Here is a 72089-nt window from a genome sequence, read left to right as displayed (position 1 = left end):
ACAGAAGAGGGAAAATAATGAAAGAATAATGGAGGGATATAGTGGAAATCCTCTCCTCTTTTTTTTCTATTAATAATACACTGAGGTGAATAAATTGAAGCTTTATCCTAACAAGACAGAAGTGCTACTTGTGAGCAGAAGGTCTGACCCAAAATTTAAAGTGTCATCCATTTTGGAAAGTATTCCACTTTCCTTGAAGAAACATGTCTGTGGTGGCAGCTGTGACTAGGAGTGTCTTTCACCAACATTCAGGCCCAGCACATGGGAGTAGGCCATGTCAGCAGCTGTCTCAGGTGGCACATCGCCACATGGCACCCCCTCCCCCCATGCTAGCCGGTGCAGTTCTGCCTCTTCCCCCCCCCCCCATGCAGGAAAGACAGTCCATGAGCGAAGAGGACGCCCCACACCAGCTCCTTCCCCCACCCAAGACTTGGGCAGAGGAAAGAGGTGGCTCAGCTTTGCTCTTGGACTGGCTCCCCTGCAGGAAAGGCAGCCCGAGAGCGGAGAGGAGCCTGAGAGCGAAGAGCCTGCACTGGCTCTTTCTCCCGCTGGAAACTCAGGTGAAGGAAAGAGGTGTGGGAAGGTTGAGTGGGGGGAGCATTTGCATAGAGGGCTCCTTGAGAAGAGTCCACCCTGCAAACGCACTGGGGGCCCTCCCCCACTGGAGGGAGGGCGAACCCTGCTGCCGTTTCAGACTTTGCTGGGGTTTCCCAAGGCTTGGGAGTCCTCAGCAAAGGGTGTGTGTGACAGTGATGTCATTGTTGTGTCACTGGCGTGCGCGCTAAGATAAAAGTGGGGGGGAGAGGATCACAGTCCGGCCTATGGGTGCAGGCACCCCTAGCACCAGGCCTGGTTACATTAGATTACTGCAATGTTCTCTATGTGGGCCTACCCTCCAGAAGTGTTTGGAAACCTCAGCTGCTGCAGAATACTGCACTGAGGATCTCAGTGGGCCATAGATATCATATAACTCCAGTCTTGGGCAAGTTACGCTGGGTCTCTAGTTCTCAGAACAATTTAAGGTACAGTTGCTAACATTTAAAGCTGTGTATGGTTTGGGACCAATATACATGAAGGACTTTTACGAACCTCATATGAACATATGAAGCTGCCTTATACTGAATCAGACCCTTGGTCCATCAAAGTCAGTATTGTCTTCTCAGACTGGCAACGGCTCTCCAGGGTCTCAAGCTGAGGTTTTTCACACCTATTTGCCTGGACCCTTTTTTAGAGATGCCAGGGATTGAACCTGGGACCTTCTGCTTCCCAAGCAGATGCTCTACCACTGAGCCACCGTCCCTCCCCTATATGAGGGGACGAACCTTCTTAACCAATATGGTCATCTTCAGACACCTGACTTTAGATGTTCCCCCACCTTCTGTGATTAGGTGGGTGGCAACCTGGGAGAGGGCCTTCACGGTTGTTGCACCAAATCTGGAACTCTGTCCCCTTCTGCTTCATTTACTGCCAGTGAAGAGACTTTTTTGTTTGCTTGCTTCATTTAGCATTCTCTCAGTTATTCCTCCTTTTTGCCCAATGCTTTATTTTTTATTTTAAAAGTTTTTGTAAATATTTTAATTTAGGCTTTAATATTTTGATACTTTTGTGCCAGTTTGAATGATGTGATATGATTTTATTATGTGTTATGTGCTTTAATGTGTTAGCTACCTTTGTGGTTCTTAGGAGGGCAGAAAACTGAGGTATAAATTTTGTAAACTAAATAAAGATTACACTGAGAATATTAGCTCTAGCAAGCAGCCTAAAAATAAATATAGTTCTGAGTCGATTGAAGAAAACATGAGGGTTTTATATTATTCTGTCTATTTTTAACTAGGGAACTGATGTAAGTCCAGTGCATAGAAGTATGAATTGCAATTAAGGAAGTCCCACCTTCAAATCTTGACTGTGTCATAAAATCTCTCTCTCTCTCTCTCTCTCTCTCTCTCTCTCTCTCTCTCTCTCTCTCTCAATTTCTCACTTTTAATATGAAAGTCATTCTGCTGCCAATAGTGGCAGTATTGCATGCAAACTCTGTAGACAGGTTTGCTACCCATTATGTAGATCAGTGGTCCCCAACCTTTTTGGCACCAGGGACCAGTTTTGCCACAACTGCAGCTGCCACGGCCCGCCCTAGGGTTGCCAAGTCCAATTCAAGAAATATCTGGGGACTTTTGGGGTGGAGTCAGGAGCAAGGGTGTGACAAGCATAATTGAACTCCAAAGGGAGTTCTGGCCATCACATTTAAAGGGACCGCACACCTTTTTAAATGCCTTGCTTCCATAGGAAATAATTAAGGATAGGGGAACCTTCTTTTGTGGCTCATAGATTTGGACCCCCTGGTCCAATCATTTTGAAACTTGGAGGATATTTTGGGGAGAGGTACTGGTCAACAATACGTTCTGTATATTTATATAATACAATGAACCTCATATCATCAATACTATGATTCATTTCTAAGTAGTGATTAGTTAAAGGGGCTTTGAGATTTTTAAAGAAACTCTTTGCAAAATATTGCACAGGCACTTTGTTCTACAAGCACTTGGTTGCACTAAGCACTTTAGTGAATTAAGTTACAAAATGAGATTTGCTGCTTAGATGCATTTTGTTGTAAAGGACTAAATGTGTTCACCCTTGTGGAATAATTGTTAAATTGTATTTGTGATTATCGCTATTCTGAAGGTTTAGATCTAAATAAGTTTTTGAATAATTTATATGTTGTTTTTGTTAATTTTATCATAGTTCTTTGTTTTGGTTCCCACCTGGGGATTGGCAACCCTAGCCCACCTCCTCCCTTCCCCAACACCACGCTGTGTTTCGCACCCCTCCCTCGCAAGTAGAGGAGCGAGAAGGCTCAGAGGAGTCAGCCCTACCCACTTCAGCAAGAATCGGGCTGATTGTAAGTCATTTGAAGAGGAGGCTGGAGGAGGAGTTTCACCCCCTTCCTCACTTCTGGAAGTGAGGGGGGGAGAAGCCTCCTTTAGCAAGCTATTGAAATAACTTACAATCAGTCTGGTTCCTGCCGAAGTGAGTAGGGCTGACTCCAAGCCTCCTTTCTTCTCTGCTCGAGGAGCAGAATACAATGCTGGAGAAGGGAGGGGAGGGGACGGGCCATGGTGCCTCACTGTGCGCAGGGGAGGGAGTAAAGCAGCACCACAATGGGCAAGTGGGGGGATGTGGAAGGAGGGGCAGAGGACAGGGAGTGGCTGCCTGGTTGCTAACAGGCCATGGCCCGGTAGTGGGCCACAGCCCGTGGGTTGGGGACGCTTGATGTAGATAACTAGGTAAAGGACAGGTCTTCACATTGAAAAGAATGGCTCTTTAAAGAGACAATGGCCTACAGAACAATTGGTAGCTTGTGTCACTATTCTCTTTTTCCCTCCCTTCTTGGGTGAATGGGGGAGATACACAACTAATAATGCATTAATTTCATGATTTTTAAAAAGAGCATTAATTATCAAATACCAAAATTCTTAGACCTGAAAACTATTCTTGAAACAGTTTCCTAAAACAGAAACAATTCCCTGACATTTTGGCACAGCACAAATCATGCCCTTCAAGAACATCTGACATGAAATTAAAATTATTTTTAAAGCTCATACCTCTAAAAGCATATGAGAAGGCAGTTTGATCATTTCTTCCACTTTCTGAGTAGGAGAACACAGGCATTCCCAAGTGCCAGATATGTTGAATGTACAAAACAAACTACATTCACAAATGTTTTTGGAGTAGGGAGGTCAAGCTCTAGGACTTGTCCAGTTGCATTGCTAATTTTGTTTCATATCAGTACAACAATCAAATCTTTGAACAAAAGTGACAAAACCACCTGGTTGGTATGTAAGTGCTTCCTTTGGAATACCTGACAGCTATTTCAGCTAATTAAAAAACACAGATGTGAGCTGGTCTGTCTTAATATGGCACCAGATGTGTTTAGGAAAACCAGAGGGCTCATTTGTCCTCCTGCTGGATTGACAGGCATGCTGTAAGAGTTTTTTGGATGATCACTTACAGTGGTGCAAATGACCATTATGATGGAGAGCCTGACACGTGTAGAGTAGTGACCTGGGACTCTAACCCAGAAAGAACTGTCCCCCTGACAGTAAACACTCACACGGTTGGGTCCAGCAAGGATCGTTTATTTGAAAAGCATGAATTGCAATGCATGGAGAGCCGAAGGCAGAGAAAAATCCACCCACCGACTCTGAGTCTGTGACGCAGCACAGCTGGTTATATAGTTTTTTGCCAAAAGCCTAAAGCCTGTGAGACCATCCAATTGGCTGATCCCCGCACAATCTTTTCTAACAGTACCGCGCATGCCCCAAGCCACGAGTACATCCCCCCCTCCCAATTTTCCCTTTATCTTATCTTTCTACATACCAACCTTTTCCCTACCTTCCAGCCCCTGGTACAAGGCCTTTAGCAAGAACATCCTCCTGCTCAAATACATTCCTTTCTTCAGACTAGAATAAACAAGAGGCCCCTACTCTCAATCCCTCCTCTTTTTATTTTGACATTGTTTCTCTAGTTTGAACCAACTGTAACATTAATGAACTCCATCCGGGGGTTTTTGCTCAAAAACATAATGTGTGCTGGTCCTTTCCCTTCCCATCCCCGAACGCTCCTTATACACATTAGTATACATTGCATAATACAGCATACAAAGATCCCCATAAAAAATAAGAATATGATTAAAAAAAACAACCCCTTTACCCAGTTAAGATTTGGTAACCAGCCAGTTAGCCACTCCCACCAATCCTTCTCTCCCTGGGAGTATATTTTCCTCACTTGCTTCCCAATATCTTGCAACACTTTAACATCAGTTTCTACTTTCCCTCTTTCATTCACCCAGTGGCAGCATGTCACATTCAACCACACACACAACCCCCCTTGGGCGTTGAGCAAATAGTCTAAGGCTAGACGATGTTTATACAGCTCTGCCCCCAAGGATTCAATTTCATTCTGTAATGTGGATACAGTATCTGCAGTAGTGTTTGCTAATTTCTCAGCCATGTAACTCAATTTTCAGATGGCCACCACATCCCATGCCACAACCACATCAGGGAGGAGAATAGCTACAAACCTCTCCCATTCAGTCAAGTAGGTATTCTCTATATCATAGCCCAATTTCTCATCATACTCCTCCTTCACTCTATGCCATCTCATATGGGAGTCCCAAGTGTCTCGACTTTGACTGTCTTTGTGGAAGACTATACCCCCTGGTGCTACAGTTCCAATTGTACATGTTCCATTCCATGCTCTGGGCAAGATTTTCCCAGCTCATGCCCCACAAACCCATAATAACCCTGGGGGTAATCCATATATATAAAATCCCACATTTGTAGCAATAAGTGTTTGCAAACCATGAAATGCTTGAACTCCTGGACCAGACTTCTGAATTATATCCATTCCAAATACCAAGCCAAAGTAGACCCCTAATGCTCCCTTTTTAGGGCCGGTGTTTGCTATATTTGGCCCCACCTGAATTACTTCATCACAGATTGGATAGTCTCCTACCGATGCTCTCCTTACCCTTGCTTGGGGGTCATCGTTAAGGAGATGATACTTGGACCCATTATACCATTGGAAACACACCGGAGCCCTTGGCCACGAGGGTTGTCCGGCTAAGATGATCTGACTTTTATCTTTGGGGGCTTGTCCCCTGTTCCCTGGTATAGTGGATCCATCCAAGGCCCCATAGATCATGGTGTTATTCCACCCCTCCAAGGAAAGTACAGCTGAAACCATCATTTCCCATCCACCCTTTCCTGATGCTGGGGGGTGTGCACACAACCAACAGGCTGTGAGGTTCGCATTTTTTATGACAACATCCATTGTTTTATGCCACATGTTCATATCCCAGCCCCCTAAAATGGCGGGGAGAAGGAAAGCTGCCCAAAAGGGTCCCAGCATTCTTCCAGATCTCTTCCACCCTCCCATACACCAGAAGGCCCACAAGTGTTGCACAATTCTTCACCCCAAATTACAGGATCTTGAGAGGCCCCTACTCTCAAGCCTATTTTATCAAATCTGTTGGTAAAGCACTATTAATAATGGGCAGATTTACAGATTACATAACACAGAGTATCAATGTTTATTTTGCCATGAATGTACAGCTAGAATATAAATAGAAAAATAATGAGAAAGTTAACCAGAGACTCCAAAGAAAGACTTGCAAGAGTAGCTGAGGCACAGTCCTTTCTTACAGGACTGTGGCTGCAGCATCCCCAGCATTTGTGATATTAGGTTATAGCTGATACTGCCTGAACAGATGATAGACAAGTTTGAAAATACTCAGCAGTTTGAGAATATTTGCTGAAGTTATAATATGACACTAATGACCCCAACATGTTTTGCCTGTATAGGCTGATGTTAGAAAATGGCTTGTACGTGCACCTGTTTGTCCCATTTTGCTTCATTACAGTTCCCCAAAGAAATTCTCGATCCTTGACACAGTCATATAGAATTAATTATGGCTCTTGTTAAGATCTACCTACTCTAGTATTTTCCCTGTAATATTTCTTATTGTCCTACATTTTTTTATCACTTTATAAATTCTCCATTGACTTGAAAGCAGCCGGAGGCTCATGAACCTGGCAATCTTGGAAGCAATTTGTTTGAAAGCAAGCTTCCCTAAGCCTGCCTACTTCTAATATTGATGAGATCTCTCCTGATATTACAGGATAGATGTTTATTATGATTCACTGGGAGTTTTATATTAAACTCACTCTTGTCATGTAAATGGGTGTCAAGCACCTAAATCCACTTTTTGCTAGTTCACTCCTCTGCCACAGCATATTATCTCATAGCAGAAACACAATAACAGCTTAAAGGGGGAAAGAAAGAGAGAAACTTTAGTATTTGTCCATTGGACATGCTGCCATTATAATTATTCATATCATTTTAACAATTAGTTCCAACGTAAAAGTCTGTATGTCTGAGCAAGGGCTTGATTTAACATTGTTTGTTTCAATGTAGAATGTGACTTTTCATAAGGGAGCACATTTGAAAAAAAGACTTCATGTCTGACATGGTAAAGATGCAATATGAGGACTGTACCATGTCATCTATGCACTGTCATGTGGGCCCAAAGAATTGGTACAGATTAAGACAGCAGATTTATGTGGCTGCAGAGAAGAATGAAAACTGTATATTTGAATGCTCACTCATATCCTCCCCTTACTATATGAACAGTTTCTTGCTAAGCAGGGTAACACCCTCCTAAGCACAAAGACTTCTAAATCATTGTTCCCTAGTTTATATACATCCACAGGATTATCCATGTTCAGCCAAGAAGTAGTTGATCATTGGGCCCTTTAACTGCACTGGGAGGTGGGGGGCTGCTTCTGCACAGGCTATTTTAATGGCGGAGAATGGAGGGCAGCAGCAAGAGCAGCAGGGAAGGAAGAGAAGACCCTTCTTTTCCCTCCCTGTCACTCTGGTCACCACCCTCCTTTCCTTCCCTGCTGCTAAAACAGTGGGTGGAGCCTGCAACAAAAGCAGCCCCCAGCTCCCCCCAGAAGTTAAAGTGTTGGCTGGCCTGGTGCTGCCAGATGCAGAAGAGGGGCTGAGGAGCTGCTGAAGGGCAGGCGAGCCTGACAGAGCCGGCTTGCCTGGCTGGCTTTCTCACTTTTTCTTCTGCAGGCAATTCGGATTTCTGCTTTTGGGTGGGGGGAGTGTCCTGTGCCCGCTGCCCACCACTCAACCAGAGCCCAGATGGAGTTTTGCAATGGCTTCCTTTTCCTCCCCACCTACTAAGTCATTCTGTGTACATCAGCTTTATAACTGGACCTGAACCAGTCTATAGAATTTTTCATATAGGATTTTTACTTTAATTTCCCCTCAGGTACTACAAAACCCTATAGATGGCCTTTGTCTTCTGATACTGCTTGATCTGGCATGGTAATAGTTTAAGAAAACTTTTGTACTACTTCATTCAGTATATTTAACCACTGTACTGCCAAATTGATTCTATTGCGATCTGTTTGAGAACTCTTCTCTTGAAATAATGTTTGTGACAATAAAGAATACTTGTTTAAATATAGCATTTTGATAATGTAAAATGCTTTGGAGCATATTTGGGTATTCAGAAAATTGCTTTAGAAAACTACCAGCTGATGTGTCTTTCTTCTCTACCACATCAGCTAGATATGCTGTTTGCTAATAATGGGAGGCGTTTCCAAACCTATCTTACAGGTGTGCAACATTAATAATTTTGGACTACCTCATACAAGGGGTATGTGGCAAGTCAAAACTGCTTTTTCCATATGCCATTCAATAAATCTCATATTTTAGCATACCAGTTTTTGTCACATGCCCTTGATATAGAGAGAAACATGAAGGCAACAAAATTTTAGAGACTCTTTATAATGGAGATGGTTTATAACGCAAGGCATGTTCCAGAGAATCACCATAGCTTAGGGAATTGTACAATGCTATTAGCTGGGGATGTTTAGATATTCAGATGGCATAATTCAGCTAGAATGGCTCTGAATGTTTATTTCATACTGAAAATTTAACTCACCTCTCACCATCTCATGCACACACCATACACACAGGGTGCTAACAGCCGCACCAGAGGTATCACTGTGTGGGCTTTGACTGGTGAACTGATATAAATGAAAGAGCACAGGAGCAGCTGAATATAGAAGATGCATACCTCCCTTTTTCTAAATTGAATCTTATTCCATAGCCTGGCATTTATCACTGGACTTCTGATTACAGAAACACCACATTGTTCCTCTGTGGCATTTATTTTGGATTAATCGTTGCCTTCTAATCAGACATATCTGATGTGATTACATTGGGAGACTCACAGCATAAATGGCTAGAATGTGAATTGTTGCAGACTCCCCTATGTTTATTTCATGAAGGCTGCCAGAGCTCTAAATTAAGTCTCAGGGACACTAAAGAATGCTTAGTAAAGGGGCTAAACTGGCAGGATTTTAATTAGAAATTCTTTATAAAGCCTACTGGATATAAAACTTGAAAGCAACACAACCATGCTAAGTAAAGGATAAGAAAGTATATTTTTGATTGGACTGCTGACTACATAAGGAATGTATTTCTTTACTCATTGAAGGGAGCTGTACTTTGCCTTTACCTTGTTTAAGGAAATTAAGAATTTCTCCAGTCATGCTGTCTATGGGTTTAGAATGGAGTAATTCTATATGGGACTGTCATATAAGAAACAAAGAAACTGACACTAGTGTTGATATATCCAGTAGAACTAAGTAGTATAAGATATCTGTGTTGTTTTGGGAGAAATATGGTAGTGGAAGAGCTGTCAGGAAGACAGAGGCATTTTCTATGTTATGTTCTCTGTAAAAACACATATTGTTCCAAAATGTGCATTTTAAAACACGTTTGCGATATAAATACAATACAGATATATGCTATAGGGAATCCCTGCCTGGCTGCAACTCCCTGCAGCTCCCTTCGGTGTGTAACTTGTTTCCCTGACATAATGGCTAAAAGGATGCAGAAAAAGGCATTCATAATGGCCTCTACTACAGCTAGGAAAGATGTCTCCAGGCATGAGTTTGTCATAATAGGAAATATTAAGGCTGCAATTCCATGCATACTAACTTGACAGCATGCTCAATTGAATGCAATGCTTAATTGTAGCTGTTGATTTTGTGGTGCAAACTGCTCCGGGGCTTTTTGTAGGAAAGGCCACAAATAAATAACTTAAATAAATAATGGGACTTACCTCTGAACAAGCAGGGCTAGGATTGAACTACACAGCACTGGATGGTGATTGCTGTGACTAAACTTTATAAAATATTTGAAGAGCCATGAAAACAAAAGCAGAGGTGTTCCATGGCTCCCTCTTATTATTTATTAGATTAAATTCCAGAACACACATAGATATGCATACAGGGGCATCTATTAAATTCTCAGGAGGATAAATATAATATAAATCTGACTCCTTTATTCAGATGCTGCAAGATCCACTTTCATATCTTACTCTCGTAAATGATTGCTCAGCTGTAATCTTTTCCCCCAGCTATGAAAATCCTCTTTCAATGTAGCTGGTCAGATCCAGATTCAGCTGTGGGAAAATTCAAATGGCATGTATCATAAGCTTTAGCTCAGCAGCTCAAGCTTAGGCTAGAGGCAAAGCTGCAGGCAACAGTAAGATTCAAGTGGTCTAAAATGATATCATTGTGGAGTTTCATATTTATTGTGGCAGTCATCTTATGTTCTTTTCCTCCTGTGGCCCTAAAGAACAGGCATTCCTTAATGTTTTCACACTGGAAATACATATGCTACTGATTGCTTTCAAATGGCACATGGCAACAAGGTCAAAGGTGGTCAGGTAGGGTAATGGAGATGAGGCTAGGCAAGGGGAGGAGAGAGAATCTTGTCCCATAGCATAGTTTGGCCAATAACTTCTTGTCCAGCTTGCCTGTGTAGATAAGGTCGAGGGTAGTAAAGGTTCCTTTCTTTCCATCCAAAGCAGCCATTTTCTCCAGAGGAACTGATCTCTGTAGTTTGAATATTAGCTGTAATTCCAATGGATCTCCAGGCCCTGCCTGGAGACTGGCAAGTCTATTTCTCTCAGCATATCAAAGAATTGGAAGATGGCAGTTCTGAAACATAGTAGAGCAAAAGTTCCAGCCCCTGTGAGCCAGTAGAGCTTGGAGAACAAGCCTTAACAAAAACAAAGCTAGTCAATGACAGATTGTTTCCAGTTTAATTTTCTTTATAATAATAAAACCAAGGAAATCCAAGAAGGCTTTCATTTTCATAAGTTCAAATAGAAGAGAACATAACAGATGAAATGAATTGAGATTATTGGCTACTGCCTGTAAGCTTTCATAGCAATTAGAAAAGTGATAGGTTCCTTATATTAAACCATTATTTTCAGAAGAAAAAAATACTGCAAACTATTAAATGTTCTGGTTTCAGAAATAGCATTTTACCTCATGTGCTTTTCTTCCTTAAATCTGTTCTGTCCTTCCTTGCTAACTTGGGGCTGCCATATTTCTGGAAATAGTTTCAAAGTAATTAATGGGAAATCTATATTTATATGAGTGATTTCCTCATAATGAACAGGAATAGCTATAAGCTCACTTGTATCTGTGTCTGCATTGTGCAGTTTTGTGATGCTGCTAGGGTAGCTGGAATAGGAATGTGTGCTTGGATGTATCCAGTCACATGAAGCTGCCGTATACTGGATCAGACCTTCTGTCCATCAAAATCATTATTGTCTACTCAGACAGGCAATGTCTCCCCAGGGTCTAAGGCATTACCCGATCCTTTTTCTGAAGTGGAGGTGGCACAGATTGAATTTGGGATTTTCTGTATACAAAGCAGAGGCTCTTCCACTTAGCTATGGCCCCTCCACTTCAAAAACATAACCAAACACTGACTTTACTTTTTTTTGGGGGGGGGGGTTTGTTTGTTTGTTGCAGGTTTCCTGGGCAACAGGAAGAAGAAGGGATGCAGGCAGATCTCAAAGGCAAATGGAATCATATGTTAGGGGAGCTTGCCAGGTTGGTTCTGTTGGGAATCTCTTGTTTGATTTTGGTCAGTTGTTGTTTACTCTTGTGTGTTTTGCTATTTTTTGCCCTGAAAAAAGCATGGGGTTTTTTTTCCACATAGGAAAACAATGGAGGATGTCTGGGGCATTTTATTCAGATGCCCATAGAATTAGACCCCTTAGTCCTACTAACTTGAAATTTGGACAGGGAAGGCAGCACCAACTCAATTCCAAGTTTGGTGCCATTTGCTAAAAACAAAAAAACAAAAAAAAAACCCCTTTCAGACTCCAGAAAAATTCCTCATAGAAAATAATGGATCTGAATAATTTTGAAATCCTCTTCCATACCAGAATACCAATAATTATGTCACATCTGGATCATAAAAATACCACTTATTCCTTTTGCATATCCCTAGTCTGGAATATAGGAGGCAAAAAATGCAACTTCCACACCAGTTGATTGAGATAAATGCCTTTATTTTTGCCTTAACTTGATAGTAGATGGAGCTTCTTAAGTGCATTTGAAGTATAACAGTTTTGCTTTCTGTGAAAACCTGAGACTTAGTAGCTGCAAGCTGTTAAGTACTTAGTAGCTGCAAGCTGTTAAGACTCTCCTTTGAATTGAGAATAAGTGACAGCTGGATGCAAAGGCCCCCTCCGCCCTTCTTCCTTTCTCATGCCAAGCAGGCATTTAAGCAGAAGGCTTTGCTCCTGCTTAAATGCTCCTGTTAAAATGATGGCTCCTCCTTTGATCAGGGAATGTGACAGCTGGATGGGAAGCTCCACCATATACACTGGTTCCTTCTTACCTTCTCATTCCAGATAGGCATTTAAGCAGAAAGCCTGCATTGGAGGCTCTTGGCCTGTTGCTGTTTGTCTGGTGTGCAGAACCAGGGTCTAGTCATTATATGTTATGAATGGAAGAAGGTCCCCCATCACTGAGAGAGATTCACCAGTTACTTATATGTAAACCAAGAGCTGTACTGATGCAGAACATGTCGAACAACCCCAGCTCATCATGACTGTGTCCTGAACTGTTACACGGCTTCTCTGTGGACACTAGGATGCTGATTGGTTGGAGGGGCTTTTGCTAAATGTTAGAGCAACTTCTTTGTTTAAACACAATTTTATTGATAACATATGGTAACCATATCCATTAATACCTTCTTTTTATCTATCCCATATGCTATTTTCTATTCCCCCTCCCCCCATTACTTGACTCCCGCCGAAGTTATATACTTAAAATACTAACATTTAAAGGTACCCTTAAACCATAAGAACCTATATTCATATTCTACTTTTTTCTAGTATTATCATTATCAAAAAATTGTCTAATATCCTTTTATATTCCATTCTTCTACGTAACATCTAAACTTTTTCCACTCCTTTTCATACACTTCCAAATCATAGTCTCTTAAGATTCTTGTTAGTTTGTCCATCTCACTCCATGTTATAACTTTTACAATCCAATCCCATTTTTCTGGTATTTTTTCTTGCTTCCATAACTGCGCATACAATGTCCTAGCCGCTGAAAGCAAGTACCAGATCAAAGTTCTATCTTCTTTTGGAAATTTTTCCATTTGTAATCCCAATAAAAAAGTCTCTGCTACTTTCTTGAATTCATATCCCAAGAGCTTTGAAATTTCTTGTTGAATCATCTGCCAATACTTTTTCGCTCTTTCACAAGTCCACCACATATGGTAAAAAGAGCCTTCATGTCTTCTACATTTCCAACATCTGTCTGGCATCTTTTTATTGAGCTTTTTATTGAGCTTTGCCAATTTTTTAGGAATCATATACCACCTATACATCATCTTAAAACAATTTTCTTTTATGCTCTGATATGTTGATAATTTCATAGAGTTCTTCCAAAAATACTCCCATGTATCCATCTGTATTTCTTTATTTACATTGATTGCCCACTTAATCATTTGAGATTTTTCTACCTCATCTTCCGTAGACCATTTTAACAGTAACATATATTTTTGAAATTAATTTTTCATTATCTCCAAGCAGAACTTTTTCCATTTCTGTTTGCTCACATCTTATTCCTTCAGTTTTGATATCATTCTCCACCTGGCTTTTTATTTGTTGCATTTGAAACCAATCATATTTTTTATTCAACTCCTCAGCAGTTTTCAATTCTATTTTGCCACTTTGTATTTTTAGTAATTGATTGTATGACAACCCTCTCTCTTCACTGGTTTTAGCTGTTATTTTTATTACTTCTGCTGGCACTATCCATAATGGCTTTCTCTCATCACCATATTTCTTGTACTTCATCCATGTATTTGACAAATTATTTCTGATATAATGGTGAGAAAAACAACCATCCATCTTTTTCTTCCCATAGTACATATAAGCATGCCAGCCAAATTTATTTCCATGAGCTTCCAACATTAAAAGTTTTTTATTCAACAGCGTCATCCAGTCTTTTATCCATACTAAGCAAACTGCATCATGATATAGTCTTAAATCTGGTAGCTGGAATCCTCCTCTCTCTTTAGCATCTGTTAAAATTTTCATTTTAATCCTTGGTTTCTTCCCAGCCCATACAAATTCTGAAATCTTCCTTTGCCATTTATTAAATTGTTTGCTATCTTTCACAATCGGAATGGTTTGAAACAAATATATTATTCTCGGCAGAATATTCATCTTAATTGCAGCTATTCTGCCCAGCAATGACAGATTAAGTTTATTCCATTTCACCATATCTTCATCCATTTTATGCCATAGCTTTTCATAGTTATTTTTGAACAAATCAATATTCCTCATTGTTATCTCCAAGCCCAAATACTTTACTTTAGAAGTAGTTTCACATCCTGTCAGTCTCTGCAATTCCTTTTGCTTATTTACTTGCATGTTTTTACATAAAAATTTCGATTTTTCTTTATTAACATAAAGTCCCGCCAACTCTCCATATTCTTGTATCTTGGCTAACAGCAAAGGTATTACTTGCATAGGATTTTCAGCTATAAACATTATATCATCAGCAAACACTCTATATTTATAAGTAAATCCTCTAATTTTCAGCCCTTCTATTTTTTTTTTATCGTCTAATATTTGCATCGGCAAATTTCAAGAGTCATTATGAACAACAATGGTGAAAGCGGACAACCTCGTCCTGTACCTTTACTGATCATCATATCCTCTGTGAGGTCTTCATTTATACACAACTTTGCTCACTGTTCCATATATATTGCTTTTATAATTCTTATGAAGTGTTCTCCAAGTTCTATCTTTTCCATTACTGCAAACATAAAGTCCCAGTTCAAATTATCAAAGGCTTTCTCTGCATCCGCAAAAAAATAATGTGACTTCTTTTTCTGGATGTTTTTCATAATATTCTACAATATTTACAACTGTTCTTATATTGTCTCTTATTTGCCTTTTAGGGAGAAATCCTGCTTGATCTTCCTTTATGAAATTAATCAAATATTGTTTAAGTCATTCTGCCAAGATTCTTGTGTATATCTTATGATCATTATTTAATAATGAAATTGGTCTGTAGTTCTGTACGTTCGTAACATCTCTAACTTCCTTGGGGATCAATGAAATTACAGCTTCTTTCCAAGTTTGGTATTTTTCCTTTTATTCTTATCATAGTCATCATTTTTTGCAGTTTTGGTACTAATTCTTCTTTAAAGGTTTTGAAAAATTTAGCCATATATCCATCTGGCCCAGGTTCCTTTCCCATTTTCATTGCATTAATTGCTGCTTCAATTTCAATTTTTTCAATTGGATCATTCAAAATTTTCTTCATATATTCAGTTAAGGGTGCTATTTTAATATTTTGCAAATACGCGTCAATCTTTTCTTTTTTTATCTTCACACCCTTAAATAAATTAGCATAATACTTAAAATTATCTTTTTATTTTTTTTTAATTTACTATCTCTCTTCCATCAACCATAATTTTATTAATAATTTTACTTTCTCTCTTTTTCTTCAATTACCAGGCTAAATACTTTCCAGGTTTATTTGCACTCTCAAAAGATTTCTGTTGCAGTTTTTTCAAATTGCATTCTACTTCTTTATTCAACAAATGTCTCATTTGGGTTTGTAATATAGTAATTTCCCTTATAATTTTCTTTTTCCCTGGTCTTTTTCTCAGTTCCCCTTCTTTTTTTAAATCTCATTTTGAATGTCCAATCTCTGTTTTTCTTTCACTCTTTTATCCTTATTATTTAATGTAATCAATATTCCTCTTGTTACAGCTTTGTAAGCATCCCATACCATCTGTAGCTCTATATCATCTTTGTCATTTATTTGGAAAAAAGCTTTAGTTTCATTTTCTAAAAATGTTACAATTTCTTTATTTTGTAGCAAATCTTCATTTATTCTCCATCTTCTTGTTTTTCTTTGCAATTTTGTAACCCATAATATTGGATTATGATCCACACTTATCTTTGGAAGAATCTCTACTTTTTTAGTTAGGAGGCCCAAATCCTTAGTACCCCATAACTTAGAACTTGCCTTTTTAAATAAGCCTAATTTTGCCATTCTACGACCTTCCTAGGCTTAGATATTAATTTTTAATAGTTTTATTTTTTTCAAAATGGCGATTGCAATTTCTCTATAGTAAAAAATCCTAGAGTAGGCCTTCTTGTTCGTCTCTCTTATCTTGTTACTTCCTGCTTTGCTAGGCAGCAAATCCCATTCTCAGTGGTATCCAAATCTCACAGTCTTTGTCAGTCTCACTTCCCATGTTACTTCCTGCTTTGCTAGGCTTCAAGTCTCATCCTCAATGTTATCCAAGTCTCACGATCTTTGACGTACTTCCTGCGTTGATTGTAGAGAATGCAGAGCTGTGATGCTGATGCTTTCATCGATGACCACAGGTATTTCAAACATATACTTCTTTCCCAATTTTTAGCATTGTCCTTATTTTAACAAAGTCCAAAGTTCAATCTTTCTTTTGTCTTCCCCTCTTTCTAGATCACTCCTTCCCACCTTCCAAAATTATTTAGTTTGCCTTAAAAAAGTCCCAGAGCGAATGATTGCAATCAGTTACCTCTCCACTGGTATCCAGCTTAGCTACGATCTCTTCAAATATCAGATGTTCATCAGTCCCAAAAGAGCTTAGGACCTTGTCAAGCTTATGCCAATTGAATGGCTCTATAAGCCTCTGTAGATGATGAAAAATGCCACTCTTCTCCGGCAGTCCCTCAAAGCCTCTAAAGAGCCCCCAACTCAGCTCCCTATCAGCCAAGGTTAACCTCCTCTGAGTTTCTGTGCGTATCCTGGACAAATCTCTAACTGAGAAATGTAGGCAGAAGGCCAAAGAAAGCCTTTTCCTACCCTGAACAGAGGCTTAAGACTGTCCCCATTCAGAGGACCGGTCAGCTCAGCACGATTCCCAAACCGGAAGCCAAATGTTAGAGCAACTTCTTGACATGCAGAAGGTTCAGACCCTGGCATCTCCAGTTAGAGGATCTGGTAGGAGGTGATATGAAGACTGTCTACTTGGAGAACACTACTAACTTTGATGGATCAGTGGTCTGATTTAGTGTAAGGCAGATGATATATTCATATATTCATGACTGTAAGGTGTTAGGTATTTATTAGCAGCAGTTGGGAGAAATCTTTACCTGGAACACAATGTTTGATGAATGCACTATTTCATTGAAAATGGAACTGGTAGGTAAGGTTTTGAGATTTATTGAAGATGGCCAGTTGTTGACAAGGATGCTCATTGCCTGTCTAACCTACATAGCATCCCAAGAGCTGATGGTATCAGGACCTATCTTCCCCTACATCTGCACTAATATTATGCAACACCAGATCAGTGAAGCACAAAACTGTAAAACTCTATGAGATTATGGTGGAAGAAGAAATTGACTTGGTTTGCTTAATAGAGAATTGGCTGGAAGAAAACACCATGATGTGTCACTCACAACTAACACACTCTGGTTATGCTATCCTCTACTAACCCCATAAAACTGGCTAAGAGTAAGTATGACTATTATCCTCTGTGTGCCCTTCAACTTCCACAGACTTCCAGTGCAAACTATCATCGCCATTGGCTATGTTCCTTAATGTCACTTGCTTATGGAGCCTCAGACTAGGTGTCTACTATGCCAGTCAGGCAGTCTCTTCTTCCCAATTCCTTATAGGTGCTTCTCCATTCATTACTTTAGAATCAACCCTTAAAGCCTCAGATTTCTGTGCCTAATCTAGCTTCCCAGTTCTCAGCCCTGCTCAGTTGTTTCCCCAATACTGCAGTCCTCTCCCAGAATCTCCCAGAAGACCACTCCTCCTGTTGCAGGTCCTTGTTCCAAGTTCTCAGCCATAGCAAGAGCTTCCTGAACTGCCCCCAAGTCCTTACTGTCAGCTTGCATCTCTGTCCCAGTGACTCATCTGTCTTCCTCCTGCTCATCGCTTTGGTACTCAACATTTCTTGCCTCTTTATAATGCTAACTGCTCTGGCTGCATGCTAACTCCTCTCACCACTGCTTGGCTCCAGTTGCACCCAGGCATTCTGCTGTTTCTTCCCATATTGCTGCTAGGTTCTCTCTAACCACCTCAACCTTCTGCAGCCTCCCAGCTTCTTCATCACCACAGTGCTCTCCTTCCCTGCCAAAACTATCAGCCTTCTTTAAAAGCCCTAACTTTCCATTCAGACTTCTCTCTTCCATGATGTCTGGTGGAAGTATTTTTAACCCTGTATGGAAGAATGGGCATTTTTATCCCTGTCCACATTGGTCCTAGCTGCCATCTGGGTTCCACCAGCCAGTCACACTTACATTAGGAATTAAAAATGAATTAGTCATTATTCTTGTCTATGGGCTGCTTAGTTTTTCCATGGGGCACTTGCATGACTTGGCAGAGGTACTGTTGTATATGGTATTTGAGACTCCTAGACTGATTTTTCTGAGAGACTTATGCTGAGGATACCTCACCATGACCAGCCCAGAATTTTATAGTTAGGGATGGGCATGAATTGACTCATGAACTCACATTTGTAATGAATTTTGACTAGTTCATGGTTCACAAAGTTAAGTTCATGACAGGTCCACCACCACAAAATTTCCATGAACTTTCCAGCTGTTCATGGAGGTTTGTGCCAGTTTATGAACACATACATCTCCAGACAAACTGTTTCCACTCAATCTAAATGTTTATACAACTTCAAAGAAACAGGGGGCAGAACTTGGAGGGCATGTAGAGGAGCATCTGGAGGAATCTCCCTGCAACTCTGATGACCCTAGATTGCATGAGATCCATTTTATACACCCCTGAGCCTCCTGAACCTGCATGTGTCAAAATGACTGCCTATCAATGTCTTTCATATAATAATACAACATCTAATTTAAATATGGACACTGATACCAGAGCTTGCAATAAATCCAGATGCCAACTTTGCAGCCACGTACTCCCAGACAACACAGTCACTGGACCTAACAACATCAACTACATCATCTTAGGCTCCTTCAGTTGCTCATCTTTTAACATTGTATATGCCTTTAAATGCCAACAATGCCCTTTGGCATAGGTCAAACCCTATGCCAAAGGATAAATAGACACAAATCTGACACCAAGAATAACAAAATTGAGACACCTGTAGAAGAACATTTCAGTCTCTCAGGGCACTAAGTGAGGAAGCTTAAAGTAGTTGTTTTATTACAGGTTGGAACCCAGACTCACCGAGGGTCCTGTTTGCAGTACTGTGGGGAGGGGGCAGAGTGAGAGCATCTATGGCAGGCTGATCAGTTGGAAGGGTGGGCCAGTGGGAAGCTGGGTGGCTCCTGACCTATCAGTGAGTCCTGGGGGTGGGGGCACCGTGGCTGCTATCTAGGGCACTGCACTACCCTGGCTCACCATCTTTGGCACCAGATGACTTGGCTAAGTTCCATGCTGCTCTACAGAGTGAAGGACAGGATATAAATCCAAGTTCCATGATGCTCCTCCGCTTCATGCCACATGGCCTTGTGGAGCAAGGGCAGCACAGCCAGGGCGAAGAGCAGAGAGCGAGACAGCTGGGAGGTATCCTGACTTCCACCTTTCTCATTTCTCCCTTCTAGCTGGCTACCACAGCAGTGACTGGAAAACAAAGGTCAGTCTTCCTTTTCTCCTCAGACTGGAATTAAAGATTGCTGAATGACAAGTTATTACAACAATCAGGATAATGGAACCCTAGGGCTTAAACAGAGATATAACTTTCTCATGCTGTCAGTTGTTGCTTATACCCTGAACTAAATTTGCTGCTATTCACAGGTCTTAGCAAATGTGTCAATCCAATGTATCTAGCCCTTCCTGGCAACTAACCCCCTGGCAATTAACCCCCAACTCTCTCTAGCTATATGAGGAAGTCTGTATCAATGTATCTGAAGAAGTTTGCATGCACACAAAAGCTTATACCCAGAATTAAATTTTGTTGGTTTGAAAGGTGCCAGTGGACTCAACCTTTTCTCACATCTTGTTCAGCCTTTTAAATGTCCAAAAAAATCTTCTTTCTTCCACTTTTTTTCCTTACTAGCCAACATACTTAAGTATACATGAGCTCTTTAAAAGTTTTCAGAAATCCTTTAATGATCAAAGGAACCTCCCACTTATAACACAAATAATAGAAAATGGTTTTCAGCTGAAATTGAAGATTCCATTTTCCAGTTCAGCAAGGATTGATAGAATATCTTTTCAGTGTGGGAAACTTGTGAACAGGACCTGTGAGTATGTGTAAAATATATTTTGGTCTACCTACACACACTTCTAAGAACAAAGGAACCCAGAAAAACATCTTGGAGTGACTGCATGCAGTAGCAATTTGTCTGTTTCTTAAAACAGAAAGCTATTGCTCTTTCTTCAAGGCAAAAGGTAACCTTTCTTTGCAGCAGCTTCTCACCAGCTCTCAATTGTTCAGCCTTAGGGCAGTAAAAAGTAAACAGAAGCTTATGCTAATATTGACTTTGAGCCACAATGGGAATTAGTAGTGCATAAAGAGGTATAAATGCAGCAACAGTTGCTTGTAGAGCTGGCAGACTTCTGGCATGAACTGGAAACTGTTTATTTTATTTTTATTTATTTAAAACATTTATTAACTGTCTTCCTTATGAAGCTTACAACAGATAAAATGCATAAAATTAAAAGAAAATTCAAAAAAGATTTAAAATCACAACAATATGCAGTCCTATTTAAAACCATCTAAAACTGCCTCCTAAGGAATTAAAGTGAGGGTGGCCAAGTGCACCTCATTGGGGAGGTTGCTCCATAATCCTGGGGCTAACAGCCCCCAAAATATGTTCTGTTTCATATGTTTATCCAATCCCCTCTATGCTTATAGCCATAGAAGAAGGCTATCATAGCAGAAATGCATTTTATATAGTGCTTTTTAGGAGGTATTTTGTTATATGATTCATGTTTAGTTGATGAGTAATTTCTATAGGTTGTATGTTAGTGTCTCTAGGTATCTATCTGTTTTTAATTGTCTGTTGTTAGACCGTGTAATAAATATTTGTTATTTTTAAGCTCATTACACTCAGCCTTCTGAGTACCCATACAAATAACATGTTCATATCACATAGATTGTTCAACTGATGTAGTCCTCTTACCTAGTGTTTGGTAACAATTTTTTTAAAAATATAATTGTAATTTAGTAGACACTCATTAGGATGGAATTTCCCCTTTTATGCTGTTGGGTAAACCATCCCACTATGAACTGTAGATATACCTCATCGCAAATTTGCATTTGCAGGCATAGCATAGTAATTTTTTTTAAGGACACATGTATACTTATATAGTAAAGGATCTCATGCTGTCAGACTGATTTAATGCATTTCAAGCTTTTTTATAATTTTTTTTGTTTAGAACTGGATTCTGGACACATGCTAGGAGGCCTTTTAGAGAGGGAAATGCATTGAATGCTGTAGAAAATACTCTCTTCCTTGTATCTATTGTACCTTAAAAGTAAATCTTAAATTAATGGACTCCCATCTTCCTGATAAATCTAAGCAGTTATTAGATGAAGGAAATGATCACAGCAGTGGTTAATAGAATTCACTTTCTTCCTTTTCCATCTTCAACCAGTCCACAGGCATATACAGAAGGGCGTATGCACACTGCAGTACATGGACCATTACTTTGAACAAGTAGTCCTTCTCATAAGTGTGCTTTTCCTATACTCATCTGTTTCATTCCATCCTGCCTGCCTAGCCCACAAGTTATTTGTGCTCCTGCTTTTAAAAATTGGATTAAGAACTAGGAAAGAAGGAGGAGAAATAAAAGAAAGGCATAATCTTCCAGTTTGAATTAATGGCTGGTGTGTTGAATGTGCTTAAGACCAAGCTTGGGATAAGGAGAAATGAAAGGAAAAATTGCTTGATATGATGCTTTTTTCTGGCATCTTCATCAGTGCCTATGAGAGACTAGATTATGTCTTATTTTTATTTTGTAGATTTCAGGGTTATAATTATCACTGGCTGCTTTAAGCCTTGTTATTACCTATTTTATTTTGTTAGCTGCCCTGACCTTAGGAAGAGAAACAAGTCCGTTATATTGAAATCAAGATGCCTCCGTTATATTGAAATCAAGATTCATTTCATAATTGCATGAAACAGCAATTTTTTACAATTATTATTATTATTATTGCAGGATAGATAGAACTGAAACTCTTGGTCTTTGACTCCTTACTATCTAAGAAGCTACTTACATGCCTTTTTTAAGAGTCACCCTTTGTGCTTCACTTTAATGGATGAGTACTTTGTTGTCAGCCACTTAATAACTTTCTTGTCCCCAAGAACTCTGTGCAGTGATAGTGAGAAAGCTGAACTCTTCCAGTTAAATATGACACACCATATGCTGTCTTTGTACACTCAAAATGATATTCTTAATTAAGCAGACATTTATAAGAAATTTTACTCTTCTATGCAGAAGGTTTCTGGCAGGACAATGGATATCATTCTTTACAGTGGAATCCCAGGCACAGTTATACTCTTCTAAGTCCAATGGGCTCAGAAAGGTATATAATTCTGTTTAAGATTGTACTGTAGAGATGGGCACAGACTGAACCACGAACTGAACCAAATCAGGAAGTATGTTCATGAACTGAACTGGTTTATGGTTTTTGGCACCACAAACTCTGTTGAAATGTTCCTCAGTCCCTTTAATTGGGGTTTGTAGAAAGCCTGAAAAATATCTGAGCAATGGGAGCAGCTTGCTCCCCACTACTCAGCTCTTTCAGGCTGACTTCTGCAGTCCCTTTAAACTTGTGCAGTCTCTTTAAAGGTACTGCTGTTTTTTGGGCTGTCATCTGCAGCCTCTTTAAAAAGACTGCACAAGGCAACCTGAAACAGCTGAACAGTTGGGAGTGTCTCCCACCACTCAGATGTTCGGGGAGCTGTTTTCTGAAGACAAGACAGCCTGAAGCAGATGAGTGGTGGGGAGCACCTCCCCACTGCTCAGTTGGTTTTTTGCTGCTTTCACAGGAAACAGAAAGCAGGGCTGTAAAGGGATTTGGATTCTCTTTAAATCCCACTTTCTGCTCCTTCTGCAAACCACCACAAACTGCTTTAAAAATTAATGGAAGCATTAATTAACTACTTTTTGCAAACCATGAACAGGGCATCATTCCTGATTAATTTTGTTTTGTTGTTCTGTTCATGCCCATCCGTATTGTAGTGTCAGTCCTTCTTAAGGCATCATCATTCAGGGCATTCCGTCAAGTTTTAGTTTATTTCTCCTCTGCAATAATAAATGCATATATCTGCCTCCTCCATTTCTAAGGCTTAAAACAGGATCTCTCTTGGCTTGACTTCGCGAACGAAGATTTAAGAAAGGTGCAGTAGTCCACGTCTGCTGCAGGCTCACTGGTGGCTGACAAGACCAATGCGGGACAGGCAGGTCCGGCCACAGTGGCTGCATGGAAAAGTCTGATTTGGAGTTGGTGCTGTAGCAGTACGATTCTTCCTCAATCTCCTTTTGTCCTCAAGACCAGCTATGCGTGCGTTCTCAAAGGAAGAGACAGCCTGGTGGATGGTGTACACAGGATACTGTGTAAACAAACGCACACAAAGTATTTTCAGGCAGTTAAATAACATTAAAACCACACTATAAAAACAATATTAAGCTGAAAACAATAAAGCACTAAAATTGCAAAGCCATATAAGCCACCACAATCATTTTTATTCTCAAAAGTTTCAAGCTATTAAAATAACACAAAAATATGTATTGTATAGTGGGTTCTATGCATCAAAGAGGCGAGGTGGAAGTGATAACAGGCTCTTTACTAAGTACAGCATAGTAGGTGGCCTGCACTACAAGACTGAGAACTAGGCCAATGGAGCCAAACTTATATACATCCCTGGGTTCCCGTGCAAGCATGTTATTGGGTCATTCAAAATGGCAGGGGCTTGTGATTGGTCCAGGGTGGCAGAGATTTAGATTAAGCAGCCCATTGTTCCCAAGCCCCCAAGCTCAGTCTGTATGGCTCCAATGAGTCAGGCAGGAACACCCAAAGTCTTCACTTGAGTCCTTATACATAACAATATACCAATAATTTCCCACAAGATTCAATTAAAATCTGGATAAATTAGGGGGCAGAAATGCTGGTGCCAGAATTTAACACAATCAGTGCTAGCTCAGTGACTGTAATCCAGAACAAAGTTTGAGCCTAGTGGCACCTTTAAGACCAATAAAGTTTTATTCTGGGTATAAGCTATTGTGTGCATGCACACTCCTTCTTGTGGGAAAGAAGCAGCTGCTACCACTGAGAACCTGCTGCCTCATGTTCTTGTGTCAGATGATGGTGGCACATGGAGCAGGTCCTCTGGACAGGTGATGGCAATCCTTCAAATGGAAAGCATGCATCAATAAAATATATAGAAATTGTTGCAGTAGTAAACTAATAGCATAGATCAGTTTTAGTGTATATGTTTTCTATGAAAAATGCCCATGTTTAATGCTAAGAGATTTTATTTTTTATGATGGCTTCTATATTGTAAGCCTATGTTGGCTTGAAAGAACTTAAGGAAAATGTGGAGGGTTATGTTTTAATTCTGAAAACTCTCCTTAATCTCTGAGTAAATAGAATATCAGACATCAGGACTAAGACTATGGACCAGTATTTATGAATTCTGTTCTTACATTTTAAACAGATGGTCAAGTGCAGCAAGAAAGAACTAAATACTACTGGTTTCCCACTTCACAGCAATTTGGTTTATTTTGTCTTCTCTTAAAATGTTTCTTGTGTTATTTGTCTTCATTTATTAAGGTCACTGTTTTTTAATATATGCAAAGAGATGTGCAGGGTTTTCAAAATCTTTGTTTGACTTTCACCCTCATATGTTAGATACCTTATTGTTGTTTATAAAAGCATGAACATAGCACACATTTTGAAATTGTCACATGACTATTGTGCAATCTTTCACTTGGGAAGAAGAGAAGATAAGTACATAATGCAGCCAGACTGATGCAGAAATGTGAATACTCTTAGAAATGTTTGGAGGAGATTATGCTGGAAAGTGTTGTTTTGTTTTTAAAATAGCTACTTAGATCTATCAGAAAGATGGAGTCCATTCATTTACTTTTAAGATACGATAGATACAAGGATCTCTACATCATTCAATGTATTTCTCTCCCTAAAAGGCCTTCTAGAGTCTGGCATGTGTTCAGAATCCAGCCCTAAACAAAAATTGTCTAAAAAGCTTGAAATACTTTAAATCAGTCTGGCAGCATGAGATCCTTTATTATGCAAGTATGCATGTGTCCTTTTAAAAAATATTACTATTCTACACCTGCAAATACAAATTTGAGATGAAGTATATCTACAGTTATACTATCATAGTATAAATGTCTAAAAATGGTATGTCAAATCAGCTCATGAATCTACCATCACAGATTTTCAGGATTAGAATATTATATTAGAATCCACAAGTGACTTATTTTTCAGTTGTTTCATAGAAGCCCTTGTTGTGAGAATAATACCCCTATTTCTGGAACATCATAGTCACCCGTTTGGTTGCCAGGGTGCCTGGAGACTCAACTCACACGCATCTGCCAGGAGGACGTGGATTTTGTCTACCAAACTGGAAGGGATTTAAGAGTACTAACAGCCATAACGTTGCAGCAGCACTCCATGTCTCTTGAGGAGTGCTAACCAGGAGAACGGATGGTTTCTAGTTGCTCCGTGCAATCCCCATCTCAGCCATAGCAGCGGAAGAAGGTGCGCTGCCAGGAACTGTCCAGGCAAGCAGTTTCCAGCTTCATCCATAGAATCCATCTTGGGAGGCTAACACCACCAGCAGCTATCTTCCTGCAGTGCCAGACTCCATCACAGTGAAGCGGGAGGCTCACGTACTCAACAGATGTCACCTATGCATAAAGCCATCAAGCTTATCCTAGGTGTATATCCTGTCAGATCACCTAAGCCTTTGTCCAACGGAATTCAAGACAAAGACTGGTGCCAATAGAAGATCGAAGAGGAGGAAGAACATCTTCACCCAGAGCCAAGTTTCTTTGTATAGACCGCGTGTTACCTAGGTAGCAATTTGGCCATCTATTGTCACCTTTTTAGATAAGTTTGATAGACTTAAGTACCCCCCCCACCTTAATAATTTTTCCCATTCTTTCCCTTAATGGTTATCCTGGAGCCTCCCCCTTGGCCCATTGTTACCTGGAAGTTCAATCAGGTAACTAAAGCCAAGTCTGCTAATTGGCTAGCTATGAGCATTCAATCAGGGATCGCCAATTAACTGGCTACTGGCTACTGCATAAGTCCAGCCCTTATGGTCACTGCAGAGCCTCCCCTTTTTCTGAGGTCATGTACCAGCTGACCACTGTCATCTGCCCCTGTGCCTCCCATCCCCTAAGGGCTCAAGGTAGTCCTTATAACCTGTGACCCAGCTCCACACAGGTGTGCATCTAACAGTACCCCAGTTCTGCTGTCTAGATACATCCCAGATTCTTGGTCAGTTGAGGGTCCCCTCCCCCTAGTCCTCGTTCGTCTCCATTGGAGCCTTCCTTGAAGACGACGATTGGTAATTATCACCCTGTTTGTCCATCCTTGTGTTATCTCTGCATCTCTCTATTTTTCTTAGGACTGTATGTATGTTTTATGAGTTTATTGTCTTGTATGTGTGTTCTATATTTTTTCTATAATAAATTTTAATTGTTTTTACTTAATTAGTGTCCCTGGTGAATTTAAGCAATAATTTCTGGACGTGTATCCTGTATGCATAGATTCAAAGATCCTTTTTAAGCCAGGTGCCCACCTGTCAATTCCCCAACCTCTTTTTGAGGGCATTTTGGCTAACATTGTGATTTCAGTAACTCTCTCTCTCTCTCGGCTTGGCTTCGCGAACGAAGATTTAAGAAGGGTGCAATAGTCCACGTTTGCTGCAGGCTCGCTGGTGGCTGACAAGACCAATGTGGGACAGGCAGGTCCGGCCACAGCGGCTGCAGGGAAAGGTCTGATTTAGGGTTGGTGCTGTAGCAGTGCGATTCTTCCTCAATCTCCTTTTGTCCTCAAGACCAGCTATGCGTGCGTTCTCAAAGGAAGAGACAGCCTGGTGGATGGTGTGCCTCCATGCTTTGCGATCTGAGGCTAGGTCAGACCACTGGTGATGGTTGATGTGACAGGTGCTAAGGGATTTCTTCAAGGAGTCCTTGTACCTCTTCTTTGGTGCCCCTCTATTTCGATGGCCGGTGGAGAGTTCGCCATACAGGGCAATCTTGGGAAGGCGGTGGTTTTCCATCCTTGAAATATGCCCTGCCCAGCGCAGCTGCGTCTTCAACAGCAGTGCCTCGATGCTGGTAACCTCTGCCCGCTTGAGGACTTCAGTGTTGGTCACAAAGTCACTCCAGTGGATGTTGAGGATGGTGCGGAGGCAGCGCTGATGAAAGCGCTCAAGGAGTCGCAGGTGATGACGGTATAAAACCCACGATTCGGAGCCATAGATGAGGGTTGTCGTCACAACCGCTTTGTAAACATTGATCTTTGTGCCTTTTTTCAGATGCTTGTTGCTCCACACTCTTTTGTGCAGTCGGCCAAATGCACGGTTTGCCTTTGCCAGCCTGTTGTCAATCTCCTTGTCGATCTTGGCATCTGAGGAGATGATGCACCCCAGGTAGCTGAACTGCTGGACTGTCTTCAGAACTGATTCACCCACAGTGATGCAGGGAGGGTGATAATCTTCCTGGGGTGCAGGCTGGTGGAGAACTTCTGTCTTCTTCAGACTAACTTCTAGGCCGAATAGCTTGGCAGCCTCTGCAAAGCAGGACGTCATATGCTGCAGAGCTGATACCGAGTGGGAGACGAGTGCAGCATCATCAGCAAACAGTAGCTCTCGGATGAGTTTTTCCATTGTCTTGGAGTGTGCCTTTAGTCGCCTCAGGTTGAACAGGCTGCCATCGGTGCGATAGCGGATGTAGACACCATCGTCCTCATCTAGATCTACTGCGGCTCTTTGAAGCATCATGCTAAAGAAGATCGTAAAGAGAGTTGGCGCGAGAACGCAGCCTTGCTTTACACCTGTGCCTATTGGGAAGGGCTCCGAGAGGTCGTTGCAGTGTCTGACTTGGCCTCGCTGGTCTTCGTGTAGCTGGATGATCATGCTGAGGAACCTTGGGGGACATCCTAAACGTTCCAAGATTTGCCACAGGCCTTTCCTGCTAACGGTATCGAAAGCTTTGGTAAGGTCGACAAAAGTCACATACAGAGCCTTGTTCTGTTCCCTGCATTTCTCTTGGAGCTGCCTGAGAACAAATACCATGTCGGTGGTGCTCCTGTTAGCTCTGAAGCCGCACTGGCTCTCTGGGAGGAGTTCTTCTGCAATGGTGGGCACCAGTCTGTTCAGGAGTATTCTGGCAAGGATTTTGCCTGCGATGGAGAGCAGGGTTATCCCCCGGTAGTTGGAGCAGTCTGACTTTTCCCCTTTGTTCTTGTATAGGGTGATGATGATTGCATCGCGAAAGTCCTGTGGTAATTTGCCTTGTTCCCAGCAGGTGACAAGTACTTTGTGAAGTGAGCTATGTAGTACTGTGCCCCCATGCTTCCAGATCTCTGGTGGAATTCCATCAACTCCCGCTGCCTTGCCACTTTTCAGTTGCTTGATGGCTTTAACAGTCTCTTCTAGGGTGGGGATCTCATCCAACTCTGTTTTCACCGGTTGAAGTGGGGTGAGGTGGATTGCTGAATCTTGAACTACGCGGTTGGCACTGAAGAGAACCTGAAAATACTCTGACCACCGGTTCAGTATGGATGCCTTGTCTGTGAGGAGCACTTGGCCGTCTGCACTATGCAAGGGACTCTGAGCCTGATATGATGGACCATATACTGCCTTCAGGGCTTCGTAGAACCCTCTTAAATCACCAGTGTCTGCACACAGCTGGGTTCTCTCTGCAAGCTTGGTCCACCACTCGTTCTGAATGTCTCGAAGCTTGCGCTGGAGGTTGCTACATGCAGCGCGAAAGGTTGCTTTTTTCCCAGGACAGGAGGGCTGAGCAAGATGTGCTTGGTAGGCAGATCTCTTTTTTGCCAGTAATTCTTGGATCTCTTGATTGTTCTCATCAAACCAGTCCTTGTTCTTCCTTGTGGAGAACCCGAGGACTTCTTCAGAGATCTGCAGGACGGTAGTTTTTAGGTGTTCCCAGAGTGCTTCTGGAGAAGGGTCTGTGGGGCAACTGGGGTCCTCAATTCTTGACTGGAGTTTTGCCTGGAAGGCAGCTTTAACTTCGGCTGACTGGAGGCTGCCAACCTGAAACTTCCTCCGAGGGATACCTCCTCTCCTGGGTGTGGGTTTAAAGTGAAGATGGAGATTGCAGCGTACAAGACGATGATCCGTATGACATTCTGCGCTGGGCATTACTCGGGTGTGTAAGACATCTCGAAGGTCTCTCTGGCGCACCAGAATGTAGTCGATAAGGTGCCAATGCTTGGACCGTGGATGCATCCAGGTTGTCTTCAGACTGTTCTTCTGCTGGAAGATAGTGTTGGTGATGGTGAGCTGGTGCTCCATGCAGAATTCTAGCAGGAGGCGCCCGTTGTCATTGCAGTTGCCAATGCCGTGTTTGCCAAGTACTCCTTTCCAGGCTTCCGAGTCTTTACCTACTCTGGCATTGAAGTCGCCAAGGATGATCACCTTGTCCTCTGTAGGGGTCTTCCGTACGAGGTTGCGTAGATCAGCATAGAACTTGTTCTTTTCTGCAGGATCTGCTTGAAGGGTTGGGGCATACACACTGAAGAGTGTTGCATGCTGCTTGTTTTGAAGTGGGAGGCGCATGGACATGATGCGATCTGAGTGACCTGTTGGAAGGTTTTCGAGTTTGGAGGCAATGGAGTTCCTGACCATGAAGCCAACGCCAGAAAGGCGGCTCTCAGCCTTTGACTTACCCGACCAGTAGAGGGTATAGCCAGCACCGTGTTCTTGAAGACTACCTTCCTCAGGGAAACGGACCTCACTGAGAGCTGCTATGTCGATATTCAACCTGAGAAGTTCGTGGGCAACTAGAGCAGAGCGTCGTTCAGGGCGACCACTGCCTACTGTTACTGTTACTGCCTACTGTTACTGTTACTGATTTCAGTAACACTGCCCCAAGATTACACATGGTAGAGTGAAAACTGGCGCCCCAGTAATAAGGATATTGTCTGATGTAATGGCATATCTCATTTTGATGAAAGCCTGTCTGAGGCGGATGTATCAATTACGCTGTATGTAACTGCGATAACAATCACTTGCTGCTGCATACCAAACATGCAACAGCATGTAACTACCAAAGTAAGTGCCCCAGTTTTTTAGTAGTGACTCTGAGACATCAAACCTGCACACATGACCCTTACATTTCTATAATGGATGGATGGAGATGCATGCAGGGGAGTATCAATGATCTTGTGCAGTTGGGCTGGACAACTAACAAACACATCTATTGATGTAATTTCAGAAAAAAAAGATTTTTTTGGTTCATGATTTATGCAATTGTATTATGACATTTTATGTATGTGGGCTTATAAGTTATATGGATGGATGGATCTATTTGAAAACATTTATACTCTGCCTTCTGTCCTTAGACTCAAGGCAGCTAATAGCACATTCACACACACACAACTGGATATTTACTGTGTAAGAATAGCAAAATCTACTTACAAACGGTTGCTGTGTGAAATGTCCCAGTGTAACAATAAGTTGAAAGAAAACAAAAAATATGAGCCCATTAACAAGATAAAGTTGAAAGCTCAAGTTGAAAGCAAACATAAACAAAAAATGGAGCTCAGAAATTATCCTTGGGCTCTGCTGATTCTCTCATGTTGTCTGCATAATAAATGTTGCTAAAACACTTCTGATATCCCAGACAGTTTGACTGGGCTGTTACATCATAAGTGCAGAATTATTCTCAATTGCTGTGATATATAGTTCTATTTGAGTTATAGGTGTTACTAGCCAGAAACAGATATAGGGATATAGCCTAGCTGAAAAAAATATCTGCAAACCCTTACTGGTATTTTGGGGGTATTTTCTGAGCCAAATACAGCTTAGAGAATCCCCAAGCAAATCCAGTTAACTCAAATTTTCTTCATTGGAAACAATGAAGTTTGGATGGGAGCACCTTTTTAAAGCACCCACAGAATTGGACCCATTGACTCAATCTTATTTTGAGGAAAGACACCAGCATCTGTGGAACTACTTTGGTGTCAACTTTAAAAATAGCTCCTCCAGTTTCCCAGATAGATTCCCCATAGGTCATGGGCCAAGTAATATTGGATACCCTCCCCCAATGGATCAGAATACCATACATGTACTTGCAAGAAGCAAACAAACCCAGGCTTCTCCTCCATTATCTGCTATTGCAGGGGTGGCCAACAGTAGATCTCCAGAAGTTTTTGCCTACAACTCCCATCAGCCCCAGCCACTGGCCATTTCTTCAGGGCAAAATCAAAGAGCCATGCCTGCAGCGACCACTGGTCAATGCCTCCCATGCAAAAACCAACAACAAGCCCAATAGTACCAAAGCAGAACTCAGGAATTCCAGCCCTTTCCCTTGCCCATTACCAATTACCCTTGACCATTGAATCCCTGCAATCTCTCCCTGTGGCATAGGTCAATCCTGCCCTCTCAGTGGAGGCCACACACCTGTTAGTGCTGGCCTATCTCCCTGCCCACAAGGGCAGCTCTGGCTTCTGCCTGCTCCTCCAAAGGCCATGGAGCAACAGGCCTTTTGGGATCTGCCAGAGATAAATGTCTGCTCTCTTGTCCTCCATGTTGAGTCTGTTTTAAATGCTGTGATGGGGGCAGCAAGTTCATGGCTTGAGCTTCCAATGTCAGCCTCTTCTGTCATCATGACAGCTTTGGCCTGCTTTATTTGGATGGTGGAATGCCCATCCCACTGCTGATCCTCAGTGGGTCATTGAAGGTGGCTGCTGTTGTCGGTGTCCCATCAACCAGGAGGTAAGTCCAGGGCCAGGGATGGCTGGGAGGACTCTTTCTGGGTATCGGATCTTAAGCTGCACCACCTCTGCATGAGCCCACATCCACAAGGCTTCTGTAACTGCCAACACTATCCTTATCTCTTTCATATTCAGGAATGTGGTAATTGACTCAGCTAGATGGGAGAGGTCAGCTAGATGGGAGAGGGAGTTAGTAGGGCGTGTTGTAATTTTCCAGTGTGTGAGTGCCCTGACTGGATTTGAAGGACCATCTGGTGCCAGATGGCAAGAGACTATAAGTCATAGACAAGAGAGGAGCCATGCTAACTTTCTGATTCTACAGGACGGTGGCTTTGACTATTTCAAGCCTCATTGCACTTGACAGCAATGTAAGATAATGCTTGAACTTGGTCTGTGAAATTTAAAAGGTGTGCCATCTAATAACAGGTAGTGAAGTGTTAGAAAAATTAGCTTTCGTATTTTCTTGCTTCAAGTTGGTAGAGACTGTGTTGCCTAGTATTACTTTATTCTTTAAGTATGTAATTAATCTTCATAAACCAAGGCTCAGGCCTCAGATTCAGCAGAAGCTCACAGGAGCATAGCTCCTGAATCTTTTTGAGGGTTCCCCCTCCTCCTTCCCACCTACCTTGTCCATTGAATCATAGGTGCAGCTGCATAACCATCCCTGGATTAGGAGAGCAGGCAGGCAGCTAGCCACCAGGGGCTTTGCCATGCCCCCAGCAGCCCTCATTAACCCTTGTAGAACCCCACACCACCCTTTCTCCGCTTCTTATGTGATTTTGGATGGTGGGGACTTGCTGGCCTTTTGACTGGGTGGGGGGCAGCCCAGGAGAGCCCCAGGCGAGCAAGGCCTGCTTTGGCTGGCTGGATCCCTAGCCAGCCCAAGCAGGCCTTGCTCGCCCGGGGATCTCTTCTTACATCAGGTTGATTTTGATTGGTTGGGGGGGTATGCTAATGAACTCTGCCACCTATTTTTTTATGAAACAACCCCTGGATATTACTGATTGTGCTGAATACTGAACCTCATATCAGCTCTCAATTGTTGATCACTGACTCCAGTGGCTGCAAGATGGAAGAAATCTTGGTCTCTGGTAGCTTGCATGTATGCAGATATTTAATTGGACCCAAGTAGCTTTATTGTGGTTGGCACTGAAGCCAATAATTCTGGGTTACAAAACTAATCTGATTTGGTGACATGTTTATATTAGTGTCGGTCTTTCTGCTCCACTATAGTGCCTGAATACTGTAATTCATTCCTACATGAAATAATTAAACTGTTAGGCAGGGGAGGAAACTCTACACAGCTGCTGTTAGACAAGAAAGAAAATAGCCTGGCCTGTTTTTGAGGCTTTAATGGAACCTTGATCTACAGAAATCCACAGGTGAAATGCTTGATATCATAAACACTGTTGGTTGCTAACTCCCATATGCCTAGCCACTGCTAAAAACCCAACAATGAAATCTATTCAAAAAGTCAGCATCAGAGATGAAAAACTTGTATGCCGCATAAACTACAATATTGCACCTAATCAAACTGACGATCCACCTATGAAACCTTAATTATTTTGTACCTGGGTATAATAGGAGTGCCGAAACCTGGAAAGCCCAGGCTAGTCCAATCTAACCAGATCTTGGAAGCAAAGCAGTATTGGCAGTGGTCAGTATTGAGGTGGAAGACCACCGAGGAATACCAAGGTAGCTAATGCAGAGGCAGGCAATGGCAAACCACTTCTGAATGTCTTTTGCCTTTAAAACCCTGAAGTGTTGCCATAAGTAGACTGTGATTTGATGGCAAAATATTTATTATTTGATTTTATTTCTATCCCACCCTTCCTGAAAGTGAGTTCAAGACAGGTCACAACATACAGATACTAACAAAGAACAATCAGCTTTAAAAACTCTAAAAACAACCATGCTGAATTCCCTAATAACACCTCCATTTTATGGACCCTATGAAATTATAATATATCCCACAAAGCCCTAATCTCTATTGGGAGCTTGTAACACTAGATTGGGGCTGGGACAACAACAACAACACTGAACTTTGTTGGAAGAGAAGACCTGAGGAGCATTCACACTACACTATCTAATGCATGTTACATCTGATTTTTTACTGTGTAAGAACAGCAAAAATCCTGATGTAAAACACGTTAGTGTATTGTGAATGCACTCATAGTGGCTAAATCTTTAGCCATTATATTTTCACTAAAAGCCAGTTACCAGAATTGGAGGTCTCCTAATATTGGGTGGGGGTGGGGGTGGAATATTAGCTCTTAGGAGACATTGGCTAGCAAAAGGCAGTCACAGGGGATTTTTTCCCCACAAACTGTATACCAGGATTGCTCCTTTAGAGAACTCTCAGTTAACCAGACTGTTGCTTAACCAAAGGAGGCTATTTTATTAATAGAAAATAATAAAATAATGCGCACACACAGAAAATGCACATTGGAAACAAATAGGGATTTGCATTCGGTTCGGCCGAACCGTATTTACAGCCGAATCACCACTGATTTAGCTGTATACGGAATAGGCTGCAGCCGATCCCCATAGGCGCCCATTATATGGCAGCCGAATACGGCTCGCCGTATACTTACGAATGGCTATTCGGAAGTATACGGCTGTCAATTCAAAAGGCGGGAAAGTAGCTTCTGCAGCCTCAAAGGAGCTGCTTGCCTACTTTCCCACCTTTAGTTGCTTTTTCCCGCCTCTCCCATAGCCTCCTTGGGATCAGAGAGGGGGGGAGGGGGAAGAGGAGCCCCAGCAGCCAATCCAAAGCATGCATTTGCAAAATGCATTGCAAATGCATGCTTTGCAGGGCTTTTTAAGGAGTCTTCCTTCCTGGCTGGACTCCTCCATTGCTGCTGTGTGTGAGAGATTGTGCTGCTGCTGGCTGGCCCTTGGCTTCAGCTGCTGCCTGCTTCTCTCTCACTCAGCCTTACCAGACTTCCCTGGACTAGAGAAGACAAGTTAAGACAATCTTGGGGTTCTTGTTTTTATTTATTGTTGGTAAAAGGACTTTTTAAGACTTAGAGTCCCTTTACTTATCCAGATTTGGGTGGTGGTGGGGTAGCTTATTTGGGGTTAGGGGGTTAGGGGTTTCTGCTTGGGGAGGGGGCCTGGGGTGGGGTTTTTTTGCCAATTTGCCCATATCTTAATTTATTGAGAGGACTTTTAAAAGTGCAGTGTCCTTTTACTTCTCCTGATTTGGGTGGCTTGGATTTCTTGGGGTTAGGGTGAAGGGGTTTTTTTTTTGGGGGGGGGAGGGTTGGCAAAGTTCCTGTATTGTTAAAAGTTATTTTTTTTACTGTTTTAAAAGTATTCAGTGTTTGATTTGTTGCTGCTGTGTTGTGCTGCTGCTGTTACTCTTCTCTTCGGTTCTTGGGGGGGGGGGGTGCTGTTTGGCCTAATTTCCATTGTTTAAATGGCCACTTTTGTCCCCCTTTTCCTGGTTCTGGTTTTAGGGGGGGGTGTTGTTGACTGATTTGGCCTGAGCCTTCTTATTGGTGAAAAGGCCATTTTTTAACACTTGAGTTGTTTGGCCTTTTCTCCTGTTGTCCCTTTTCTTGGTTTGGGGGTGGGGGTGTTGTTGACTTATTTGGCCTGAGCTTTCTTGTTGGTGAAAAGGCCACTTTTTTAACACTTGGCCTTTTGTGATTCTGCTGGTTTTGTTTTGGTTTTTTTAAATTACCTCTGGTTGGTGTGGGGGTTGGCGAGGGTGTGTGTCGGCTGGGTCACTTTCTTGTTTTTATAGAGTAGATTGTGTGTTCTTTGGCAGGGAAGCTGGCACCTGGGTAAGAGACCCAGAACCAGCAGGCTTGTTGTGGTTGGCCAGCTCTCTCCGTGTTGTTTGGGGCAGGGCTGGAGAGCTGGCATCTGTAGATTGCGTGTTCTGTGGCAGGGAAGCTGGCATCTGGGTGAGAGACCCAGAACCAGCAGGCTTGTTGTGGTTGGCCAGCTCTCCCCGTGTTGTTTGGGGCAGGGCTGGAGAGCTGGCATCTGGGTTTGCTGCAGCCAGGTCTGCAGAGCAGACCTTGAGCAGATTGTGTTTTGTGTGGCAGTGATGTTGGCAACTGGGTTTATATTGCTTCCAGGCCTGCAGGGTTCATAGAGTAGATAGAGGGATGTAGTGCATTTGGGTCCTATAGAGATTCTCTGATGTGGTTAGGTTTGGCTTTGGGTGCCCCAGGAATTGGACCCCCTGGTCCAATTTTTTTTTTTGGCCTTGTGGGCTTTTTGTGGGACAGTGCCCTGAAGCTGCACAGCAGTTTGGGGGGCTCTCCTCAGAACCCCCTGCTCCCCAGAGCCACTTTTCCCACGACAATTACAGTGAGGAAGTGGCTAATTGGGCTTTCCCCATCATTGTTGGCAATGGGCCTTTTGGGGAGCCCAAAGACAGGGATCCCCTGGCCCAATCTTTTTGGGACTTGGAGGGGGGTTGGAAAGGAGAGTCCCCTGCAGGTCCCCTGCAAATTTGGGGGCTCTCCCTCAAACCCCCTGCCCCCCGTAGCCTCTAATTATGCCCTATGTTGCCATTGATTTCAATGGCCCATAGGGTATAATGATGGAATAGGGGCACCCTCTTTGGGTGCCCCTGGAATGGGATCCCTTGGCCCAATCTTTTTGGGACTTGGGGGGGTTGGAGGGGAGAGTCCCCTGCAGGTCCCCTGAAAATTTGGGGGCTCTCCCTCAAACCCCTTCCCCTCCATGCGGCTTCAAATATACCCTATTTGCCATTGATTTCATTGGCCCATAGGGTATAATAGGGCCGTATATTCGGTAATAGCCGCACATCTACCGTATATGCGGCTATTCCGAATACGGTATTCAGGAGTATACGGGGATTCCGAATTTTTTTTTCCCCCGTATACTTCTGAATCCATGTAAAACCGATTTTTTTTTTTTTGCACATCCCTAGAAACAAACACATAAGTTTAACAGAAAATACAGGGGTGAGAGGTATATAACAGGGATTTGCGGAAAATATAGTTACCATTCAGAGGTCCAGGAATCCATGAAACAGAGGATGTTAATATGAAAAGTGACCCAAACTCAAGTCTCTAGCAAGATAAGACACACCCACAATGGGAAGTGCTAGTTTAGATAAAGGCTAAAACATTACCTGGGGGCATGCTGATGTACCTGCCCACTAAAACAATGTGCTGATAGGATTAACTGGGAGTAAAACAATATGCTGGGAAATGCTGAATGGGGCTCCCAGGAAAAGACAAAGAGGTTGTTATAATTGCATCTGAATGAGAGGATGAGTTTCTGGGTATAAACAGAGATCTAGCAACCCTAGGTTTTTGTTCTACTCAAAGAGGGTAGATATGGGATCCACTTCTGTTCTCCCATCACTCCCAACCCACATCAGGTTTTGTTTTTTTTGTAATGACATTTTGGGAGATTTTCCCCCATATGGCTTCATACCAGTGGTAAAGTAATCTTTCTAGTATAAGTACTGTTTTGCCATTGAATTATTAAAATATTTCATGCCCTATACATAATTTCATCTCCAAAGGATTCCATGGTACCTTGTTTACTAATGTGTTTAGACATATGAGTTCCTAGAATATCCATACAAATTTGTTTTGCCAATATTTCTAATATATGTTGCATTTAATAGTAATATATCTTCTCATTGCATATAATTGCATTTTTAATGTATTTATTTACATGCCATTTCTCAGCTTTAAGATGTGTGTAATGAAATACACAGTTCTGCGGAACATGAGGCTTGCTAATTGCTTTCCATTGCAAGCTGTAGCCCTAAGTATTTCTTCAGAAATTCAATGAATCAGAGTAGATACAGTTTTGTCTCTTACATTAAGAAAAAAGCTGAAAGATTATAAAGGAGAAACCATAGTTCCGTTTAACCTCTGATTTTATGTGGATTTTTCCACCTGGAATTCTGGTCATTTCTTTTTTACCATACCTTTTAAGCATTTTAAATATGTATTAATCAGATACATTTCAACACATGTATTAATCAGATACATAACTTCAAATAACTTGAAGTTATTTCCAATTTAGGGAAAAACTGCAAAGGGGTCACATAAAAACTTTTTGTGATGTTGAAAAGCACACACATCTTTTGAGTGACCTAGGGGGAATAACTTCAAAAGAGCATGAAGACATCTGGAATTCACAGAGCAATGAATGCAATGTTCAAAATTTTCTATTTATTTCTTAATCCAAATGATATAATTCTGGATATTTGGGGAAATTTTGTGGAGCAGCAAGTGGACCTGGCATGTGTGATGGAAACCTGGCCATGGGAGGGCGAAACTGTTACCTTGAACCAGCTTATTCCACCCGGGTTTGCCATCCACCACCAGTCTCGGACAAGCGGGTGACGGGGGGGGGGGGGGAGGAGTTGCTGTGCTCATCTGAGACTCTTTCTTTCAGGGTGCTCCCTGACCCAAACATCGCTGCCATAGAGTGTACTGGTCTGGTGTGGAAAGCCAAGGAGAGTGTGGCGATCTGAGTGGTGTACTGACCACCTAATGAACCACCAGAGTGCCTGCCTGCCCTACTGGATGCGGTGTCCACCAGGGCATTAGACTTCCCCAGACTTTTAGACCTGGGGGATTTCAATGTCCATGTTGATGACGTGGCGTCCTTGTAGGCTCAGGACCTGGTGTCATCCATGGAGGCACTGGGACTCAGCCAAATTGTCTCAACTCCCACATACCGGGCCAGACATACGTTGGATCTGATCTTCAGGGCAGGGATATTGGTGGATCTGGTAGCAGCAGATGCTGTTCCATGGTTAGACCACTATGCCTTGAAAGTCTGGCTGGACCTGCAACTCCACCCCGTTTAGGTGGAGAGCGGATTTATGCTTGCCCGCAGAGCTAAATGGATCCAGAGCACTTCCAGGAGGCCTTGTGGGATCTGATGCCCCCCTGGTGGGTCATTAGATGAGCTTGTGGAGGACTAGTATTCCTGTCTCTCCACTGCCATTAATGACATTGCCCCCCCAGCGCCCTCTTCGCTGTCGTGCCAAGGCAGTGCCCTGGTACTCCTTGGACCTGCTAAGGATGAAACAACAGCTTAGACAGTTAGAGCAAGTGTGGCAGTGTGCTCATGATGAAGAGTCCAGAACCTCTTATAGAATGCCTATGAAAGTCTATGAGAAGGCTGTGAAGTCTGCTAAAAACGATTTCTATGCTGCCTCCATGGAGTCTGCAAAGTCGCGGCCAGTTCAATTATTTAGAGTGATTCAGTCCTTGACAACTTTGCCATGAAGCAAGCAAAAAGATAGGGAATTAGATATTGGTTCTGAGGCTTTTGCAACATATTTTGCTAATAAAATCTTGACTCTCGACCAGGATCTCCCAGCCATGGTTAATACAGTACATGAACTGGAAGCCCCTTGATTGTCACATGGTCCAATATTGGACCACTTCAGTCAACTCACACTGGAGGATGTAGACTGGATCCTGGCTGCAGTGAAGCCTACTACCTGCCCCCTGAACCCCTGCCCATCCTGGCTTGTGAAGGCCTGGCAGGATGATATCAGGGCTCCTCTGGGTGATATTGTTAACTTGTCCCTGACAAGTGGGATATTCCCAGAAAAATTAAAGGAGGTGGTAATTCAGCTGCTTTTGAAGAAACCATTGCTGAACCCTACGGTTCTAGCTAACTACTGTCCAGTTTCGAATTTATCATTCCTGGGAAAGGTAGTCAAGAAAGTGGTGGCAGAGCAGCTACAGATTTTCCTGGATGAAACATCTGTCCTAGACCCATTCCAATCCGGTTTCCACCTGGGCCATTGGATGGAGATGGTACTAGTCACCCTCATAGATGACCTAAGAAGAGATCTGGACCAAGGCGGGTCAGCGCTGCTGATGCTCCTTGACCTGTCAGCAGAGTTTGACATGGTCGACTATGATCTATTGACCCAGTGCCTCATTGTCGCTGGAATATTGGGGCAGGAGTCTTGCAATGGTTTTCCTCCTTCCTCCAGGAATGGGGACAAAGGGTGATGTTGGGCGAGCAGATCTCCTTGTGACACCCACTTATATGTGGAGTGCCACAGGGAGCTATTCTCTCGCCCATATTATTCAACATCTATATGCGCCCCCTTGCCCAGATTGCCTGAGGTTTTGGACTGGGTTGTCACCAGTATGCTGATGACTAGGGTGGCCAGACCGTCCCGGTCTCCCGGGAAAGTCCCGGTTCTGGCCCCCAATTCCCGGCTCCCGGGCTGGCTATACCGGGACCATTAGAGGTCCTGGTTTAGCCAGCCAGAGAGCCGGGGGCCGCGCGCGCGGGCGGGGAAGGTGGTGAGGGAGGGAGGGAGCATCCCTGTGCGTGCGCGGGGATGCTCCCTCCCTTACTCGCCGCCTTCCCGGCCCGCGCGCGGGGCCCGGTGGCGGAGGCCAGGGAAGCGGCGGAGAGGCCGGCGCTGGTCGCTGGAGGCCCTCCAGCGACCAGCGCCGGCCTCTCCGCCGCTTCCCCGGCCTCCGCAACCGCCCCTGGGCCCCACGCGCGGGCCTCCAGTGCAGGCGGAGGCCAGGGAGGGCGTCGCAGAGGCCAGCGCTGGTCGCTGGAGGGCCTCCAGCGACCAGCGCCGGCCTCTCCGACGCTTCCCCAGCCTCCGCAACCACCGCAGGGCCCCGCGCGCGGGCCTCCAGTGCAGGCGGAGGCCGGGGAGGGCGTCGCAGAGGCCGGCGCTGGTCGCTGGAGGGCCTCCAGCGACCAGCGCCGGCCTCTCCGACGCTTCCCCGGCCTCCGCAACCGCTGCAGGGCCCCACGCGCGGGCCTCTAGAGCAGGCGGAGGCCAGGGAGGGCGTCGGAGAGGTCGGCGCTGGTCGCTGGAGGCCGTCCAGTGACCAGCGCCGGCCTCTCCGACGCCTCCCCGGCCTCTCCGTCGCTGCCGCCGGCCTCTCCGCCGCCCTGGAAGCAGGTAAGGCAGGGAAGGGGCCGAAAGCGGGGGGGGCGGCTGGCGGGAGGGGACGGCCTTCCTTCCTTCCCTCCTTCCATTAGAGGTCCCAGTTTAGCCAGCCAGAGAGCCGGGGGCCGCGCGCGCGGGCAGGGAAGGTGGCGAGGGAGGGAGGGAGCGTCCCTGCGCGTGCGCGCTCCCTCCCTCCCTCGCCACCTTCCTCGCCACCTTCCCCGCCCGCGCGCGGGGCCCGGCGGCGGTAGCGGAGGCCGGAGAAGCGTCGGAGAGGCCGGCGCTGGTTGCTGGAGGCCCTCCAGCGACCAGCGCCGGCCTCTCCGCCGCTTCCCCGGCCTCCGCAACCGCCCCCGGGCCCCGCGCGCTGGCCTCCAGTGCAGGCGGAGGCCCGGGAGGGCGTCGCAGAGGCCGGCGCTGGTCGCTGGAGGGCCTCTAGCGACCAGCGCCAGCCTCTCCGACGCCTCCCCAACGCCTCCCCGGCCTCTCCGACGCCTCCTCGGCCTCTCCGTCGCTGCCGCCGGACTCTCCGCCGCCCTGGAAGCAGGTAAGGCAGGCAGGGAGGGAGGGGGCCGAAAGCAGGGGGGGCGGTTGGCGGGAAGGGACGGCCTTCCTTCCTTCCTTCCTTCCCTCCCTCCTTCCTTTCTTTCTTTCTTCCTTCCCTCCCTCCCTCCCTCCTCCCTTCCTTCCTCCCTCCTTCCTTCCTTCCTCCTTCCTTTCTTCCTTCCTTCCTTCCCTCCCTCCTCCCTTCCTTCCCTCCCTCCTTCCTTTCTTCCTTCCCTCCTTCCCTCCCTCCCTCCTTCCTTCCTCCCTCCCTCCTTCCTTCCCTCCCTCCCTCCTTCCCTCCCTCCTTCCTTCCTTTCTTTCTTCCTTCCCTCCTTCCCTCCCTCCTCCCTTCCTTCCTTCCCTCCTTCCTTCCCTCCCTCCTTCCTTCTCTCCCTCCCTCCTCCCTTTCTTCCTTCCTTCCCTCCTTCCTTCCTTCCTTCCCTCCCTCCTTCCTTCCTTCCCTCCTTCCTTCCCTCCTTCCCTCCCTCCTTCCTTCCTTTCTTCCTTCCCTCCTTCCCTCCCTTCCTTCCCTCCCTCCTTCCTCCCTCCCTCCTTCCTTCCCTCCTCCCTCCCTTCCTTCCTTTCTTCCTTCCTTCCCTCCCTCCTCCCTTCCTTCCTTCCTTCCTTCCTTCCTTCCTTCCTTCCTTCCTTCCTTCCTTCCCTCCCTTCCTCCCTCCTTCCTTCCTTCCTTTCTTCCTTCCCTCCTTCCCTCCCTCCCTCCTCCCTCCCTCCCTTCCCTCCCTCCTCCCCCCTTCCTTCCCTCCCTCCTTCCTCCCTCCCTCCCTCCCTCTGGCCACCCCTGGAGTAGACAATACTGACTTTGGTGGACCCCAGCACTGATTCAGTGCAAGGGAGCTTTGTGTTTGTGACTGGACTAGACAATACTGACTTTCGTGGACCCCAGCACTGATTCAGTGTAAGGGAGCTTTGTGTTTGTGACTGGACTAGACAATACTGACTTTCGTGGACCCAAGCACTGATTCAGTGTAAGGGAGCTTTGTGTTTGTGTCTTCTGGTGCAATTTTGTTCTCAGATCCTGTATTTACTTCATCAGTACATGGGATAAGGCACTATCTCAACTGGGCTGCATAATGCAGCCTATTTATTTTGTCCTGTTTGCTCTGTTGGCTCTATCTGCGCCACCTTCATCACTTTCGGGGTGTGGATCCCCCAGTGGGGTGGTCTCCCGACTCCCTCCACCAGCTGTTTCTGATAGCCCTGCGCCCCCTCTTTCATTTGATATGTGTCCCGTGCGGGTGCCACCCTCCCGCCGGGAGATGCCGCAAAATGAGCCCCCTTGAGGCTTATGGCGGCAGGGCTCGGGGGAAGCGAGCTAGACTGCTGTTCTTTTGAGGGGTTATAGAGTGTTTCGAGCTCGTCCCTGTGGCATCAGTCCCATCGTTGTGGGGCCCAGGGGGCCGGCGCAGCGGCACGCTGAAGCAGCCTGTCGGTTACTTCCGGGTTCTTGTCCTGCATCTCGACCTGTGTTATTAGTGACAGGCTGCTTCGGCGTGCCGCTGCGCCGGCCCCCTGGGCCCCACAATGATGGGACCGATGCCACAGGGACGGGCTCGAAACACTCTATAACCCCTCAAAAGAACAGCAGTCTAGCTCGCTTCCCCCGAGCCCTGCCGCCATAAGCCTCAAGGGGGCTCATTTTGCGGCATCTCCCAGCGGGAGGGTGGCACCCACACGGGACACATATCAAATGAAAGAGGGGGCGCAGGGCTATCAGAAACAGCCGGCGGAGGGAGTCGGGAGACCACCCCACTGGGGGATCCACACCCCGAAAGTGATAAAGGTGGCGCAGATAGAGCCAACAGAGCCAACAGGAAAAAATAATTAGGCTGCATTATGCAGCACAGTCTCACTGGAATCTGACTGGCTTCTCAGCGTGGAACCCGTTCTCTCTAGTGTTCTCACTTTGAAAAAAGTAAAAAAAGAGTTTTATTTAACTTTATTTCCCCCTTTCCCTCTCTATAAATAATCTTGGTGTTTCCGGCGGTGATATTGGGGGGATTTTTGGGGATGTCACAGGAAATGCTGTGAAGTCACTTCCTGTTTCCGGCAGTGGCATTTGGGGGAAATGATGCCACAGGAAGTGATGTCACTTCCTGCTTCCGGCAGGCGGCGCGGGGGAAATGATGTCACAGGAAGTGATGTCACTTCCTGTTTCCAGCAGGTGGCGCGGGGAAATGATGTCACAGGAAGTGATGTCACTTCCTGTTTCCGGCGGTGGCATGACATCGCCGGAAGTGACGTCGCCGGAAGTGACTTCACTTCCTGTTTCCACACCCCTACCTTCCCCCCCCCAAGGTGTCCCTGGCTGGCCTTCAGACATTATGGCCACCCTACTGATGACACCCAGATCTATCTGTTGATGGATGGCAGACCATCTTGCAGCAGAGCCAACTGAAGTTAAATCCAACTAAGACAGAGGTCCTGTACCTGAATTGAGTGGGGGGGGGGGGGAGTTGTGCACCCAGCTCCCAACCTTGGATGGCACTGTGTTAGTGCTGACCCAACAGGTGAAGAGTCTGGGAGTGATCCTGGATGCCTCACTTTCTATGGAGGCCCAGGTCACAGCAGCTGCCGGGTCTGCATTCTTTCATCTACGGCAAATCAGGCAGCTAGCACCATATCTTTCCCCCCAAGACCCTATGGTGACCCATGCAATGGTCACTTCCAGACTATATTACTGTAACTTGCTCTACGCTGGCTTGCCCTTGAAGCTGATCCAGAAACTGCAGTGAGTGCAGAATGCTGCTGCTCACCTGCTGACTGCATCACCTGTATGGGTGAGCTTGCGGCCAGAGCGCCGCAGCCTGCACTGGCTGCCTATAGAGTACCGGATTTGCTTCAAGGTGTTAGTTCTGACTTTTAAAGCCTTACGCAGCCTGGGACCAACATACCAACAGGACTGTCTCTTCCCATATATGTCCCGGGGGTCGCTTCGTTTGGCCTCCCATGATTTGACTGTCTCCAGCCCAAGAGGTGCCCATCTTGCCTCTACCAGGACCAGGTCTTTCTCAGTCCTGGCCCCAACCTGGTGGAATCAGCTCCCTACAGAGATCCAGGCCCTACCTGGCTTGCTAGCCTTTCCTAGAGCCTGTAAAATGAAGCTGTTTCACCAGGTTTTGGGGTGAGCCGAAGGGCATCTATTCACTAGATCCGTTGGCCTCCCCTACTGTACTATCCTACTGTGATGTTTTGCTGCATCGTATTGTTATGCCATCTGGTCCTATTCTGTTGGACTGAATATTGTAATTGGTTTTTACTGTTATGCTGTTTTATTGTTATATTGATTTTATTGTGATTTTATTATTCATGTTGTGTTCTGCTGTGAGCCGCTATGGGGAATGAGCGGAATATAAATAAACAGATATTATTATTATTATTATTATTATTATTATTATTATTATTATTATTATTATTATTATTATTGGCTTATAGAAAGCAGACTGTGTTGCCCAAGAAATTAAAGTGAAACAGCCCTAAGACACCTTGGACCCCAAGGCTGTTAGTTGGTGTTACCATGAAATTGACAACAGGTGGGGGGCTGAATTTAGAGTAAAGCTTACGGTTGATTGAGGGCCACTGTGATATAGTGGTCAGATTAGGATGTGGGAGACCCAGGTTTGAATCTTCAGCTCAGCTGAAACTCAGTGGTTTCAGCTGAGCTGAAACCCATTCTCAGCTTTACCTACCTCAGAGGGTTGTTGTGAGAATAAAATGGAGAACAGAAAAATGATGGCAGCCACCTGAGTCTCCATTGAGAAGAAAGGTGGGCTATCAATGAAGTAAATAAATATAACTGTATGCAGAGGGGTTTTTTGTTGAAAAAAGCCCAGCAGAAACTCATTTGCATATTAGGCCAGACCCACTGACATCACTGTTGTTTCACACAGGCTTTTTGTAGAAAAAGCCCAGCAGGAAACCATTTGCATATTAGGCCACACCCCTGATGTCACCATTGTTTCACACAGGGCTTTTTATAGAAAACCCCCAGCAGAAACTCATCTGCATATTAGGCCACGCACCCCAATGCCAAGCCAGCCAGAACAGTGTTCCTGTGCATTCCTGCTGAAAAAAAGCCCTGCCTGTATGCATTTCTGAAATCCTAAAGCTGGTGTAGAGAAAAGAAAGCGCTCCTATCTCTGTCTTTTCCAAATGAAAGACTCTTTTATAATCCTGCTGTTCCCCAGCCATTTACTTTTGCTTCTCTCAGGATGTGTTCTTTGCACCATCCCCAGAAGAGCTGAGGCTAGTGCCAACAAGAGACAGGGCTTTTTTCATGAGGCTACCTTGCCTTTAGAAATTTTCTCTCTTGAGAAAGTTTTCTTCAAGGACATATTTTTTGTATTCTTTAGATATCATGCCAAAACATTTCCTTCAACCCAGGAAGGAGGAGGAGGAGATTGGATTTATACCCCACCCTTCACTACCCGAAGGAGTCTCAAAGTGGCTTACAATCCCCTTTCCCTTCCCCTCCCCACAACAGACATTCTGTGAGGTAGGTGGGGCTGAAAGTGCACTGACAGAAACTACTCTTGAGAGGAAGAACTCTGTGAGAACTTGTAACCTACTCAAGGTCACATCAGCAGGTGAATGTGGAGGAGTAGAGAATCAACCTGATTCTCTCAGATAAGAGTCTGTGCACATAACTACTACATCAACCTGCTTTTTTATTGAAGGCTTCCATTTTTTTTAGTGATTCGTCTGTGGGCATGCTTATAGTTGTAGCAAGCAGCCTGCTTAATGGATACCATTTTAACAGTAAAATCCTAAACAGATTGTTGGATTTCAGGGAAAAACTAAATAAAGAATTAAGAGAATTCCTCTTAATAATGCTATCTACTCTCCTGAAGCATCAGCTGTCTTTTCCTCTGCTGTGTCATAGCTAATGCTGCCCTGGTTTCACTGGCACTGCTCAGGGATGGAGGGCCCAGATTCCAATCAACGTAAAGTGACTTGATGACCTGTAGAAACTAATTTTGGTTCCTGCTGTCAGCTCATCTCTTTTGGATTGGCACAGGCACTGGGAAGGGGCCAAAGACTTAGGGAAAACTTTACAAAGTCATATTTTGGGTGGGAAGTTTATTTTCTATTGATTTTAATGGAATTCCAAAGGGTCATCATTTTGGTGCTGCAGTACATTCCTTCAAAAAAGTGACATCAATAGATTCTTAGTCTGCAAACGGAAAAAAAAAGATGATTTAGTAAAATCCAGCTATGAATGTATGGATCAAATCAAATCTCTGCAAAACAAGGAAATACAGTTTTCATTCATAACTGCTTGAAACCAATTTCTTACACTTGGTTTCTACAGTGTCGCACAAGAATTCAGTCAATGGAACTAAAATAGTTTAAAAGTTAATTAGCCTAGCTACTTTAAAGTCACAGAAAGCCCCATTCTGCATGCATAATAAATAATGTTAATTTCAGATTTCTGTAAACTTAGTGATAGCTTTGTCAGGCTTCCTGAAAAGATAACTGAAAAGTACCAGTACTTGTACTGATTTCATCTATAGTTTGGTTGTGTACTAACTCCTTTAAAGGCTCTAAGTGGTGCCAAAAGACAGTTAAGCACAGGCTGAATAACCCCAGTGGTAGATAAGAGCTCAGAATGTATTAACATACATGAAAGAACCATGTGTCCTAGTACTAGAAAAAAAAGTTATGTTTAGTAGGGAAAAAAATGGAGATAAATAAATATTTGTATATAACTTATGCATAACCCAACCTGGATAAATGTTGCTCCATGCGGTAAGTGTTTCTTTTCTTTTTAAAAATTAATTTAATCTACAGTTAGTGTCTGAACATTCCAGGGTATAAATCCAGCCACACAATTATGAAGACTTAAGGGCACTTCAGTCCTGGAAGAAATGCAGAGGTCATTTTGGCTGATTCTCCCATGTAGATTCACACTTTGCCCTTCAAGCTGTTCCTGGGGGTCCACTGACCCACCCAGGAAAGAAGTGGTGGGTCATTATTGGCAGGAGAGGAAGTGGGTAAATCCTACTCCACAAATTGTATTAATGGCTGGATTTTCAATAGGATTGCTAACAGCTTGCAGAAGAAGAAAAATGTCCTCCTCCTCGAATAAAGGCTTCATGGGATTAATTTAATCTATCCAGAGCTGCTATAGACTTCCATAGCATGAAAAGCTTCAGTTTCCCATTTCTAAACATTTCTATTAAAGGGACTGAACATTTTTTTTCCAGGCTGTTGGCAGCCCTAATTCTAACTATCATATTTGTTTATGCACACAATTCAGATCTGACCAAATATTTGAAAACTGGCAGTCAAATTATTTCAAAAGGATAGTGGTGCATTGGAAATGGCAAGTGCCCTTCTGCTAATGCAGATACCAGCATTCCACTTGGTGCCTCTCTGCTGATGTGAATAACAACAACAAAAAGAAGAAGAAGAGAAAGAAGGAGGAGGAGGAGGATATTGGATTTATACCCCGCCCTTCACTCTGAATCTCAGAGTCTCAGAGCAGCTTACGATATCCTTTACCTTCCTCCCCGACAACAGACACCCTGTGAGGTGGGTGGGGCTAAGAGAGCTCTCACAGAAGCTGTCCTTTCAAGAACAGCTTCTGTGATAGGCTAGCTATGGCTGACCCAAGGCCATTCCAGCTGCTGCAAGTGGAGGAGCGGAGAATCAAACCTGGATCTCCCAGATAAGAGTCCGCATACTTAAGCACTACACCAAGCTGGCTCTCATGCATGCTAATCAATTTAGTTTATTCCATTTATATCCCACCATCCCCACCAAAGCAGGTTCAGGGTGGTTCACAGTACACAGTAAATCACAATAGAACAATTTAGATAAACATTAAATTAAAATAGTTAAAACAATTTAAACAATTTGGTGCTAATTTCTATTTAGTTATAGATGGCATTCGATGTTCTTAGACATCCTAATAGATCTTATATCTTGGCAGGTTCAGTTAAAAGTTAGTTGGGATAGTATCATCTTGCAAGACTTGCAGAACTGGGCAAGGTCCCGCAAGACTCTGGTCTCCTCAGGCAGTTGGTTCCACCAATGGGGGGCAGCGATTCATAAGGCTCTTTCTGTGGTTGATTTCAATCTTCCCTCCCTCGGCCTGGGGATTGATAGTAACTTTTGCATTCCAGATCTAAGTATCCTCTGGGGAACACGTGGGGAGAGTTGGTCTCTAAGGTAGGCAGGTCCTCAGCCATATAGGGCTTTGAAGGTAATAACTAGCACCTTGTAGCGAATCTGGTATACCACCAGAAGCCAGTGCAGTTTCCGCAGCCCTGGCTGTATGTGCTCCCACATGGGGAGCCCCAGTAACAGCCTGGCTGTGTCATTCTGCACCAGCTGTAGTTTCTGGATTTGGGACTGGGGCAGCCCCATGTAGAAGGCATTACAGTAGTCCAATCTTGAGGTGACCGTAGCATGGATTGCAGTTGCCAGGTCACCACGCTTGAGGAAGGGAACCAACTGTCTTACCCGCCTGAGATGATAAAAGGCGGATTTGACAGTGGCTGCTATCTGGGCCTTCATTGTCAAAGAAGGCTCCAGTAGCACCCCCAAACTTCTTCTTTTTTTTTTTTTTTTTAAATTATATATATTTATTGCTTATAAATTATATACAAACATAATTAGTAACAGGTAAGTAACTTCAGTCACTTACTACAGAAATAGAATAAATATCATAAATCTTAAATAGGATTAATAACATCCTATTACATATCCTATAATCTGATGAGATGAAACCCGTGGTATTAACACGATACCGCTACACATTATCCCCAAATCTCAGTGTCTTATACAGATAAATTATAACTATAACAAATAAAACATTTAGGTTTACTTATTCTCTAACCATAAATAAATTTTTTCCCATCTTCTTTTTGCATCTTCCTTCGTGTTCCCTTTCATCATACTAGCTAAGATATCCGTTTCAGCCATCGTCAATATTTTTTGGATAATTTCCTCCTTCTTAGGGAATATTTTAGATTTCCAATTTTGTGCAAATAGAATTCTGGCCACAGTTATAATGTATATCATAATGTATTTATCCTCACGTGGAACCTCGTCACTCACTAAAGATAACAACATAATTTCTGGCTTAAGGGCAAAATTAATCTTAAGTATTTCAACCAACATCTTGTGGATTCCCTGCCAGTATTTTTTTGACCTTTTACAAGACCACCATAGGTGGAAATAAGTTCCTGTTTTGGTATTACATTTCCAACAGATAGGTGGAATATCTTTGTTAATTTTGTTCAATAAGACTGGTGTGATGTGCCATCTATAGAAGAGTTTAAAAAAATTTTCACGCAGGTTGACCGGTTTTATGATCTTATAATTGTTCTTCCAAAGCGTCTCCCATTGATCTAATGTAATGGTAATCTTCAAATTCCCAGCCCATTTAAGCATCACATTTTTGACAGTTTCCTCCTCCAATTTGATATGTAAAAAGTAATTATAGACTTTCTTGATCATTTTATCAGTTTTCATAGTTAATAACATATCAAAATCAAAATTTGTTCTTGTAAACCCATGTGTTCTATCTTTATTATATTTAGCTATGATTTGTGTCATTGTCCACCAGTCTATTGAGATTCCTCTTGTTTCTAAGTCCTCCTTCTGTTTTAGTTTATCATTTTCGTCTAATAAATCATTATATCTTAAGAACATCTCTGTGGACTGCAATTGAGGTCGTTTAGAAGCCTCCACAGGGGACAACCACCTAGGTGTTTTATTATAAATTTTCCTCCTTATTTTTGTCCAGATTTGTAATAGAGATTTACGAATAAGATGGTTTTTGAAATAATTTTGAGGTCTTTGAATATGCCACAAATTGGCATGCCAACCAGCTTGTAAATCCGATCCTTCTATCGCAAGAAGTCGGGAGTCTTCTAACGTAATCCACTCTTTCAGCCATACAGTTAAACAGGCAGTATGATATATCTCATAATCAGGGAGACCGAGACCTCCATTTTCTTTTCTATCAGTAAGTATTTTCCAACTAATTCTTGGTTTTTTTCCCTGCCATATAAATTTTTTCGAAAGCTGATTAAGGTCTGCAAAAAACGAATCTTTCACAGCAAACCCTGCTGTCTGGAATAAAAATAACACTTTAGGGAGGATAACCATTTTAAGCACAGAGGCTCGCCCCATAAATGATAGTTTCAAATTTTCCCATTTTTTAAAGGAGGACGCTATTTCCCTCAAAGTGGGCACGTAATTATCTTCATATATAGTGCTACATCTTTCCGATATTACTAATCCCAAATATTTTATTTTCCTGGCCCTTTGAAGTCCTGATTTCTTTTCAAGTTCTGATATTGCTTGTTCAGACATATTTTTAGTTAACATTTTTGATTTGTTTGTGTTAATTTTCAACCCAGCAACTCTCCCATATTCTGTTAAATGATCTAAAACCACATCAATTGACTCCAATGGGTTTTGCAGAACCAGGACCATATCGTCTGCGTATGCTAGCAATTTGTAATTTTGGCCTTTAACTTTTATACCCTCGACTCTACTGTCAGTCCTGATTGTCTCCATTAACAGTTCCAACGTAAAAATAAATAATAATGGGGACAGGGGACAACCTTGCCTTGTACCCTTACTAATACAGATTTCCTCCGTCAGATCTCCATTAATTATAAATTTTGCATATTGTTTATCATATATAGCCCGGATACTATTTACAAATTTTCCACCGAAATCACATTTATCAAAGAGGTCTAACATAAAATCCCAATCCAAATTATCAAATGCTTTCTCCGCATCTAAAAATAAAAGTGCTAATTGTTTGTCTCTGTTGATCTCAAAATATTCTAAAAAATCAAATATCAATCTGGTGTTTGTTCGGAGATGTCTTTTTGGTAAAAATCCCGTTTGATCGGGATGGATGATTTCCCTCAAGATCATCTTTAATCTGTTTGATAATATAGTCGTGAATATTTTATAATCTATATTTAATAAAGATATGGGGCGGTAATTCCCTATATCATCTGCCTCTTTACCGGGTTTTGGGATGAGAACCACATTACTATGCCGCCATGATTCTGGGATAACGGTCGTATTCCAAATCTCCTCTATTAAAAGTTTAAATGGGTCTACTAACTTATCCTTGAAACATATATAGTATTCCGGGGGTAAACCGTCCGGACCTGCTGCCTTATTACGTTTTATTTTATTCCACGCTTCTACTAATTCCACCATTGTTATTGGCCCGGAAAGTATTTCTCTCTGCTCTTGTGTTAATTTTTTCTGAATCTTAGTCGTAAGGTAGTCTCCCTGCTCCACCTTATTTCTGATTTCTTTTGTGTATAATTCCTTATAAAAATCTTGCACAATCGCTTTCATAACCTCCAAATCTGAAGTATTCTGCCCGTTCTGACCCTTTAATGTTTTAATCATCTTCTTTTCTCTCTCTTTCCTAATCTTATAGGCTAACCATTTACCTGGTTTGTTAGCATTTTCAAAAAAATACGCTTTCGAAAAAGCTATCTTTCTCTCCATCTGTTCTAGATAAATTAAGTGTACCTTGTGTTGTAATAATCTAATTTCAGACCTAAGCTCTGTCACAGTGGGGTTGAGTTTGGACAAGGTTTCTTTAGTTTTAATTAAATCAGTCCATTTCAATAACTCTTTACTTTCTGCACGTCGTTTTTTTGCGCTATAGCTGATGACCAGTCCCCTAAAGTAGGCTTTACTGGTCTCCCAAATTGTTGAGTGCAATACACCTTTTTGTGTATTTATCAAAAAGAAAGCCTTCAGTTCCTCCTCTATATATCGGATAAATTCCTTATCCTTCAACAGATTTATATTCATTCTCCAACCCGATTTCTTTTTGGGAGTGCTTAACGATAACATAATAGGGGAATGATCTGCTATTGTGGAAGGGAGGATCTCTGCTTCCTGAACTGCTTTCATTAGACCCAATGAAATCCATATTGAATCAATCCTTGACCACGATAGATGTCTGTTTGAAAAGAAGGTATAATCTCTTCTTTTGGGGTTTAGGGTACGCCAGACATCCACCAAAGCAAATTCATCGACTAATCTTAAAAAAATTTCTGGAAAGGAGTTACTCCTATTTGTCCTAAATTTCATTTTACCATTTTTTTGACTTCTATCTACCTCTGGATTTTCAACAGCATTAAAATCTCCTATAATACAGTAGTTTTCAGACTCGACCTCACTCACCTTGGTATACAACTCTTTATAAAATAATCTCTGATTCTCATTAGGAGCGTAAACATTAATCAAAAGGAACCTTTTTGAATTATTTATTATTTCAATTTCAATTCCCTGCATTCTGGCTTCCTTACCCTCAAAGATTAATTTCGCCTGTAGTCCTTCCTTAACATACGTCACTAATCCTCTCTTTTTTTTGGTTTCCTCCGATGTTATAAAAGCTTTGCCGAGTTTCTTGTTGACTAATAACGATTCATCTTTTTTCCGCATATGAGTCTCTTGAACACATAATATATCTGCTTTCATTTTATACAACTGAGAAAATACCCGTTTTCTTTTTGAAGGTGAATTCAAACCATTAACATTAACCGAAATGATCTTTAAAGTGTGTTCCATATTTGCTTCTGGACTGTCTATTGGTTTCTTTTCTTTTTCTGTAGCCTTGTCTCCCTTTTTAAATCTTCCGTTTGGGGAACCTCCCCCTCTTCCTGATCTTCTAAATCTAAAAGCTGATGTTCTTTTGTTGGGTCAATTAATACTAACTGTGTCGCGCCTTCTATTGGTTCTCTCCCTTTAAAACTTCCTTTTTGCCAATTAAGACTATAGGATTTAGTAAAATCCTCAAGTTTGGTGTGTGAGTCTATCCTAAATCTCTTGTTTGAATACATAAACGTTAATCCCTCGGGGACCAACCACCTATACGATACATCTTTTTTCTGTAAAGCAATGGCCAGCTGCATATACTCTTTCCTCCTGATTCTAATTGCCCATGGGATTTCTTTCATTATCTTTTATTTTGTCCCTTTTATAACCAACCAGCTTCCGGGCGGGGTTTCCGGTTCCGGCGGAGCGAAGTAGTCGCGTTCTGAGAAAGCTCCTCAGGACGAACTTCAATTTCGACCTTTTTAGGGGCCCTGTGGGGTCGCAAAATCCTCCAGTCGAGGAGGAAGACAGGCAGGAAGAGCGAGGGGAATAGTGGGGAGACCCGGGAGGAGTTTCCCCAAGTGTTCTACCTCTTTTCTTTACTCTGAGGTCGAAAGCGCCTATCGGCGAATCAGCTCCAGCCACCGGACGAAGGGAGGTGACCGTGGTCGGCGGTTGAGACGAAGCGGCGGTGAAAGAGAACTTTTTATCCGTTTCCTTTCCTTTCCTTACTGACTCCTGTACTCTGACCGACGAGTGTGTGGGCTTGGAATACTCTGAACTTGGAATTATCGGAGTAGTGACCGAGCCGGGAAGAAACGGAAGATATAGAGGGCCGAGCCGAGGGAACGACGCGCGGTTTGACTGCGGGCGGAGGCGGAGGTCGAAACGCAGAGGTTCAAAGAGGGGACCGACAGGAAGAAGACAGGGCGATGGTGGTTGGAAAAGGAACCAAAGCGCATTGACGAAGGCAGAGGAAAGAAAGACCTGAACTTTCGGTTTATTTTTCACTATTACTCATTGCCTTTGGCTCTTTCCTGGAGAGCTGGCCGGCGTATGGAGGGTTAAGCGGACACAGGACGTAAGGACGCTAGGCGTGCTGACGTATTTGACGCATGGTAAAGGACGGGAGACCGGAGTCGGAAGAATCGGAAGACCCAAACAGCTGTTTGTGTTTTTTTTCTTCTTTTTTTTTTTTCTTTTTCCCCTGGCTTCTGAAGGGAAAGACGCTGATAGTGTATACATAGCTGCCTGGGAAAATTGAAAAGGTCTGTCACTAACTCCCACAGATCCCCAGGTGTGAGGCATAATTGGTGCTGCAAGATAGCATAGAAGAGATATTACTGTGTACTGTGTATTCAACATTATTTAAAAGGGCTCTCTTTATTGTCCTGTGCTTAGGTCATAGACTAAGTAGGGGAAACTTTGTCATATTTTTTTTAAAAAGTGCTAAAGTGCTGGAGGTGACTTATTGTTATTGATAAATTACTCAGGTTACTCAGGTTAACAAACTACAATGTCACAACCAGGGAAAACAAAATTTTCCCCAGGACAACCCAAGACGGTGGGGTCGGCACTGGCACAGGACGCATTAAAGGATATTCAATTAAATTTTTTAGAAGTAGTAAATCAACTGAAGGAGACACTTACAAAACAGATGGAAGAGGTAGTAGGTAAAATAGAAAGTCTTAATCTTAAATTTAATGAAACTAAGGATGATATATCCGAATTGGTTAATGTGACTAAGACAATAGAAGGTAAATTCAGACTTATGGAAGACAAAGTGGAAAATATAGAAAATAACCAGGGGAAAATTGAGGTTAAATCTATACAATTTGAAATGAATCAGGCAGACTATGTACTTAGATTTTTAAACATACCAGAAGATAAGAATGAAAATTTGGTTAATTTAATGACAGAAGCCCTCGCGGAACTGTTATCAATGGATCAAGCTGACATTGAGAAGGAATTTGACTGGATTCGTAGAGTTAACACTATTTATGCTAAAAATAACGGTCTTAACAGAGAGGTCCACCTGAGATTTGTCCGTAAAATTATTAAGGAGAGAGTATGGAGAGAAGGAAGAGATCAACAGCACCCCCAAACTTCTGACCCTGGGTGCAGTTGTAAGTGGCACACCATCAAAAGCCAGTAGGGAGATTTCCCTGCCAGGACCGTCGCAACTCAGGTAAAGGACCTCTGTCTTCATCAGCTTCAGCTTCAGTCGACTCAGTCTGAGCCATCCTGCCATGGCTTGCAGTGCCAGGTCCAAATTATCTGGGACACAGTCACACTGGCCGTCCATCAGTAGATAGAACTGGGTGTAATCCGCATACTGATGACAACCCAGCCCATACCTCCGACAATCAATGTTAAACAAAACCAGGGAGAGCATCACCCCCTGAGGCACACCGCAGTTAAGCGGATGTCTCTGGGATGACTGTCCCCCAGCTGCCACCCTTTGTCCCCAACCTTGCAGGAAAGACCAGAGCTATTGTAAGGCCAACCCCTGAATCCCTGTGTTGGTGAGATGGTTGGTCAGTAGCTGATTGTCGACTGTGTCAAATACAAGGGGACAGAATGACAATATGAAATGTAGTGGGCATTACAGTGGTTCATCAGCATCTCCCTTCTACTCAGTCAGAGGCATATTTTTGTTGTTCAGTCACACAGTCAAATCCCAAGGACAAAGACTTTGTGACCTCATGGACAAAGTCATGCCAGGCCCTCCTGTCTTCTACCAGCCTCCAAAGTCTGCTCAAATTCATGTTAGTTACATCAGTAACACTGTCCAGCCATCTCATCTTTTGCCGTCCCCTTCTTCTTTTGCCTTCTATCTTTCCCAGCATCAGTATCTTCTCCAGTGAGTGCTTCCTTCTCATTGGTGGCCAAAGTATTTGAGCTTCAGCTTCAACATCTGACCTTCCAGGGAACAGTCTGGGTTCATTTCCCTTAGGACTGACTGATCTGATCTTCTTGCAGTCCAAGGGACTCTCAAGATTCTTCTCCAGCACCACAGCTCAAAAGCATCTAGTCTTCTGTGCTCGGCCTTCCTTATGGTCCAGCTCTCACAGCCATACATTACTACTGGGAATATCATCGCTTTGACTATACGGACTTTTGGTAGCAGGATGATGTCTCTACTTTTTATTATTCTGCCCAGGTTCACCATAGCTGTCCACCCAAGGAGCAAACATCTTTTAATTTCATGACTACAGTCACCATCTGCAGTAATCTTGGATCAATTTTCTTGAAGAGATCTCTTGTCCTTCCCATTCTGTTACTTTCCTCTACTGCTTTGCATTGTTCCTTCAGAAAGGCCTTCTTATCCCTCCTTGCTGTTCTCTGAAAATCTGCATTCAGTTGGGTGAATTCTTTCTTCTCACCTTTGCCTTTCACTTTCCTTCTTTCTTCAGCTATTTGTAAAGCCTCATCAGACAGCAACTTTGCTTTCTTGCTTTTTTTTTCTTTGGGATGATGCTGATTGCTGCTTTCTGTACAATGTCACGCACCTCTATCCATAGTTCTTCAGGCACTTTATCAACTCTAGTTCCTTAAACCTATTCTTCACCTCCACTGTATATTCATAAGGGATGTGATCAAGGTCAAACCTGAATGTTCTAATGGCTTCCCCAGTTTTCTTCAGTTTAAGCCTGAATTTTGCAATGAGTAACTCATGATCTGAGCCTCAGTCAGCTCCAGATCTTGTTTTTGCTGACTGTAAGGAGCTTCTTCATCTTTGACTGCAGAGTATATAATCAATCTGATTACTGTGTTGACCATCAGGTGATGTCCATGTGTAGTGTTGCCTTTTAGGTTGTTGGAAGAGGGTGTTTGCTATGACCAGTTTGTTCTCTTGACAAAGCTCTATTAGCCTTTGCCCAGCTTAATTTTGTTCTCCAAGGCCAAATTTGTAAGTTGTTCTGGTTACCTTTTGACTTCCTACTTTGGCATTCCAGTCCCCTATGATGAGGAGGACATCTTTTTTGGTGTTAATTCTAGAAGGTGTTGTAGATCTTCATAGAACTGGTCCACTTCAGCCTCTTCTGCATCAGTGGTTGGGGCATAGACTTGGATTACTGTGATATTGAATGGTTTGCCTTGGATACAGACTGAGATCATTCTGTCATTTTTGAGATTGTATCCCATTACTGTTTTCCTCACTCTCTTGTTAACTATAAAGGCCACACCATTTCTTCTACAAGACTCTTGCCCACAATAATAGACGTAGTGATCTTGATATCCAGGAAGACACCCCTGTACTTATTCCCAAGCCATGCACCCCTGGAATGTGATATTGCAATGTAACCCTAGAATATTAATTGGATACAGCAATGCCCATTTGAATTGGAATGGTCTTTCTTGCACATAAGGGAGACAAATCCAGTTCCTTCTTGACCCAAAGCAGGTCTATAGTGTGGTTCTGGTCCACAAGCCAGAACAACATGTGGCCAGCTTAAAGGTTGAGAAGCATCCATCTTTCTGCTCCTGGGAATAAAAATGTTCCGGGCCCAGAGAGTGACAAATGTGGGCAGTGCCATAAAAATTCCTTCACTCTTTTGGCAACCTTTTAAAAGTCCTGTTATCAAACCATATGACCCAGGAAACCTCCAACACAAATAAATGGCTTGTGTCTGTTATTCCTCAGAGCAAGACAGCAGGAACATGAAGGTTAGAGGCTCATCTTGTTGTGAATGTGTGGTATAACCTGTAAACTGATATCACAATTTTGACTTTTAACAGAGTTTCTATTTTTCTTTAATTAATTGCTAAGGCCATCAAAGTCAACTAGTCCCCTGACCACTTGATGGATGCCCATCCATATTTGACACTAAGGGAGAAATCCATCACTTTTGGGGAGCTTCAAAGGAACCGGTTTTGGGAAAAACAAGGCCATAAAGTCATTTGGCCAGTGTAATTAAAATTCCTGTGATACGAATGGTCTCTGATTGGATATTACACATATGACACCCCAATTTTCCATTGGTGTGACACTCTTCCCCCTCATTGGGTATGTTAATTGAGTGATGTGACATAATTTACCCTAGAAAAACAGACAACCCAACCTGTCAGGTTAGGGAAAAGGGAAGAACGGGAATGAGGAGAACAAGGAGCGGGGGTCCTGAGAGCAAAGAGAGAAAAGGAGGAGGTGGCAACCCCTGTCATCCCTTCCTACCCTCAACCCCCCTTCCTCTCGAGAAATCTCCCTCCAGAGGCCTTGCATTTCCTCTGATTGAGTCTACCCTGCAAAGATATAGGTATTGTATCACCTCCCCCCATCCTGCTTATTGGGATGTAACTATTTGAAAACGTATGCTATAATAAAATCCATTATTAACCAAAGGATTTTCAGTGGTCTATCTCTGTATACATAGACATAGATCCTATACACGTTACCTCTTATAGGCCTACCATTTTGAGCTAAATATTAATATTCCCCAATAAAAAGTTGTTTGAGGTGTAACAATCTTCTGAGTTAAATTTGCCCATTCCCGTCCATTTTAGTTCACTGATTCCCAAGATGTCGATGTTCAGTCTTGCCATCTCTTGTTTGACTACATCCAGCTTGATTCATAGATCTTATATTCCATGTTCCAATGCAGTATTGTTCTTTGCAGCATCGGACTTTCCTTTCACCATCAGACACATCTACAACTGAGCGTCCTTTTGGCTTTGGCCCAGCCACTTCCCTCTTTCTGTGGTTATTTGGACTTGCTCTCCACTCTTCCCCAGTAACATATTGGGCACCTTCTAACCTGAGGGGCTCATCTTCCAGCACCATATCTTTTAACCTTTTGTTACTGTCCATGGAGTTTTCTTGGCAAGGATACTGGAGTGGTTTGTCATTTCCTTCTCCATTGGATCACTTTTTGTCTGGGTTCTCAGCTGTGACCTGTCCATCTTGGGTGGCCCTGCATGGCATAGCCCACAGCCTCACTGAACCACGCAAGCCTTCTCGCCATGTCAAGGCAGCGATCTATGAGAGGGCAAAGGCATATTAGGAGATAGTAAATTCTTCTCTGCCCTTAGCAAGCCCTTTGTGCAGGACAAGGAACTAACCAGATTCAGACTGCAAACTCCAAATTCTTAGTTGCAGCTATTTATTTTTATTTTATGCAATTTCTATCCTACCAAGGGAGTCTAGCCCACACGTGCGTACTCAAATAAAAGGAAGCTGTTTTTCCTGACTTCGCCTCAGACCTCCTTTGTCATTGCACCTGCTTCAACTGGCAAGGAGGGGTTTTCCTGCAACACTGCTATCATGGCTACCTGTGAAGGCATGTAGAAAACAGAAATATTCAGCACATATATTTCCTGGTAAGGTTCTTTAATTTACAGGTACCATCACTTTTAAGTTTTGAGTACAGCTTGGTTACATAAATAAAATGAAATAAAGATGCCCTGTAAGCATATCCACACAAGTTATGTAGTATGTTGCATTACGTTTATGCATTAGTAATCACTCATATATATCTGATACTTAGGACTATTGACTGAACCATGTGCAAGACTTTCCCTCTGAGTTGTGATCTTGACACTGTTGCTCCTGGAATTGACAGGTAAACTGTATATTTATTTAGGAAGCTCTGAGTGATACTTTGCAAGTCAACAGAATATGATCTCTTTGTGCTTCCCAAACATATTTTGATAGGTTTGTTCCTAGTTTAAAGTTATTCAAACTTCATTTCAACAGTAGCCCAGAGAAACTCCCAACTGCATGAAAAAAAGATGCAATCTCAGAAAACAAATTGCTAAGGAAATAGAGTTCATTTTCATGCTTTAGTGAGGTTATTTATTGCAAATGGCAAAACTTGTTCCATACAGTTAAACAGAATGAAAATTACTGGGGCAGTATTATTTCAAAATGTGGTCATTTTGCTCAGGTGCTTTTTTAAATATTGAAGTGAACTTCTGGTGTGAAAGAATCCAATACTAGAAGAAATAAAAACTCTAAAATATTCATTCCACACTGTACTGAATTAGATTCAAGTGTGAGAAGCAAAACAGCCAAGTCCCAGGCAAAGTAAATCAGCAAAACACTTGAAGCTGCAATCAATATGTTAGTTTATACAAATGAGTTCAAAATAAAAACATTAAGTGATTCCCCATTATAGAGTGGCTTCCGTATGGCTGTTCTTTACTGGTGCTCTTTGCCCCCTGTTACTATTGTACTATGTTAGGGACCATTCTGTGGCCAGTATACCAACTGAATTGTTCTACTGTACTATTGCAGGCAAATATGGCTGTCCTCTGAACAACCTTTTAGGTCCTTTAGTAACATAATTAAATCTATTTACATTAGGGAAATTTATTTGATAGTTATTTCTGTTAGTTTTAACAGTCAAAGCTGAATATAATTGTAGCTTTCAGAATATGATGAAATTCTCAGACTGCACTCATTCCGAGTCAGCCCTTGTAAATTTCAAACAGATATAAGAAAATATCCCCATCCTATAGTTATATATTGCAACAGTCTCATGTATATTGCATTCCTGTGCTTAAAAAAACGACAACAATATCACCAGATCTCAGCTATCAAGATGCTTTTACATTTTATAACTGAAATCCATATTTGTTTTAACTAGTTTTATGTAAATGTACATTGGAGATTTAAAAACCCCCCACCTCTGCCTCTTATGGATTTAGAGGAACAGAACATGTGACAATATTAGGCCAGTCAACCAGTATGGTAGTGTATTTATGTGAAGCCATAGCTCCTTATTCACAACTGGCAGTCTTTGAGTCATGATAAGATCACTTAAGCACAGAGACAAGGGCACAGGAAATGGTTTTTGTTTTAGAACAAAGCACGAGTCAAGTTGAACCTTTAAGACCAACAAAGTTTTATTCAGAATGTAAGCTTTCGTGTGCTAGAAGCACACTTAGTATGGAATGGCAAGCAGTCCTAAATATAGAGAAAGAGGGAAGTGAGTTGCTATGGAATTTTTTTTTTAGCAGATTAAAAGAATCACAAATTGAGGTCTGGTGTTTGTTAGGTTGTTAATTGGGCTGAAGTAACAATGAAGGGTAATTAAGTTGGAATAGCAGATTGATGTCCATGTACTAACCCAGAGCTAACATTACAAAAGACTCTCATTTATTGCACTTCACACCCAAGATAATCCATTAAGTATCTTGGGTGTGAAGTGCAATAAATGAGAGCTAACATTACAAAAGACTCTCATTTATTGCACTTCACACCCAAGATACTTAATGGATTATCTTGGGTGTGAAGTGCAATAAATGAGAGTCTTTTGTAATGTTAGCTCTGGGTTAAAATGAGGGCATAGGTTTCTCAGAGGTTTGATTTAAACATGTAACACACATATAAACATAATTCTAGTTTGCCATTAGAAAAAAGAATACATTAAAATATAGTGGAAGATGGGTTAGTATATGTAATGAGATAAACAACCAGTATCCCTATTTGAGTATGTCAATACAAAAACCGTTATTCTGATAGACTATTCTAAAAGAATATACTATATAGTATATAATATACTATCCCATTTGGAATACTGTGGATATATAGCTATACTTTCTGAAAGTGGGTTTAGTATATGTAATAAGATTTTTAAAAACCCCAATATCCCTGTTCAGTCCTGGGGACGTGTTTGTTCCAAGTTTCATAATAATTTGTAATTCAGCAATTTCCCTCTCCATTCTGTTCTTGAAGTTCCTTTGCAGCAAAACAGCAACTTTGAGGTCACCCATTGAATGTTCTGGAAGGTTAAAATGTTCTCCTATGGGTTTCTCTCAGTTTTGTGATTCCTGATGTCAGATTTTTGTCCCTTTTTTAAAAAGATTTTGCTGAAGCAGTCAGTAACATACATTAAGACGACAAAAGTCTGTCTGGCTCACCACTTTGCTTGTTGCAGATGGCAGAATTGTACAATGCATTTATGTATCCCATAATATACTAGGGAGGATCCATGGAAAACTGTACCTCACACTGTTTTCCATTCTTCCCTGGAGTAGTTGCAGGATTTTAATCGGGGTAGTTTCAAATACCATGTTGGTCTCCAGAAGAAGAGCTAGATTTGAATCCACTAGCACCCCAGAGACCAACAATTTTCAGGGTATATGCTCTTGAGAGTCAAAGTTCCCTATATCTGACAAATCTTGTTGGTCTCTAAGGTGCTACTGGAGTGGAATCTAGCTCTTAATGGGGCAATATAGGACATTAATGGAAACAGATTATTATTTATTCATTTTATACTGTCTTATTATTTATTCATTTTATACTGCTTTTATACTGTCTTCATTCTGAAATGTGGAAGCAACAAAATGTATAAGAGAAATCTTTTCCAATCCCTGAACTTGTGACAGAAAAGTTCTCATTGCCCTGCAATAATTCAGTGCCATAATAACGATCTGTACCTGAAGACAGCTCAACGGAGCCCTGCTGAAATGAATGCCTTGAGCTAAAGTAAAGTCTGAGATCAATGGACAATGTGCACAGAAGCATTTTAAAGAGCACTTTTTGGTTTGGGGGCATTGTTTGCTTCAGTAGCTGAGCAACTGACTGAAGCTGAGCCAACGGCATGCCCGGCTATCCAACAAACACAATTTCTATGGTAGCTGTCCAAGGTAATAGAAGCTTGACTCCCTTCCCAACTTTCATTATTAACATTGAGATATAATTATAATTTGTTGTGCTTTCATACTGGAAAGTATAATCACATGCTTCTGTTGTTTTGGAATACACAAAGGCAAATAGAAGTCTAACAGTTTATATGATTATCCTTTCATAATCAGTGCCATACCATGCTTTAAGGAGAGTAGTATTTTGTCCTCTCTGCAACAGTCTCCCACATTAAGTGGATTCATTTTAACAAGATTGCGTTGTAACTTCAAGCATTGCCAGTTGAATCAATTTCAGGCTCAAGCTCAAGAGGAATCTGGGTTTCATCAGCATCACAATGAAAGCTTGTCTAATGCGTTTGAAGGTCTTGCCCAGTGGCAATGCGAGCATTGTGCAGAGTAAATCGGGCACAGGATGTGCAAATGTCTCCTGCTGACATAAAATGACATCTGTTAACAGGATTAAAGCAGAACCAGTGTAATTAGAGTGCTGCCAGTGTGACACTTAAATCCTGCTTGACACAGGCTAGCTGATGGGATGATGAACTGGGCCATTCAAATTGCAAACAGAAAACTCAAGAGATCATAACCAAATACTGTTATGCAAACCAGAGGCCTTTTCCTTCAATTGAGGCCTGTTGTCTTGGAAATAATATATATCAAGAAGGGTTCTGATTGTTCACTTCCCAGTAATAATTTCCAGCCTCCATTAACCAAGTGCTAAAACTTTGTAACTTGATTTTTTATGGGTAGTGCCATTCTTTTAATGGCATGATTGTTGAACTCTTAACATTTATATCACATCTAAGTGTAAGTTACTTTATTATATACAGTGACACAAGCACAGCTGCTGGTTTTAACCTAAAAAGTACTCAGTTGGCTAGCTCAAGAAGACAATCTTGTTTCCTGATTTGTCTACTTGTATCTTTGCAAGTTCCCATGCTGAAATATTTACTCAGCAGCCTACAGGAGCTTATCAAACTGGTTGCTCCCATTGTGTGGACAGACTCTATGTTTCTAATTGACTTTTTTTTTTTGTCATGTGATGGCAGATACCTATGTGAAGAATAGAAGGAGATTGGATTTATACTTCACCCTTCACTCAGAGTCTCAGAGCAGCTTACAATCTCTTTTCCCTTCCTTTCCCCATAACAGACATGTGAAGTAGGTGGGGCTGAGAAAGCTCTTGAGAACTGCTCTTGAGACAACAACTCTGAGGTAATTGTGACTGACCCAAGATCACACCAGCAGTTGCATGTGAAGGAGTGGAGACTGGGGAATCAAACCTGGAGACTGGAGGATCAAGTCCTCACTCTTAACTTCTACACCAAATGTGCCTAAGTTCTTTCTGATTTTTTAGTGAGTAGACTACCTGCGAGAAGTGTAATGTACACTAACCCCTAGGGTTTGATGTTTGTACTGATACCAAATCCAGTAAGAAAGTAAACCAACTAAAATGGTGTATACCCTGCAATCCTAAAAACTGTTTTACATGAGATCTTAACAGTAGGCAAAGCACTTGCTTGACCAGTGTCATATTTAAATGGTCCATACCATGTGGGACAATCAAGCAGTACATAGCATTTTTGCATCAGTTGTCTGGAATGTGTTGTCCATATTTGGGTTAGTGCCTATGTTTTACTTTTTGCAAAAGTAAAGTACTTGAATATAAGCAAATTATTCTATTTGTATTAGGTTTTCATGTCTTTGTTCTACCACCAGGAAATGTAGCTTCCGCCATACTTTAAAGATAAATCTATTTGTAGTTATTGCTTAAATCCAGCAGAACTCAGAATCAGGTCTCAAAGTTGTGAACTCCCTTGATATAGAAAGATTGGATTATTTTGTTCTTATGTTGTGGTGTTCTTGCAAACAAACAAGCTTAGAAAATTATACATTTTTTTCCTCAGCAGAGGTCTTATTTTCCCTCAATTGCTGACAATTGTGGCTAAATTACTATTGATCATTATCTCCATGTGATCAAAAGTGAAATACAATAAAGGATTTTCCCTTTACTGGTATTTCTTAATAATCATGTTCTCTTAATGAAAAATTCAATAGATGCAGCACTCTGTTACTTTTTTGTGTGGTTTTTTTTCGGTAAACCATTAATCTGGAGTTGAAGAAAATCTTTTATCAGGAAGATTAGTGTTTTGTTAACAACCAGATTCAGTTCTTTTTTACATGTCCAAAAGAAAGCAGATCTTCACTGCTCAGTATCCTGCCCTGGGCATGATTAGCATTCAGCCCAGCCAAACTTGCTGCAATCTGTCTTGTGGTTCTTTAGCAATTCTTCTTGCACATCATTTGACTTGTATGTATACTTACTATTGATTGCTTGGTGTTTTGTGTCCTTCAGTGTGGTAAACATTTGCTCACTGGTGACGAATTTGTGTTGACATCAAAGAATGTGGAGATCGCCTGGAGAAGAGTGTTTTAAGAATGTCACAATAAATAGTCTTGGAAAAGCTAAATAAGCTAAAGCTAAGGAATCCAATGAAGTAAAGGGAAACATTTATTTTAGCTGTTTTACTTTTAAACCTCCTAGTGAAAATGGGAATTGCTTCACATGGCTTAACTTGTATAGATTAGGCCTGACAAAACTAAGTCATGGCACCACTCTGTTTTAAAGATGCCCAGAGCCTATTCTGATTCATCATGGCATAAATCAACAGAACCTTCCTAATACAGAGTGATAACTTGTTTAGGCACTTTAAACTTCTGCTGGAGTGGAGCATCCCTGCTTCAGAGAGGTCCAGTTGTGATAGTGGCTTAGAGAACTGGCTCTGTGCTTGCCATCATCAAATGAGCAGCAAGACAGATGCAAGGAAGTATCTGCATGGCACCTCACCATGCAGGAATCACATAGAAACATAGAGCTGCAAGGGACCCTGAGGATTATCTAGTCCAACCTCCTGCACAATGTGGGGAATTTACAGCTATCTTCCCCACTTCCTAGTTACCCCTGTTCTATACCCAAAGGAAGGCAACCCCCCCCCCCCAAACGAGGATCCCTTGGCCTGTATAGGCTAGAAGAGAGTTCCTACCTGACCCCAAAGTGGTGATCAGTATTACACTGGGCATATAAGAAAGGTCAGCAAGAGCCAAGCTCTATCTCATCCCTTCCTGCTTTCCCTTTCACAGTCTGCCTAAATTCATAGTCATAGAATCAACCTTGTTATCTGATGCCCATTTACCTCTGCTTTAAAACTTCCAAAGAAGGAGACCCAACCACCTCCTGGGGAAGCCTGTTCCACTGAGGAACCACACTAAATGTAAGCAAGCAGCACCTTTAAGACCAACAACGTTTTATTCAGAATATAAGCTTTTGTGTGCTAAAAGCAACTCTCCCTAGACTCCCACCAACTCATACCTACCTTATACTTGTGTTACGTTGATGACATCTTTATGGTCTGGACACATGGTAAAGAAGCCCTGGATGCATTCCACCAAGCCCTGGATGCATTCCACCAAGTCATGCATTCAATGACTTTCACCTTACCTGACAATGAAACAGTCTATGCAAGAAATACATTTTCTGGACACCACTGTAAAAATATGCAATAGACACATAGACACTAAGTTATACTGAAAACTTACTGACCAACAAACACATCTACATGCCTCCAGCTACCATCCCAGGCATACCAAATGATCCATTGTATACAGCCAGTCTCTACGCTACAGCCGCATTTGTTCCAATCCTACTGACAGAAATTCTCATCTGAGGGATCTACAACAAACCTTTTTGGAACTATAGTACCCACCTGATGATGTCAGGACACAGATTAACAAAGAATGATACCCTGAGAAAACCTGTTACAAGACAAACCCCCCAAAGACAACAACAGAACACCACTAGTGGCCATACACAACTCTCAATTGAAAACAGTTCACTGGATCAAAAGCTAGAGGATGATTATAATATGATGAAAGAATTGAAAATTGCAGCTAAACATAAAAACTGTGTCATAATAGGTGATTTTAACTACCCATAGATTGATTGGGTCAATATGTGTTCTGGTCAAGAGAAAGAGACTGAGTTTCTAGACACTCTCAATGACTGTGCTATGGAGCAGATGGTCACAGAACCTACCAGGAGTGGGGCGATCCTAGATTTTGTCCTAAGTAATGCCCAAGACCTGGTGAAAGATGTAAAAGTGATTGCACTGCTTGGGAGCAGTGACCATAATGTTATTGATTTCACCATTTGTATAAATAGGGAGTTGTCCCAAAAGACCAACACAAGCACTTTTAACTTTAAAAGGGGCAAATTCTCTGACATAAGGAAGCATATGAAAAGAAAACTGAAAGGAAAGTTAAATAGAGTCAAAACCCTTGGGGAAGCTTGGAGGCTATTTAAAACTACAATCCTAGAAGCTCAGATAAAATATATACCACAAGTTAGGAAAGGCACAAATAGGTATAAGAAAAGACCTGCATGGTTAAAAAACAAAGTATTGGAAGCTGTAAAAGGTAAGAAGGATTGCCCCCCCCCTCCCAGGTGGAATAACGAGACAAACACCGGATTGGATTAAAGGGCCACTTTATTAACTTAACGGCAAGGGCAAAACATGGGGACAGATCAAGCCAGGGGTCAACACGACCACTTCCTTGACCTGAAACAGGGCGAGCCCCCAAAGCCCCGGGTATGAGCCAACCCAACGGCTCAGACCTGGCCGGCCCAGCAACATGATCACCGCTCACCTGAGCTCCGCCATCCCCAGAGCCATACAGCCTGGGATGCGGACACTCTCCGCGTGCCGGGATCCCACAGACTCCCTGGAGCCGACCTTGGGCAGTACAGCTTAACAGTCCCCCCAGGGAAGCCATGCAACAAAATGGCGTGATGCAACGGGAGCTCACCAATCCCCAAAACATAATCCCAACCACAAACTGCCAGTGACCAACCAATGTAACGGCACCACCATTCCAATTGCCAGCACCAAAACATCGGCAGTACAGGGTAGGCAAAAACAACCCCGGACAAGGCCAATCAGTCTGAGGGCGAAAAATTCCTACCCGGCCCCCAGAAACAGGCGACCAGCCTCAGCCTATACTGCTTGATGGGCGGGCGGGCCGAGAGCGAAAATTCAACTGCGTGTGAGGGGGCGGGAGCGGCCTTTTAAGGCCGCTCCTAGCCCCTCCCCTATGGAACGACCCATTGCCTCGCATCCGCGAGGTGAGGCAATGGGCGGCCCCCAGCCTCAGCGGTCATGGACCGCCCAGCTGGGAAGGGGCCGAATTGCCCCCCCAGGCGGAATAACGAGACAAACACTGGATTGGATTAAAGGGCCACTTTATTAACTTAACGGCAAGGGCAAAACATGGGGACAGATCAAGCCAGGGGTCAACCCGACCACCTCCTTGACCTGAAACAGGGCGAGCCCCCAAAGCCCCAGGTATGAGCCAACCCAACGGCTCAGACCCGACCGGCCACATGATCACTGCTCACCTGAGCTCCGCCATCCCCACAGCTGTGCAGCCTGGGATGCGGACACTCTCCGTGTGCCGGGATCCCACAGACTCCCTGGAGCCGACCTTGGGCCGTACAGCTTAACAGTCCCCCCAGGGAAGCCATGCACCAAAATGGCACGATGCTATGGGAGCTCACCAATCCCCAAAACATAATCCCAACCACAAACTGCCACGGACAGCGCCAAGCCTCTGCTTAGGCCGCTGCACGCCAAACTATAAAACCCTAACAAGCCCTTGCCGCAAGTTGGCTAAGAATAGCTCATTGCCCTTCTCTGACAGATGGACACCATCCTCTCTGTACAATTCCGGCATATTAGATTGGATAAACGGATGCGGCACATAACCTCCGAGACCTCCAATGAGGGCTTTGCGCAAAGCCCTATTGGCCTTATTTCTGGTGCGCTCCAAACTGGCTGGGTCCCAAGCTGTCCGCCAAACTCGGCGCGATAGCATGGCCGACCACAAGATAAGAACGCCCGGCCACCTCTTGCCGATCAAAGCCAGATCTGATTGGGCCTGAATCGAAAGGGCCTTCCCTTTCATCAGACCCAAGTCGTTCTCACCCAGGTGTATTACCAGTATCTGCGGAGGAGGGCCACCCAGGTCCCTGAACAACATGGGAAGGAGCCCAGGCCACCTCATACCACGGCGGCCATGCCAGGTAATTACAGCTCTGTCGCTCAGGCCCAGCTGCGAACCGATGGGCATTCTTCGGGCCTGGTGTGCCGCCCAAAACACAATGCTGTGGCCACATATAAGGATCCTTTTCCTCTCTCAACCAGCCACAGCACCTAGAAGAAAAAACTATTAAAACTGCTGAACTAGGAATACATAACACACCCGCTTCAACGTTCCCAGTGGTTATACGGGTAAAAGACCATACTTAAGACCTCAAAGGCCGAATATAAGCACGATAAGCGCTGGACTTCCAACGTCCCACTCGACGAATGTCCTCACTCCCATAGCCCAGCGCCGCAGCTGTAGAAGCCGCACCTATTCTGAAGGAATGGGTACCAAATTTATGACCCCCTAGGCCCAAATGTTGCAAGGCTCTACTCGTGATGGCCCAAAATTGGTACTTCATCAATGGGGCCTCTTCGACATGGCGGAAAAAGGGGCCGTCAGATGCGCCACGCAATTCAATGTAATGCTTGATTGCCGCCACAGGGCATAACTCCCTTTCGCCGCAAGTTCCAATCGTCACTGTGCAGCCATGCTGCTTCTGATCGGTCGAACGGCGAACCCTAAACGCCACCCGGTCGCTGAATAAACTCACATCTCTAAACTGCAGGGCCCTTGCAGAAACATTGTTGCGAGAGAGCGTTACCAGCTCCGATACTCTAAAGGCCCCCAAAAAGGCCGTCAATGCTGCACCGTAAAAGAGTGCCTCTTCGTACGATGACCCACAAATAAGGGCCCAAGAGGCATGAAGCCCCCTGAGGATAGATGGCGAGATAGGCTGCCTACCATCGACCCTGGGTCCAGATTCACGGGACCAACCTTCCAGCATTTTTTGTATGCGGAAATCCTTAGTCGCATCACCATGCCCTCTGGCCCTACTCGTAAAAGCCAATGCCGCCAGCTGGCCCCGAATAGATTTTACTGAAAGACCCTTGTGCTTCTGATGCACACAAAACTGCAACAACTGCTCAACAGGAATGGGCCACACATCAGGTAATCCTGCCCCCTTTCTGAAAACTAAAAACTGGCTAGCCGCCCAGTCATATGACCTTTGAGTGCTGGGCGTTATGGCAAGATGAATCGCCCAGCTCACTTCTTCCCTCCAATCTGCCATAATTCCACCGGGATGCGCTCGGGCAACAGGTCGGCCTCTGGGGCTAATTGACGGAAATGATTCATCTGTTGGCGAGACAGAGCTTCCGCCACCCCGTTACAAATGCCAGGAACGTGCTTAGCCAAGAACAAGATGTTCAATTTTAAACAGCGTAAAGTAAATGCCTGAAAAGCCGCATGACCGCGGGGGACTTGGATGTCAGACCGTTCACAACATGAACAACGGCCATGTTGTCGCACCAGAAGTGCACCGAGCAATTGGCCAACGCCTCGCCCCAAAGAAAAACGGCAACAACAATCGGAAAAAAGTCAAGGAACGTCAAGTTCCAGCACAACTCGGAGCCCAACCAATCCGGTGGCCATTGCTTAGTGCACCAATGCCCGTGGAAATAAACCCCGAAACTGATGGAACCAGCGGCATCTGAGACTATCTGTAACTCGGCCTCCAGCTGCATATCCGCACGCCAGAAAGAAATGCCGTTAAAATCCCTTAAGAATGTTTCCCATACCATAAGGTCCTCTCACATTTCCCTCGTAACCTGAGTAAAATGATGCGGCAAGCGCAAGTTGACCATTCCATCAAAGAACTGCCTCAAAAAGGCCCTGCCTGGAGCCACTACCTTACCAGCGAAGTTCAAGTGACCCACAAGCTGCTGAAGTTCCAATAAGGTGACCTTACACTTGACCAACACTGCTTGGACCCGTGCTAACAGGCTAACTCTCTTGTCCTCAGGCAACCTTGAAAACTGACACACCGTATCCAGCTCGATGCCCAAAAAGGTAAGAACCGTGGTTGGGCCCTTGGTTTTTTCCGCAGCCAACGGTACACCCAATTCCTTGGTTAAATCAACAAAGGCCGTTAACAACGAAAGGCACTGCCCAGAACCCGCAGGGCCCACAAAAAGAAAGTCATCTAAATAATGAGCCGTGTCCTGTATCCCCGTTCTAAAATGTAATGCCCATTCCAGAAAAGTACTAAAACGCTCGAACGCGGCGCAGGAAACTGAACACCCCATAGGCAGTGCCCTATCAACATAATAACTCCCTTCGAAAGCAAAACCTAACAATTCAAAGTCCCTGGGATGAACTGGGAGGAGGCGGAAAGCCGATTTTATATCGCACTTTGCCAACTCCGCATCCCTCCCGCACCGCCGAACTATCTGTACCGCTCGGTCAAAAGAGGTATATTTCACCGAACAAAGCTCAGCCGGGATTGCATCATTCACGGATCGACCCCTGGGATAAGAAAGATGGTGAATTAACTGGTATTCACCTGCTGCTTTCTTAGGCACCACTCCCAAGGGGGATACCCTCCAGTTCGGTAGAGGGGGGGACTTAAACGGGCCCAAAACTCTACCTTCAACACACTCTTTTCTGATCTTCTCCCTCACGATGCGCTCGAAACCCTTAACTGAACGCAAGTTAGCAGAGAAGAACGGGGTCCGGGGGCCTTGATATGGGATTCTGAAACCAAATGAAAACCCCTCGAGCAGGTAATGCGCTTCGTTCGGAAGAGGTTAAGCATCTAACAACTGCCTAAGAACCCTCAGCCGAATGGGGCTGGGACCCTTTTGCAGGGTGCTGCCCAGGCCCACCGCCTGTCCGCTTAGTAGGCCACCTCTGTTTGGATCTGGTACAGGCCGTGAAGGCGTGAGGGCCACCACAAATCAGGCACTCGTGCTTATACTTACAGGCCTTCCTGGCGCACGAGCCTCGGGAGGTAAACTCCCAGCAAAGCAGCCGGGGCTGAACCAACTGCCCTGCGGCTGCGCGGGGACCAGTGAAAGTTGTTGTTGTCTTTTGGACCAAATGGCCGCTATCAGATTGCTCCCCAACATTAGGTTTTGCAGGCGCCATAAGCTGCAGCCAAAGCTGCTGGTTTATCTGATTCCACTGAAGACAAGGATTAACAGCCGCCCTCACGCAGAACTGTTCGTCGTACTGGAGCCATGCCCCACCAGCGAAGTCATTATATGCCCGGTACAACATTGCTGCTCTCCATGGCTGGGCCCTAGCAATGATGCCCACATAAATGAGGAAACCGGGCAGCCAGTTTGCCCACGTTCTATCTACTTTTCGACGCTTGAGCTTCTCTTTGTCTTTTTCGTCAAGCTCATCTTTTGATTTTTTCTCTAACTCCCTATACAGCCAGCTAAATACATCTACATATTCGCCTTTTAGGATTTTCTCCCTAGTAGAAGCTGTAAGGTGGTCACCCAAGGGCATGGCAGGATCACCAAAAGGTAACGCATGAAAATCGACTGAACCGTAAGGAACAGGTGGGTGCGATGGGAACCCCCAGATCGCCGCCTGATGCCCA

This window comes from Heteronotia binoei, chromosome 4 (genome assembly GCF_032191835.1).
Source record: "Heteronotia binoei isolate CCM8104 ecotype False Entrance Well chromosome 4, APGP_CSIRO_Hbin_v1, whole genome shotgun sequence".
NCBI classification, from domain to species: domain Eukaryota; kingdom Metazoa; phylum Chordata; class Lepidosauria; order Squamata; family Gekkonidae; genus Heteronotia; species Heteronotia binoei.
The sequence above is the reverse complement of the archived record's forward strand: the minus strand, read 5'-3'. Positions refer to the sequence as shown.